A 60,948-nucleotide genomic window follows, 5' to 3' on the forward strand; every position below is an offset into this window, starting at 1 on the left:
AAAAGAAAGAAGAAGAATTTGTAAATTTCACAATCTCTATATATGTAAATAATTTTGATATCTAATTTTATGTATTTTTACTTTTAGCATACGAGACTTACCTTTGGAAAGAAGAGATTTGTTGTATGATTGCCCTTAAGAGCGATGTCCTTTTAAGATCTTAGTATGCCAATGAGCTACATGCCAGGATGCAGTCATGTGACTACAAGCCAGAGTCACTCTGTAACTGCAACACCTGGAGGCAGGTCCTGTAAATAGTTAACTCTATACTGTGTAGACTAGCTTAGCTGTAAATAAACCCATTTGAGATCTTCAACCAACTGAACTCCACACATCTCATTTATGTTGCATCAGACAACATAAGGAACTCATTACAGGATGTGAATCTGGGCATTAGCCTGAGCCTCTGGGTTACTACACCACTGCCTCCCCTAATCCCATGTCCTCTTTTCCCATCATTTTCAAATAGTTCCCCAGTTCCCTGTTATATGGTGTGGTAGTCTCTGCCTCAGGTGACGCTTGTGGTAAAGCATTCCATTTTCTCGTAACCATTTGTGTGAAAAGAATGCTCCTAACGTCCTCCTTTCAATCCCCTGCTGATAATCCTGGCTCTGTCACAACCAGTGGAAGCAATCTCACACAATTCACCCTCTCACAACCTTACATAAACCTGAAAACCTCCAATAGATTCCCTCTCCGACTTCTTAGAAACTCTCACACCAGCCCGTGTCCTAATGAACCTTCACTGACACCATTCCAATATCTATACAGCTCGATAATCCATTCCTACAGTGGGGTCCCCAGAACTGCACACAATACACAGTACCTTACCCAATGTCTTGCACAACCTAAGGTAATTTCAAATAAAAACAGCAAGTGCTGGAAATACTCAGCAGGTCTGTGGAGAGAGAAGCAGAGTTAACGTTTCAGGTCTGTGACCTTTCATCAGAACAGGCAGAAGATTGCGGGTTCAGCAACTTGAGCCCATGACACTTCCAACGCCGTACTGTTGAAGATGCTGTCTTTTGGATGAGACATTAAACCAAAGCCCTGGTTCTCACCGCTGTCCCGGCCAATATTTATCCCTCAACCAATGTCACTGAAACAGATTATCTAGTTATTATCACATTACTGTTCATGGGAGCTTGCTGTGCGCAGATTATCTGCCGCATTGCCTACATTACAACAGTGACTGCACTTCAACGGGTACCTTATTGGTTGTAAAGTGCTTTGGGGGGGGCGTCCTGAGATTGTGAAAGGCGCTATAGAAATGCAAGTTTTTTTTGTTCTCAGAGGCTGAATGAAAGATTCCCGCTGAAATGTCAACAGTGATTTCCCTGCATTCGAAGGGTGGAGAGGTTAAACAAGGCCAGATTCCATTAGCATGTGTGTCGCCAATACTGCTATTGTTGTTGCAGTTCTGAACTTTCCTCCAAACTCTTACACATTCCATCCCACGGGGCTTTATTCCTCCCTGAATCCCTACCAGGGTTACCAACTCTGGTTGGACATATTCCTGGAGATTTCATCACATGACCTCCCACTTTAACCTGTGCCGCCCAGTAAAACCATCCTTTTTCCCTTTCTCCAATATTTTTAATAAGTCTTCAAAGAAATTGAATTTAAAAAAATGAAGTGCCCCCATGATTTTTCTCCTGGGTTTTGTTTGCAGCAGTTCCTGTCAGATAAACGTTCAATTCCCGGAGAGTCTCAGGGCAATCCTGGAGGGTTGGCAACCCTGATCCCTACTGTGAAATAAAGATTCATGGTACTGCCGTGTACTTTATCCCAGTGATTCCCACACGTTTTTGGTTGAAGAATGGATTAGCGATCACGAACCCCATCTAACATTGTAATACTATATAATATTCGTCATATGAAAGTGATGTATGTAAAGAGTGTTTGAATAATGCTTTTAACAAAACAGGTATTTACTTGCAGATATCACTGAGATGGGTGTGCCTGCTTTTCACTGCAGAGTGCTTAAATTTTTTTTTAAAGCTCTTGAACAAGGCGGAACTCACCTGGTCGCAGTTTGAGAACCACAACTTCTCAAAACTGTGAAACCCCTCACCTCCTTCGGTTTCGTCCTCCTACGACACATTGGTTAGTCACCTAATAACTTTCCCCCTCTGCCCTCTCCATCGCCCCCCCCCCCCACCCCATGGGGAAATGTGAACACCTTGCCACTGCTCTGCCCTGTTAAAGGACTTTCCAAGTGGTCCAGCAGGTTTTGTGGACGTGAGGGACAACCCAGGATTTATTTCACTGCTCTGTGCCATTCTGATTTAAGCTGCAGTAGAATTGTGAGCTGGAAGAGATCCAATCAGAGGGGAAAGTCACAGGACGGGATTACCCCCAATCCCTGCCTGGCCATTAGCTAGCGAGAGGTGTCAGCCATGACTCAGTTTGCCCCTGAATCAGAAGGTCGTGGGTTCAAATCCCCGCCCCAGTGACTTGAGTACATAATCTGGCCTATTACTCCAATGTGGTACTGAGGGAGTGCTGCACTGTCAGAAGTGCTGACTTTCAGGTGAGATGTTAATTGTTCCACACTGGTGGCTATGCCCTTCAGCTGCCCAGATCCTGTCTCTGTTGTTAAACTGAGGCCTTAGGTGGATGTAACCGATCCCACAGCACTATTGGAAGATGAGAGGAGTTCTCCCCACTGTCCAGGTTGATACTTATTCCTCAACCAACATCATTATCACAAGTTAATAAGGCCATAAAATAAGCAAACAAAGCACAGGGGTTTATTTCTAAAGGGATAGAATTGTAAAGTAGAGAAGTTATGCTAAACTTGTATCAAACCTTGGTTAGATCACACTTGGAGCACTGTGCACAGTTCTGAGTGTCAAATTATAAAAAGGATATAGAGGCACCGCAGAGGGTGCAAAAACCTTTTTAGAACAATGATGCCAGAAGTGAGAGGTTATAATTATCAGGAAGGGATGAACAAGTTGGGTCTCTTTTCCTCTTGAAAAGAGAAGGCTGAGGGGTGACTGAATAGAGATCTTTAAGATTATAAAAGGTTTTGATAGAATAGACACTGTGGGCTGAATTTTACTAGCCCCCGACGTCGGGGGTCCGGAAAATACTTCTGGGAGAGGCCCGCCACGGGCACCAATGCCAAAAAGGCCCCTCCTCCTTTTACCGCCGCTCGGCAGCAGAGCCCTCATTTAAATAAAGTTAAATCTTTACCTTGTCCCGACAGCCATCCCATGCCGATATTCCAGCTGGTGGCGGGAACTCTCGCGCCTTCGGATCTCCGTTCGGAGAACTGAGGCGTGACACTGGTGGGGAGTGGGGGGAGGGGGGGAGGAGTGAATTTTTCAGGGCGGGGGAGGGGAGTGTCAAAAATGAATGCGATTGGTTGAGGGGACGGTGGGAAGGGGTTAAAGGAAAGAAAGTTCGGGTGGGGGGAAGGATGTGATTACTTTTTTGAGGGGGGGGGATAGGACAAAGAATAAATTACTCATGGGGGGTGGGGGGTCGGGGGTGGGAGAGGGGATTGGAAGTGTGAGTAAAATTTAATTTTAATGTTTTGACAAACCTGTCCGTCTGAACATTGAACTGGCCCTGAAGAGCTCGAACCCCTTCAAAAATGGCGGCGGTGCCTGCGTGGTGACGCCGGGCGCCATCGCCAGGGATGGTGCGCCCGCCTCTCCACGTTATTAGGGGTGGGTGGCCTGCCCCTTCCATGCCAATGAGCCGCCACGCAAAATATCGCGGAGGCTCTGCAGTGCACGTCTCGCGCGTGCGCCGTGCAACTTTTTGAAGATTTTTCAGCCCAGTGTTTCCACTTGTGGGGAAGAGAAAAAACTAAAAGCCATCGATATAAAATATTGACGAAGAAATCAAACAGCGAATTCAGGAGAAGCCTCTTTACCCAGAGAGTTGTGAAAATGTGAAACTCGCTAACACTGGGAATAGTTGAGGCAACCAGTAGGGATGCTTTTAAGTGAAGACTAGATACCATTTGAGGGAGGAGGGAATTAGAGGGTTATGCTGATAGAGTGGGAGGATGAGAGGAGGCTTGAGTGGAGCATAAACGCTGGCATGGACTGGCTGGGCCGAGTGGCCTATCTCTGAGCATTTTATGCGATTCTGTGTAATCTGCTCATCATTTAGTTGCTGTTGCTGGGATCTTCCTGTGTGCGAATTGGCTTCCACGGAGCCGTGGGCCCCTCATTCCTTTTCTCCAGCTGTCAGATGCAGGGTAGCTTGGATGGAAATCACTGTGGGCTGGAATAGAGGACAGAATTAAAATGAGGCCCTGGAAAACTAATACATCAGAAAGTAATTATACATCCTGGACGTTAGACTGTCCATGTTACAAATTCTTGGCCTGACTCACAGATTCCACAGAAATGTCTGCTGATGGAATGTACGAAGTGTCTCTCTGCACTGTGGGCCTGCTCGTAGGTTCCACATACAATACTGCAAACTGTCTGACCTACTTAACTCAATAAGCTCCTGGTTTCTGTTTTGCTGCCTTTCTCGAGACAGCTCCCGCTCTTAGGAAGCAATTGGAAGGGGAGGAGGTCATCCAGCCCCTCGGGCCTGTTCCGCTATTCAATTAGATCACGGCAATTTGTATTTGAGCTCTGCCTACCACCTCGGTTCTGTAAACCCTCAACATCCCTGCCAACAAAAAAAATCCTTCAATCTCTGTTTTGAAATTGACCCCCATCTTCAACAGCATTCGGGGGAAGAGACAGTTCCAGATTTTATTTGGTTCGCGCAGTGGTGTGTTTGCCGCAGCCACTTATTTTCAGCGTGCAAATGTTTCTCTTCACTCTCTGCCCCTCCCCCTTGACTCTCGCTGCACGGAATGGAGTGTCAGTGTCTCTATCGGCACAGGTACAATGCATTGTCCAGTGCGCACGGACCGGGGAGCTGCCGGGTTTGATCCCCGGACTGTGCTGCATTAGTTTGGGGCCAGAACCAACGGTTGTGGCATTAAAATTGGCCTTGGGGCCCCTGAGTGTCGCTGGCGGATCATCTGCGAGTGCGGACGCAGGTGAGGACAGGATTGGGCTTCGTTGTGATGCCCTGCATTGTCAAATAGCCTTTATAACACTCAGCATCTAGGCTCCTGTATGAAGAATGACCACTCCAATGGGAGGAACTGGCTTCGAGGGTTCTGTACCCCAGTGGAAGTGGCCCTTCCTTCAAGGGTGGAGTGCACGGGGGCTGAGAGGAGAAAGCTAAAGGGAGGTTGGACAAAATAGGAAAGGCAAACAGATCATCTGTCTGTACTTTATGTTTCCTCATGTTCTTATCCAAGGTCATTAACTCAGCATCCAATTAAAGCTGACGGGACGCCTCACCATTTTCTCTCCACTGACCCCAACACCTCCCCCAACATTCCGGACTCTAACTCCTCGATTTAAACATTCTCATCCTTGTCTTCACATCCTCCCTATCTCTGTCATCTCCTCTAGCCCCACAACCCTCCAAGATTTCTGTGCTCCTCCTAGCCTTTTGCACATCCCCGATTTTCATCGCTCCACCATTGGCGGCCGTGCCTTCAGCTGCCTGGGTCTTAAGCTCTGGAATTCCCTCCCTAAACCTCTCCGCCCCTTTACTTATCTATTCCCTCCTTTAAGACGCTCTTTAAAACGACCTCTTTTGCCCAAGCTTTGGGTCACCTGTCCTAATATTTCCTTATGTGGCTCTGTGTCAAATTTTGTTTGATAACGCTCCTGTGAAGTGGATGTTTTATCTATGTTAAAGGCGTTATATAAATGTAAGTAGTTGTTGCCTGCTATTTGACTCCCAGGCAGACACCATTGACTCCGTGGCTTCGTCACTTTCTATCTCAGAGCACTTGATGTCCTGCCAGCCGTGGTAATTACAGGAGAGTTGACCCAGTTCTCTCATTGTGTAACCTCCAGTTGGAGGCATCCGGCCAAGGGAGCGTCTTCCAAATACTTCAACAGGCGAGAGGTAGGCTTGGATTAAAGGGGAATGCAGCAATAGTGATAGAAAGGGAGGGCAGGTCTGAAAGAGAAAACAGCAGCTGACGGCTCCATTAGCCTTCACACTAAGCTGCCTTCAGCTCCTCTTAGTCCCAGTGCTTTCCATTCAGTGTAGAATATCCTGTTGACTACACGTTCTATTCGGAAACACTCACTTCATCTCATTACTATACCATTAATAATGAATGACTATTAATACTCTTTGCGGGAACTGCATTGCTGCCATTTTATTCTAGTTAATGGGCGGACATCGACAGGCGTCAAACATTCCAGCACGTAAACAGACCATTCGGCCCATCAGAGCTGGCGTGTTCCTTCACAAGCCTCCTAGTCTAATCCCGCTCTCTTGTTGGCTGCCCGTACTTTTTGAAATTCCTCTTTCTCAAGCCACTATTTCATTCTGTTCTGAAAGAATTTACGCACTCTCTCCTTCAACAGCAGTTTTGAAAAAGAATTCCATATTCTAAGCCGTACAGGGTATTTTGATTTCTCCCCGTTAGTATTTATTTGCAATTTATGTCTCGTCTTAACTGTCTCCCCAGTCAGTGGAAACAATCTGTCACCAGGAGGCCATTCGGCCCAGCATGCCCGTGCCAGCTCTTTGAAAGAGCTATGCAATTAGTCCCAGTCGCCTGCTCTTTCCTCATAGCCCCCCAATTGTTTCCTTTTCACAGAACGTCCTAGCGGGCATGTTTGTGCCATCGTGATTTCCCTGCTCTCAGCGATGGGCATTGTAAAGACTGAAGGAAGTTTATTTTCCTCTCCCTCTGTAACAAGCCTCCTACAGCTCCCCCCTCCCCCCAAAACCCTCCCTTCCCCTCCCCAATTTCCAGCCTATTCAATGGGAAGAGGAAAGGAACATGGAGACACTGGGCAAGATGCAAAAAAAGACTGACAAGGAGAAGACCAGAACTGAGAGGTTATAACGATCAGAAAAGACTGAACAGGCCGGGGTCGTTTCTCTGGAAAAGAGAAGGATTAGCGGTGATCTGAGAGAAGCCTTTAAAATTATGAAAAGGTTTGGTAGGGGAGACATCGACAAGATGTTTCCAGTTGTGGGGGAGACCAAAACTAGGGGCCATCCATAAAAGATAGTCACTAGGGAATTCAGGAGAAAGTTATTGATCCAGAGAGCGGTTAGAAGGCGAACTTGTTACCACAAGGAATTGAGGTGAATAATATAGGTGCATTTAAGGGGAAGTTAGTTAAGCATGTGAGGGAGAAAGGATTAGAAGGATATGGTGATAGGGTGAGATGAAGAGAGTTGGGAGGAGGTTTGTGTGGAACATAAACACTGACTTGGACCAGTTGGGTTGAAAGGCCTGTTCCTGCATGTACATTCTATGGAATTCTATTATAAATATTTACTGCACAGAAGCAGGCCATTTGGCCCAACTGATCCAGCATTTATGCTTCACAAAGGCCGCCTCCCATTCTTATCCATCTCAACCCATCAACCCCTTTCTATTCCCTTCTCCAAGTGTTTATCTAGCTTCCCCTTAAATGCATCTATGCTATTCACCTCAACCACTTCCCCTGTAGGAGCAAGTTGCACTTACTGACCACTCTCTGAATAAAGCTGTTTCTCCTGAATTCTCTGCAGAATTTATTTTCTTGTATTTATGGCCCCTGGTTTAGGTCTCTCCCATAAATAGAAACATCTTCTCTACGGTTGCCCTTTCATAGTCTTGAAACCCTTTATCAGATCAGCCTTCTCTTTGCTTGGTAAAAGAGCCTGTTCAAAACCTTCCTGACAAATATAACCAGTCAGTTCCAGTATCATCCATGTAAATCTTCTTTGCACCGTCTCCCGTGCCTTAATATTTTTACCATACGGAGACCAGAACTGCTGACAGTACTCCGTGTGGTTAAGCCAAGGTTCTATACAAGATTAACATAACATCTCTGCTTTTCATTTCTATTGCTCTAGAAATGAACCCCAGTCTTTGTTTTTTTTTTAACGGCTACTTTTCGTGATTTGTGTATCCCCCAGATCTCACCGCTCCTCAACACATTTAGACATTTGTTTTCCAAGGAATATGTAGCCTCCTATTCTTCCTACCAAAATGTACCAGCTGACATTTCCCTATATATTGAAAGTTCATTTGCCCATTCTGCAAGTTTATGAACGTCTTCGTGTATTTTATTGCAATCCTCCTCTGTGTTAACTACAACACCACCCCTCCACCCCCACACCGATTTGATGGCCTTGGCAAATTTTGAAATTGTAATTCTATGTATGCAAAAGATGTCAGTGAGAAGCTTTTGCGTCTGCCAAGTGACTAGATCGGCCCGGATAAAAAAAAAACATGGAAAAGTCACCTTTGCCAGAAGGACAAACTGTAACAGATGTGGAAGAGTAAAAAACACGTGAGGCAAAGCGAATGGAAGCAGGGGGACGAGCAAATGGAAATGCAGGGAAAAGCCATGGCTTTTCCAGTGCTAATAACTTGTGGGAAGGTGAAATTGGACAGGAAGGATCAGAGAGAAAGATGTGTGCAACACTCTGAAGTTTGCCAGAGTAGGAGAAAGAGTGGGACAGTGGGGGGTGGACTTAATGAAAAGGGAAGTGTAGTGTTAATAAAATTAATAAAATTAAAAGTCATTTCAGTTACAGTTGTAAACACTGCCAGTGAGAGGCCAGTTACAATTCCCACTGCAGCATGCTTATATTTAGCAGTCAGCTCTCATATCTGGGCCATTTACTACTGCTGATGGACTGAAGGCACAAACTGACAGGAAAGGTTAGAGTTCTGGCTTTAGCTGCCTTGATGGAGTCAGTCCTTAATCGGGATATCTCCTGCACAGCCTTTGGTGAAGTGACTCATGTGAAAATATAAAATATTAAAATGCAGTCTGCCTCAGTAATGTTCTTTTATTGCATTCAGTGCACCTCAGCAAGTTGTGAACTAGTGAGTCAACACAGCTTCTTCTGCTCAAAAATAAACAAGCGCTCGTAAGATCCACTAATAGGGAATGTGAACTGTGTTTAGACCGTTGTGAGACAGGTTAGTTTGACTCTACTGATGATTGTAATAATAATCCTGCTCAGTGCAAGACATTTGCTCTATGGGCTTGGCTGGGGAACCAATGGCGCGAAGCTACCATCTGTGGGATTATGACTGAACGCCTCTATGTCAGAATTCCCCCGCATCCCCTCCGCCAAACGTAACGATACCCTAGCGCTGCGGATCAACGGTTGACTTGGGACAGTCAGTGCCTAGTGCCGCTCGATTCAGGACTGGAGTGCGGCCAAATGGGCGCGACCTCTCTCCTGTTAATTCACAGCATGTTCGTGGGGAACCTGGTGCTAGATTATTTGTAAACGACCTGATGACTGGATAGCATGGACTCGGTGGGCCGAATAGCCTCCTTCTGTGCCATAAATCGTTCTATGTTTCTAACTGGCAATTTTGATAGTGACATGGTTAATAGTCATTGCTTTGTTGCTAATATAAACAACTGCCCGTCTTAAAGATGGGCATGTCAAATGGTGGGGACCGTACATATCCAATCCCCTTTGGAAAGTTATGAAAGGAAAGAGGGGAAGAGAATGAGTGATGGTAGGGAGAGGGGGAAAGAAGAAGGAATGGAGAGAGCAGGAGGGTGGGTGGAGAGATGGAAGGAGAGTGGGGAGAGGGAAGGAGGGACAGTAGAGAAACAGTAAAGTGAAGGAGCAAGGGTAGAGAGGGGAGTGGAGGGAGGAGAGAGAAGGGAAGAAGGTAGAAAAGCAGGGTGCATAGAGAGAGAGGTGAGAAGGGAGAGGAGAAAGAGAGAGGGTAGGCATGGGGACAGGGGAGAACAAAGATGAATAGAGAGGAAAAGGACAGGGCAGAGAGAAAGCTAGAGAGAAAGTGGTGGAGGGTGGGTAGAGAGAGGAAGGGATGGTAGAGGGAGGGAGGGAGGCTTTGAGAAAGAGGAGAAAAGAGGGACAAAGCAAAGAGGGGTAAGGAGGAGGGAAGGTAGAGACAGAAGGAAGGATAGAGAGAAAAGAGGAGGGAGGACAGAGAGAGCGAGGTGAGCAGGGAGGGCAGGCATTGTATTACCATGCACAGTACAATGACTAAACCTCCAGCCTATTGCAGACAAGGAAGCTGTGAACAGAGGAGACGATAAATCTGTCAGGAGCATATTTATAGATCCAGTATCCAGTGCCGTCACAAAGCATCTCTCTGTGTCTGAGGAGAGAGTCCTCATCCTTTCTGCTGCAGTCATTAAAATTCTTTCCAATTACAGCAGTTTGCTACAATGTTTGCCAACCACTCCTTTTAACAAATGTGGGTCTAACACTGCAGGGACACGATCTTACCAATTTCCCTTCCTCATCGCCTATTAAAGATGCATATCCTTTTTTGGGGTACAGTCCCACAAGCGTGAGGCACCTTCCTGTTCAAGTGGCCTAGTGCTGTTTGACCAAGTGCGATAAACACAGCCAAAGCCAGGCCCGCCACCACCCCCCCTGTCCAATGTCCATTCAAAACACAGACCAGTGGCCACCAATCAGGAAACTCTTAAGCCAAATGTGGAGCCTGTGCTGCCGTTCTCAGCTGAGGTCAGATGCAGCACAGAAGGAGGCCATTCGGCCCATCGTGCTTGTGCTGACTCTTTGGAAGAGTTGTCCAATTAGTTCCCACTCTCCTGCTCTTTCCCCATCGTGCTGTAACTTTTCTCCCCTTCAGGGTATATGTTAACTCAGCACAGACTAGGGCTCAAATATGAGACCATCTCAGTGTGAGTGACTAGGTATCAGTGCTGTGGCTCAGTGCAGGTATATCCCTCAGCCAGAAGGTTGTGGGTTCAAGTCCTGCTCCACTGATTTGAGCATAAAAGCTGCCCTGAGGAAAATACATTCTTTAGATGCAATGTTAAGCTGAGGCTCCTTCCTGAGGTAGACACAAAAGATCCAGTGGCACTATTTGAAAAGCAATGAGGGCACCCTGGGTAATGTTAATTTCTCCACCAATATTGTCAGAAACTGATTATCTGTACATTTACCTTATTAGTGCTTGTGGGAGCTTGCTGTTTACTAATTGGCTACTGCGCCCAGTGATTACATTTCAGAAATACTTCATGAGCTGTAAAAGTTCTTTGGGTCATCCTGGAGTTGTGCAAGATGCTGTAGTAAAACAATCTCTTCCTTTTAAGGTATACAATTTAGTTTCTCAGCCTTCCTGGGACATGCCTCTAGTCAAGAAGAGCTGATGTGCTCCCAGCTCTTTCAGAAACAAACACTGCTTTGTGAATGGCTGCAGTCATTTACGAGCAGCCCCTCTTTCCCCTCCCTCCCCGTAGTAAACCTCCAAGCTGACATCCCACTAAAATTCAGAAAAGGAGGACCAAGAAACTGATAAAGAAAAAGAAAATAGAATATGAAAGTAAACTCGCGAGAAACATAAAAATGGACTGTAAAAGCTTCTATAGATATGTAAAAAGAAGATTAGCAAGGACAAGTATCGGCCATTACAGGCAGAGACAGGGGAATTTATAATGGGGGATAAGGAAATGGCAGAGAAGCTAAACAAATACTTTGTGTTCTCTTCATGGAGAAAGATACAAAAAAACACCCAGAGATATTAAAGAACCAAGGGACTAGTGAAAATGAGGAACTGTAAGAAATTAGTATTAGCAAAGGAAGTAATACTGGAGAAATTAATGGGGCAGAAAGTTGATAAATCCCCTGGACCTGATGATCAACATCCCAGAGTGTTGAAAGAGGTAGCTGTAGAGATAGTGGATGTGTTGGTGATCATCTTACAAAATTCTATCGATTCTGGAATGGTTCCTGAAGATGGAAGGTGATAAATGTAACCTCACTGTTTAAGAAAGGAGGGAGAGAGAAAACGGGGAACTACAGACCTGTTAGCCTGACATCAGTAGTAGGGAAAATGCTAGAATCTATTATAAAGGATGTTATCACTGGACATTTGGAAAATATTGGTAGGATTGGGCAGAGTCAACATGGATTTATGAAAGGGAAATCATGTTAGAAATTTTTGAGGGTGTAACTAGCAGAATAGATAAGGGGGAACCAGTAGATGTGATGTATTTGGATTTTCAGAAGGCTTTCGATAAGGTCCCACACAAAAGGTTAGTAAGCAAAATTAGAACACATGGAATTGGTAGTAATATACTGGTATTGATTGAAAATTGGTTAACGGAAAGAAAACAGAGAGTAGGATTAAATGGGTCATTCTCAGGTTGGCAGGCTGTGACTAGTGGGGTACTGCAGGTTCAGAGCTTGGGTCCCAGCTATTCACAATCTATATCAATGATTTGGATGTGGAGACCAAATGTAATATTTCCACTTTTGCTGATGACACAAAACTAGGTGGGAATTCTTTTTATTTACTTATGGGATGTGGGCATCGCTGGCTATGACAGCATTTATTGCCCATCCCTTATTGCTCTCGAGAAGGTGATGATGAGCTGCCTTCTTGAATCGCTGCAGTCCATGTGAAGTAGGTACACCCACAAGTACTGTAGGGAAGGGTTTGAGGATTTTGACCCAGCGACAGTGAAGGAACGGCGATATAGTTCCAAGTCAGGATGATGTGTGGCTTGGAGGGGAACTTGCAGGTGTTGGTGTTCCCTTCTATGTGGTAGAGGTCGCAGGTTTGGAAGGTGTAGTCCATGGAGCCTTGGTGCGTTGCTGCAGTGCATCTTGTAAATGGTACACATTGCTGCCATTGTGCGTCGGTGGTGGAGGGAGTGAATGTTGAAGGTGGTACATGGGGTGCCAATCCAGCGGGCTGCTTTGTCCTGGATGGTGTTGAGCTTCTTGAGTGTTGTTGGAGCTGCACCCATCCAGGCAAGTGGAGAGTATTCCATCACACTCCTGACTTGTGCCTTATAGATGGTGGACAGGCTTTGGGGAGTCAGGAGGTGAGTTACTCACCGCAGGATTCCTAGCCTCTGACCTGCTCTTGTAGCCATGGTATTTAAATGGCTACTGCAGTTCAGTTTCTGGTCAATGGTAACCCCCAGGATGTTGATAGTGGGGGATTCAGCGATGGTAATGCCATTGAATGTCAAGGGGAGATGGTTAGATTCTCTCTTGTTTCAGATAGTCATTGCCTGGCACTTGTGTGGGGCGAATGTAACTTGCCAATTATCAGCCCAAGCCTGGATATTGTCCAGGTCTTGCTGCATTTCTACATGGACTGCTTCAGTATCTGAGGAGTTGTGAATGGTGCTGAACATTGTGCAATCATTAGCGAACATCCCCACTTCTGACCTTATGATGGAGGGAAGGTCATTGATGAAGCAGCTGAAGATGGTTGGCCTAGGACACTACCCTGAGGAACACCTGCAATGATGTCCTGGAGCTGAGATGATTGACCTCCAACAACCACACCCATCTTCCTTCGTGCTAGGTATGACTCCAGCCAGCGGAGGGGTTTTCCCCCTGATTCCCATTGACTCCAGTTTTGCTAGGGCTCCTTGATGCCATACTCGGTCAAATGATGCCTTGATGTCAAGGGCAGTCACTCTCACCTCACCTCTTGAGTTCAGCTCTTTTGTCCATGTTTGAACCAAGGCTGTAATGAGGTCGGGAGCTGAGTGGCCCTGGTGGAACCCAAAGTGAGCGTCACTGAGCAGGTTATTGCTAAGCAAGTGCCGCTTGATAGCACTGTTGATGACACCTTCCATCACTTTACTGATGATTGAGAGTAAACTGATGGGGTGGTAATTGGCCGGGTTGGATTTGTCCTGCGTTTTGTGTACAGGACATACCTGGGCAATTTTCCACATTGCCAGGTAAATGCCAGTGTTGAGGCTGTACTGGAACAGCTTGGCTAGCAGCGTGGCAAGTTCCGGAGCACAGGTCTTCAGTACTATTGCCAGAATATTGTCAGGGCCCATAGCCTTTGTAATATCCAATGACTTCAGTCATTTCTTGATATCACGCGGAGTGAATTGGATTGGCTGAAAACTGGCAACAGTGATGATGGGGACTTCTGGAGGAGCTCGAGATGGATCATCAACTCAGCACTTCTGACTGAAGATTGTTGCAAATGCTTCAGCCTTATCTTTCGCACTGATGTGCTGGGCTCCCCCATCATTGAGGATGGGGATATTTGTGGAGCCACCTCCTCCTTTTAGTTGTTTAATTGTCCACCACCATTCATGACTGGATGTGGCAGGACTGCAGAGCTTAGATCTGATCCATTGGTTGTGGGATCGCTGAGCTCTGTCTATCGCATGCTGCTTACGCAGTTTGGTATGCAAGTAGTCCTGGGTTATAGTTTCACCAGGTTGACACCTCGTTTTGAGGTATGCCTGGTGCTGCTCCTGGCATGCCCTCTTGCACCCTTCATTGAACCAGGGTTGATCCTCTGACTTGATGGTAATGGTAGAGAGGGGGATATGCTGGGCCATGAGGTTACAGATTGTGGTTGAGTACAATTCTGCTGCTGCTGATGGCTCACAGCACCTCATGGATGCCCAGTTTTGCGTTGCTAGATCTGTTTGAAGTCTGTCCCATTTAGCACGTTGGTAGTGCCACACAACACGATGGAGGGTATCCTCAATGTGAAGGCGGGACTTCGTCTCAACAAGGACTGTGTGGTAGTCACTCCTACCAATAATGTCATGGGCAGATGCAGCTGCGGCAGACAAATTGGTGAGGATGAGGTCAGATATGTTTTTTCCTCTTGTTGTTTCCCTCACCACCTGCCACAGACCCAGTCTAGCAGCTATGTCCTTTAGAACTCGGCCAGTTCGGTCATTAATGGTGCCACTGAGCCACTCTTGGTGATAGACATTGAAGTTCCTCATCCAGAGTCAATTTTGTGCCCTCGCCACCCTCAGTGCTTCCTCCAAGTGGTGTTCAACATGGAGGAGTACTGATTCATCAGCTGAGGCCTGGGGGGGAGGGTGGTGGGTGGTAATCCTTGCCCATGTTTGACCTGATGCCATGAGACTTCATGGGGTCTGCAGTCGATGTTGAGGATTCCCAGGGCAACTCCCTCCCGACCATATACCACTGTGCCACCACCTCTGCTGGGTCTGTCCTGCTGGTGGGACAGGGCATACCCGGGGATGGTGATGGCAGTGTCTGGGACATTGTCTGTAAGATATGATTCCATGAGTATGATTAAGTCAGGCTGTTGCTTGACTAGTCTGTGGGACAGCTCTCCCAATTTTGGCACAAGCCCCCAGATGTTAGTAATGAGGACTTTGCAGGGTTGACAGGGCTGGGTTTGCCGTTGTCGTTTCTGGTGCCTAGGTTGATGCCAGGTGGTCCATCCCGTTTCATTCCTTATTGACTTTGTAGCGGTTTGATACGATTGAGTAGCTTGCTATGCCATCTCAGAGGGCATTCAGAGGGCATTCAGAGTCAACCACATTGCTGTGGGTCTGGTGTCACATTTAAGCCAGATCAGGTAAGGACAGCAGATTTCCTTCCCTGAAGGACATTAGTGAATGTGAGTTGTGAGGAGGATGCAAAGATGCTTCAGGGGGATTTAAACTGGCTAAGTGATTGGGCTAGAACATGGCAGATGAAATATAATGTGGGATAATGTGAAATTATCCACTTTGGTAGAAAAAACAAAAATGCAGAGTATTTCTTAAATGGTGAGAGATTGGGGAGTGTTGAGGTGCAAAGGGACCTGGATGTCCTTGTTCATGAGTCACTGAAAGCTAACATGCAAGTGCAGCAAGCAGTTAGAAAGGCAAATGGTATGTTGGCCTTTATTGCAAGAGGATTTGAATACAGGAGTAAAGAAGTCTTGCTGCAATTGTATAAAGCCTTGATGAGACCACACCTGGAGTATAGTTTAGGTCTCCTTCCCTAAGGAAGGATATACTTGCCATAGAGGGAGTGCAACGGAGGTTCACCAGACTGATTCACGGGATTGTCCTTTAAGGAGAGATTGAGGAGGCTGGGCCTGTATTCTCTAGAGTTTAGAAGAATGAGAGGTGATCTCATTGAAGCACACAAAATTCCCACAGGGCTAGACAGGATGAATACAGGAAGGAGGTTTCCCCTGGGTCTAGAACTCAGTCTCAGAATAAGAGGTAGGCTATTTAGGACTGAGATGAGGAGGAACCTCTTTACTCAGAGGGTGGTGAATCTTTGGAATGCTCTACCCCAGAGAGCTGTGGAGGCTCAGTCACTGAGTATGTTCAAGACAGAGATGGATAGATTTCTACATATCAAAGAAATCATGGGATATGGGGATAGTGCGGGAAAATGGCGTTGATTTAGAAGATCAGCCATGATCTAGTTGAATGGTGGAGCAGGTTCGAGGGGCCGAATGGCCTACTCCTGCTCCTATTTGCTATATTCCTAAGTGTTGCCAACCCTCCAACATTGTCCTGGAATTGCAGATTGATCTCGAGGGACAATGCTGTGAGCAATTCTGGAGAGCAAGCATCAGGACGTTAAAATAATGATGTGCTTTTTGAAAATTGTCATTGAACACATTTAAGAGACATTAGAGGTTGGTGAAGGGCAGCTTGACAGAAGTTGAGAATCATTCAGTTGGGCGACACAGAGTCTGCCTGCTCCTCAATTGGCTGCGGGAAGGCAGGCACCACGAGGATGGGTGTGGTGGTTGACCAATGGGTGGGGGAAGAGTGTTGGGAGATGGGAGATCATGTGATGAAACCTCTAGGAACATGCCCAACCAGAGTTGGCAACTCTTGTCCCACTATGCTGTCACATAGGTTCAACCTCCTGCTCATCAGCCCCAAATCCCCCATTAAAGGGCATCCACAGAATATCCTCCGCTAGCTAGCAGCTAAGTGCACTGCTCATTGTTGTGCTGAGCCATTCACATTACGAAGAGCTCGGGAATGACTTGCAGTCCATGCTGAGTTGATCCCAACAAAGACAGCAACTTTGAGTTGCGAATTTGGAGGCAGAGGATGAGGGCCAGGGTGGGTAAGAAATGAACCAGGATTTCTGTTTCTGATCATTGGTGCAATAGATAGCACTCTTGCTATCTCCTTCAGAAGGTCATGGGTCCAAATCCCACTCCAGCGAAATGAGTGCAAAATCCAGGCTGAGGCTCCAGTGCCAGTGCTAAGGGAGTGCTGCACTTTTGGAGGTGTCAACTTTCAGATGAGACTTTAAACTATGGGGATCGAGCCAGGGAGTGGGACTCACTGCATAACTCCGTGGAGAGCTGGCATGGACTCGATGGGCTGAATGGCCTCCTTCTGTGCCGTAAATAACTCTATGACTTCAAACCAAGGTCCTGTCCGCTCTCTGGCAGATGTGCTATTTTGAAGATGTTCTGGGGCCAGTGTTTATCCCTCAACCAACATCGCTACAAAATGGAATAGCTAGTCATTATCACATTGCTGTTGGTGGGATCTTGCTGTGCATAAATTGGCTGCTGCTATTTCTGCATTACAACAGTGACTACACTTCAAAAGCACTTCTTTGGCTCTAATGGGCTTTCTGGCGTCCTGACGTTGTGAAAGGCGCTATATGAATGCAATATTTCTTTATTATCCAGTGCTGGTGGGTTGGACATTTTATAAAATTTAAAGTCAAACAATTTTTTTAAATTATTCGTTCATGGGATGTGGGCGTCGCTGGCAAGGCCAGCATTTATTGCCCATCCCTAATTGCCCTTGAGAAAGTGGTGGTGAGCTGCCTTCTCGAACCGCTGCAGCCCTTGGGGTGTAGGTACACCCACAGTGCTGTTGGGAAGGGAGTTCCAGGATTTTGACCCAGTGACGGTGAAGGAACGGTGATATAGTTCCAAGTCAGGATGGTGTGTGGCTTGGAGGACACTTGCAGGTGGTGGTGTTCCCATGCATCTGCTGCCCTTGTCCTTCTAGGCGGTAGAGGTCGCAGGTTTGGAAGGTGCTGTTGAAGGAGCCTTGGTGAGTTACTGCAGTGCATCTTGTAGATGGTATACACTGCTGCCGCTTGGCATCAGTGGTGAAGGGAGTGAATGTTGAAGGTGGTGGATGGGGTGCCAATCAGGCGGACTGCTTTGTCCTGGATGGTGTCGAGCTTCCTGAGTGTTGTTGGAGCTGCACCCATCCAGGCAAGTGGAGAATATTCCAACACATTCCTGACTTGTGCCTTTGTAGATGGTGGACAGGCACTGGGGAGGCAGGAGGTGAGTTACTCGCCAAAGGATTCCCAGTTTCTGATCTGCTCTTGTAGCCACAGCATTTATGTGGCTGGTCCAGTTCAGTTGCTGGTCAATGGTAACCCCCAGGATGTTGAATAGTTGTTGATGGAAACTGATTATATAGGGGATAGAAAATTGAACATTCCAGAACTGTGATAAAGCCTTCAGAATTGTTTGAGTTATAGAGTCATAGAGAGATACAGCACTGAAACAGGCCCTTCGGCCCACCGAGTTTGTGCCGACCAACAACCACCCATTTATACTAATCCTACATTAATCCCATATTTCCATTATTGGATTTTAAGATTGATAAACTGACTTTGGCTTCAATTATTGGGAATTATACTGTTATATAAATGTGAGAGCATGGAGCTATGGGACAAAGGTATCTCCTGTTTTTTTAATGTGCTAACATATGAGGGTTCAATTGACAGCAAGCTGAAATCTTAGATTGATATAGAACAACTCAAAGTGCTTCCCAGCCAATGAATTTCTTTTCAAGTCTACTCACAGTTATGTAGATGAATTGATGGCTGCATTTGTCATGTAGCTTTTGGACAGAATGGAAATGATTGGGTACTTGCCCCCATCAATCACACCTTGAGACTGCACTGCAGTAAGTGACTGGGATTGATTTTGTGCACAGAATTTGTATTGGGTAACTATCCTCCACTAACTGTATGGTGCTGGAGAAATAAGCCTGCTTTTATCAGGAGGCATTGCTGCAGTTTTGGTCACACATTCTATTTGTTGTAGTTTGTAGTTTTTAAATAGACTCTGTAGACTGTTTGCTGTAGTGTGTGGTTTAAATAGACTCTGTTTGCTGTTTAAATATATTTTATTTGCTGTAAAATAGACTGTTTACCGTAAGTCCTGCTGCAAGTCCCACCCTGCCTCCTACTCATTGTGCAACTCATTGGCTGATGGATTGATAGCAATTTGCGCAGAGCAAGGTCCTCTGAATGGTAACGAGATAAATGAACTGATATTGAAGGTATAAATAATGGTTATAATACCAAGTAAATCCACTTGCTTCTCTTCATATAGTGCCATGGGACCTTTTACAGCCACCTGAGCAGGCAGGTTGGAGTCTTGGATTAAATGCAATAAGTTTAGAACAGAGCGCAGGATGAATGTGTTTATACCGAGGGTTGTGAGGTTCCAGATAGAGTTGACAATCTTCCAGGATTGCCCTGGAGTCTCCAGGAATTGAAGATTAATCTCCAGGCTACTGCTGCGAGCAACACCAGGAGAAAATTCATAGGGGGAATTAACAAAAATAATTTTCTTTCAACACTCTTATTATCAAAGGGAAAAAAAAAGGCTGCTTGACTGACAGTCAAGAATCATCGTAAATCAGAGTCTCTTCGCTTTCCAATTGGCCATGGGAAGGCAGGACTCCGCAGGGATGGACATGTCAGGTGACCAATGGGGAGCGTGAGGTGGGCAGGGCAGTTGGCTGGTGGAGGTCATGTGATGAACCCTCCAGGAATACATCCACCAGAGTGGCCATAAAGAAGGGCCTCCATCTCCCGGGAACCTGCTGGAAGTCTGCCAGGGTTTACTTGGCGGTCTCCTGACGCTGGTAAAATGTCGGCAGGGGTGGGACGTGGCCCTTAATTGGGCACTTATTTGGCATAATTGCCCGCCCACCACTGATTGTCCTATTGAGAAAGTGTTGCTCTTCTCTCCAACGGGATTTGCATATGTCTCACCCTTGGCTCTGCGCTTGCTTAAAATCTATCAAATCTCTAACTTCTCCCAGGTCTGATATCGGTTTTCTCTCTCCACAGACGCTACCTGGCCTGCTGAGTGTTTTCCAGTCAGTTTCTGTTTTTATTGCAGAGATGGTCCAATGGGAATCATGCCTCTGGTGCGAATGCCACCTGCAGTTGCTGCCTTGGCTGAGAAGAGCTACCATGACAAATGACAATTCTAAGGCAAATGCAGGAACTAAGGGGCCTGGGAGTATATGTGCACAAATCGTTGAAGGTGGCAGGGCAGGTTGAGAAAGTGGTTAAAAAAGCATTTGAGGTTCTGGGTTTATAAATAGAGATATAGGGTACAAAAGCAAGGAAGTTATCATGAACCTTTAGAAAACACTGGTTTGCCCTTAACTGGAGTATTGTGTCTAATTCTATTCACCGCACTTTAGGAAGGATGTGAAGGCTTTAAAAAGGGTATGAAGATAGAGTGGAGAAGTTCAGCCTGTTTTCCTTGGAGAAAAGGAGGCTGAGAGGAGATTTGATAAAGGTTTTCACAATCATGAGGGGTCTGGACAGAGTAGATAGGGAGAAACTGTTCCTACTCGTGAAAGGATTGAGAACGAGAGGACACAGATGTAAAGTAATTGGTAAAACAAGCAAAAGTGACATGAGGAAAAACGTTTTCACGCAGCGAGTGGTTAAGGTCTGGAATGCACTGCCTGAGCGTGTGGTAGAGGCAGGTTCAACTGAAGCATTGAAAAGGGAATTAGACTGCTATCTGAAAAGGAAGAACGTGCAGGGTTATAGGGAGAAGGTAGGTAGAAGGTAGTAAGTGAATTGCTCTGTCGGAGAGCTGGTGCAGACACGATGGGCTGAATGGCCTCCTTCTGCACTGTAATAATTCTGTGATTCTATGAAAATGATGGTAAGTGCGTTGGATTCTGTGGCCCTAGGCACACCTCCAATAGAGCTGCACCTGACTCCCTGCTGTGCCGAATGGAAGTAAAATTAGGACGTTAGTGGGCGGATGACATTCACTTGAATACTACAGGCACGATAGGCAGAATGGCCTTTGTCTGTGCTCTGGGTTTCATTTCTATGATTTATACACCTCGCAAAGGTGGTCATTATGAAAACTTTGCAAAGACGAAGAGAAGGACGCTGAGGATATGGGAAAGGTGGAGGAGGGGAGGAAAACCCCATTGAAGATGGTTTCATCAGGAGGCTTTTGAAAATAACCAATGCGGCTTCGGAAGAGTTCAATAGCGTTTGGGTACAACAACTTGTATTTATATAGCGCCTTCAACGCAATAAAACATCACAAGGCGCTTCACAGGAGCGTTATCAAACACAATTTGACACCGAGTCACACAAGGAGATATTTGGACAGGCGACCAAAAGCTTGGTCAAAGAGGTAGGTTTCAAGGAGGGTCTTAAAGGAAGAGGTGAAAGGTGGTAACTCTACCTCTGATGGTGGTGCAGTAAACCACAGATGGAGGAACAGAGGATGTGTGGTAGGACATATAACTGGAGAACACTATTCAGTTGAGTTTGGTGGGTAGGTGAGATGTGGAAGGCTGCGAAGATAATTGGAAAAAAAAAGGAGTCAGGCAGGACTAGTTTCCCCAAAGGATAATAGTGGAACGTTGTACTATAGGGACATTTTCTACATTGCAATAGTGTCTACACTTGAAAAATACTTCATTGGCTATGCAGCACTTTAGAATGTTATCCCAAAGAATTGCTTTTGAACTATAGTCAGACATGGCAACCAATTTGTGTTCATCGTGGTGCAACAAACAGCAATGAATTAAGTGACCAGGTTACTGTGTTTTGCTGGCGTTGATTGAGAAATAAAGGTTGGCCAAGATCCCTTGGTCATCTTCAATAGTGGCCTGGAATTCACTGCAATGGAAATAATGGTGCCAAACACAAGTTAAACCATTGTGCTCGATCCATCATTGGAGAATTCTCCTAAGGATTTGCTGGCAAAATAATATTTGTCTGTGAAAACCTTCCACAGCTGTGGCTAGCTGTAGCTTGTAAAAAAAAAAATAGCTACAATCTGATTCTACTGTGGTTTTATGTCAGAGTGGGAAAACAAATTAAGCTACAGTTTGACTATCGCTACTTGTTGATTGACCAGCAACTAGCAAAAGTAGTGCCATCGTAGAATGATACAGCACAGAAGACCATTTGGTCCATCATGCATGTGCTGGTTCTAAGAAATTTCTGTCCTGGCATAATGAGTCACTCACAGCATAAATTCCTGGAAATAATAATGGCGTGCCGCAGATTATTAGGCTCAAGGTTTCACCAAATTCCAGGGATCTTCAGCACGCAACGTGGCCGGGAGATGCGGCCTTGGTTGACTATCTTAACTGAAAGACGGTACCTCTGACAACACAGTATTCCACCAGCACTACACTGAGTGGTCAACCTAAATCATGTGCTCCAGTTCTGCAGCGAGGCTTGAACCGAAAACCTATTGACTGAGTCAAGAGAAATTTCCACCTGTTTTAGGCTTTGCTGAGCCACGTACCACATCCCAGCTAAAAGCACAGAGGCTTCTGCTCCCAGACCTGCACACCCATATCACTTTGTAATGATCTACTGGGGGCGTACACAAGACCAGCGACGCCAATTTGTCAGCATCCCTGTACAGGGTACAGAATTCTTTTGGGTCATTTAAACGTCATGAACTTTTGACTCTGTCTAATAGAAAACCAAGTCTGTAAATTAACCACAAACTTCTGTCTGCTGCTAAAGAAAAACAGAAAACAGGCATAGAACAGAAAAGGTTATGGGCATAGAACAGAAAAGGTTATGAATGCTTTTTTTTTTAAGTTGCCATATCCAATGAAAGAAGAGGATGCCCATTTTATTGTAGTCAGGAACCATAGAATTAAACCTCAAAACAGTACATAAAGGAGGATGAACTGTGCTGTTGGCAGGAGGGGCAAAAGCCAGTGTCAACTAACAACGAATCTGGCCATCACTCCCCAGTTAATCCCACGTTCTGAACCTTATTCAGAGTATCGCATAGAGCTGTTGTTCAACAATTTAATGAAGTGTTTAGCAATCTTTATTCTGTCACCAATGTCACTAAAACAGATTATCTGGTCATTATGAGTTTGGTTGTGGGAGCTTGCTGTGTGCAAATTGGCTGCCCACGTTTCCTACATTGGCTGTTGTCATGCAGGGCCGCACCTGCCAAGAATGAGCCATATTAATTTTGCCTGATGAATATTGATTTTAAACTGTTACTGGAGTAAAGAAAGAACTTGCTTTTTTAAAAAAAAAAGACCCTTGACTGGAAAGACATTTGTATATTTACAGACAGTGCTTAAAAGGGACAAAAGACCATTCCCTGACACATTCAATCCACAATGGACTTTTGATTACCAGACGTTGAAGGTAGAGGAGCTAGCATTCCACGTTGACTGCTAAGATGGCCAAATACACAAACTGACGTGGTCACACCAGCTAGTCACATGACTAACCTGCTGGGCCACCTGAGTTTTTTTTGAATTTCAACTTGCCACAGAGTTTTGAATTGGGAGAAAGCGGTTTGCTCCTGGACTGAAAAGACCTGTCGCGGCTGGCTCACCACAGCCTCTTCTGCCTGCTCCCATCTCTTTCTCACAGAACTGAAACTCACTGAACCCCAAGAGAGAAAAATCTCCTACAGTGAACAAGGTTTAAGAAGAATACTGGGCCCCAATGAAAAGCAAGATCAACCTACAAAAGGACGCCACAGTGAGCTTGAAGCACAGTAACAAAAAAAAAACTTTCCTCAGAGATGGTCTCAAACTGTTCCACTTTATCTTTTCTTCTGCTCTTTTCTGTCTGTGTACATGCGTGCATCCATGCTAGCTTGGGGCGCGGCATATATCCATAGGCATTAACCAAATTAGAGTTTAAGTTTTAATAAATTTCACTTTTCTTCTTTAAACCTAAGAGCCTGTTTGTGCTCATTTCTTTGCCTTATAATTGGAAAGCGGTGAAGGAGGATTCACCAAGGGGGAACTCAAAACACTGTTTAAAATTAAAATCCTGTTACAGTAAGACCAGGTGAAGGCAGAAAGGGACCCCTAGACACCTTTCTCACCTGGTTGCAACAGCTGTAAAACATTTGGGATGTCCTGAAGTCATGAAAGGCGCTATATAAACGCAAGCCCTTACTTTTTAATCTTGATACCAGTTTGCATGGTTTCTGTCTCCACTCAGGGTTAGAACCAGTTATCAAAATTAATAATCCTATACCTGCATCCATCTTTCAATACCTCCAGCTATTCTAGACTTCTCACTCCTACCACCTGCATCCACTCCTGCATTGCCACCACTTTTGTATCCTCCACTGGCTTCTTCTGTCATAATTGATTGCAAGATTCTAGATTTATTGTCAAAGCCCTCCATGCCTCACCCAGCTTGGGTGATCTGTTCCAGCCTGCACCTCCAAATGACTCGTTCCCTGTTCTTGCAGCTCCATCATCATTCAACTCTGCCTCCCTAATTCCCTCCCAAACCATTCCGCCTCATAACCTTCAAGCCAACATTCAAACTCCTCCTTAAACCCTTCTCTTTGCTATCTCTTCAACCTCTACCACCTGAGATTTTCCTCGTGCCAGGGAGTGCTATACTATTGGAAGTGGTTGGAATTGCCACTATTCCCACAGGGAAATGTTAGATTTGGTGGTCATCTCCTGCCATGAGCCAGTTTCCAACTGACCCACAGCACAGCCATTGCATGGCAATAATTTGTAGATAGTGCAGTCTTAGCAATTTACCAGTATTGCCATGACTGGACAATAATCTTCAGAACAGAATCAATACCTTCATTTATATGGAGAACATTGTAACTTTAGAGGTCTATAATCTCTAATTTGTCAGTAATGTTCTTAAAGAGCAAATTCGGCATATTTATTATACCACTGTCTATAATGACAGCCAGTCATTATAATCAGTAAAATTTTAATATATTGCCTTTTGGATGAGATGTTAAACCAAGGCCCCATCAGGTGGATGTAAAAGATCCCATGGTATTATTTTGAAGAGCAGGGGAGTTCTCCCTGGTGTGCTGGCCAATATTTATCCCTCAACCAACATCACAAACAGATTAATTGATTATCATGTTGCTGTTGGGGGGTGGGGAAGAACTTGGCTTGACTGGAAATTGGCTGCCATGTTTCCTACATTACAATAGTCACTGCTTCAATGTCTGTAAAGCACTTCCAAGAAATCATGAGGTCATGAAAGGCACCATATAAATGTAAGATAATAAAAGCAAAATACTGCAGGTGCTGGAAGTCAAATAAAAACAAGAAAGTGCTGGAAATACTCAGCAGGTCTGGCAGCATCTGTGGAGAAAGAGAAGCAGAGTTAATGTTTCAGGTCAGTCACCCTTCATAATAAATGTAAGTCTTGCTTTCACATTCATATGCCCAATTACACCACTGAGTCCTGCATCATAGCTCTATCATTGGCGGGTTTTGGACCTTGAAGTTGAGTTTTTAACAGCATTACCAAGTTACGTGTGATAGCACCCAGCACAAGCTGAGTGTCTACGCTGTGAATAAATGAGACTTTTCCCATTAACCTTTCTCCTTTGATGAATTTTGCACTTGCATTTAATATGGCAGTACAAGCTAGACTGTTGAAAGAGATGGTGCTGAACTCCCCTCAGAGTGAAGAGATAGACATTGAGCTATTAGGACACGACTGAAAGAGAGTCTGTAAACTCAACCCATGTGGAGCAGAAATCCTCAGCATAAACTGCCCAAGATTTGGCACACATTATGCTCACTCCAAGATAAATTCTTGAATGTTTTGCTGTGGATTTGTGCCCATTAAAAATCAGATCAAGATTACATCCAAACTCAGTCTACTGTCTACGGTAATCTTGGTATTAGCAGGAATATACTTTAATGCTACATTATTAATTTACCATCTCAATAGTGTCCAGTCACTATAAGCAACAGAACTGTAACTCCCAGTACTTCACCCTTTCATTTATGCTCAAAATACTCTCTCCAGATAGCTCAGGTATGAAGGACAATCTCTGATTGTCCATTTAAATTGTTGACAAACATCCAAAGTACAAAATCTGATACCCTGCACATGGATTTTATTGGAAATTTAGTAATCACATTTCCCTCTTCTAAGGGATACCTGGCCCTGCTAGAGATCTTCATCCTATTTGAATCCAAGTTCTGGGAGGTAAAAGGACAGCATAAGAAACTGAACAAAGAAAACTCAAGCCCACAGCCAGATCACAGACATCAGATTTTGCAATTACTAGAGCAACTGGTTACCAAGTTTTAAGTCTAATTCTGCCTTCTACTATAAACAAGGCAGGTTGGTTTACCCCCAGTCCTTTCTCCAATAAAAAAACCTAGCCCAAGACACTTCTGAACTTGCTCTCCCATTTTCTCCCCACCCACGAAGGGACCAAATCCCTCACCCCATGATGAGTTACTGTTTTGTGCTATTAAAATTAAACAGAAAGGTCTGCATAAATGCATTACAAGATTCGCCACAGTGTGAATTTTTAAGTACAGTACAAGTCACTTCATTAGAGCTGCACTTATTCTGTAGGCTCTTAAAGACTTGCATTTAGATATCACCTCTCAACTTCAGGCCATCCCAAATCAATTTACAGTCAATGAAGCACTTAAGTGTAATCACTCCTGTAATGTAGGAAACAGTAGCTAATTTGCACAGCAATATGATAATGATCAGTTAAACTGTTTTAGTAATGTTGCCTAAAGAATGAATATTAGCCAATGCAATGGGGCCTCACTAACATTTTAACTGAAAAATGGCACCTCAGAGTGCAGCACTCTCAGTACTGCACTGGAGTGTCAGTCGAGATTTTATTCGAGTCTCTGGCGTAGGATTTGAAGCCACAACCTTCTGACTCAAAGGAGAGTGCACTACCAACTGAACCAGCACTGCAAACTGCAAAGCAAAAATGTTAAACATGTCTGATGTTGTGACTTAGTGTTCAAATCTCAACCTTGAACAGCTTATGTTTTGAATTAATTTTTCAGATTTAAAACATCTTCATTACTGATAATTTTTTTTTTTTTGTTGCTGTTTTTAGCTCCTATTTACATAGCAAGTCACTTCAGGACGAATTGGCAGGAAGTATATGCCTGTCAATGAGAGGGAGGAACTGTCAATCCTCTACAGCAAAATTCTGCATGGAACGAAATGAGAATTCATCAGGCAAACATCCTCATTGATGGATTTCTCAATACTTTGGTGATGGGTTGTTGCTTGTCTAAGACACCAGGCTGACTGAAGAAAAAAATAAGTTATTCCATTCCTTAGGCACACATCATTCCCGTCGTTAGGGCAGTCAACGATATACAAATCAAAACCAGAAATAACTTTGCTCCTGTGAAAGTGTTTTGAGTTGAAATTTGGGGATCGGTAGGGGCAAAGGGCCATAGTGCAGGATACCTGGGTTTAAGAGCTAAAAATAGCAAGGGGCAATTCAACACTAAACTTGGAGAGTTGGATTAACTTCACCAATCCATGCTGGCATGTTGTACCAATGTTGCCTTTGGGTATATATCTGCACTCCTCCAGATCGAAAATCAGTGATGTGCAAGATGTCAATCATCATCATTGGCAGCTATGCTTTCAGCTGCCTTGGCCACAAGCTCCAGACCTTTCTCCCTCCACCATGCACCACCCCCCCCCCACTTTAAATTTGCTTCTCAAAACCTACCTCTTTGACCAAGCCTTTGGCCCATCTGTCCTATTACCTCCTTTGGTGGCTTGGTGTCAAATTTTGACTGATAATGCTTGTGAAGAACCTTGAGATTTTTGCTACATTAAATAAGCCATATAAATGCAAGTATATTCTCTCCATTCCCCTAACTACAGTCAATGGCAAACAACCAGTGTGTGCAAGACCAGATAAACGAAAATGCTCCTTTCATTCTTCCTCTCTTCTCGTAGAGATGCCTGCAGCTGTCAGACACCTTTCAACAGCAATGCAGTTATAATTGGGGGAAAACCAGAGGTGCATATTACTGCTCCATGGAGCCACACTTCAGTCCACCAGAGATGGAGCAGTATTTCAATAAGTTTTTAAACTCTGGTTTTGTTGAATGTTGCACTGGAGCAAAGCAGGAACACCTAGTGCCCAGCAGAGAGATTGATTGCTATAATGATCTGTCCAATTTAATCTAAAAATAAAAAAAAAAGAGGTACTACACACAAGCAGCTCCAATTTTCATGCTTTTAATACAAACTTAAAAAAGATCCGGAACATTATAAACTATACAGCTCTGACCTCACCTACAACAAATCTGCAAAAAACATTTTAGCATCAAGCAAGTATTGCACAATGTTCCAAAGTAGAAAATTGGGATTTTTTCATCTACAATAAAGGAATTATTTGCATCCGCTTTCCTTAACAGAAAATAACCACTCCTTTTGAAAAAGTAAAATGTACATAATTTGAAAAAATCCTGCCATCGTTTTTTTCTTTTTCTGAAGCATACAATGTCAATATCTCTTGGTTTTCAATTTTTTTTGAAAAAATAATTTGTTGCATATGAAATCTGAAATGAAATTACAATGTACATTAGAAATATATACTCTTAACCTTTACAAACATCTTAAATCATTCAAGCAAAGGAAACCAAAAGAAAAAAGAAACAAGATTCCGATTGGTTAGTGCCAAATTCTTTAAAAATAAAAATAAAACCAAGCAGTGTTTTTTTATGTTCAAGTAAAGAAAGGCTAACATCTGCATAATACATCACATCACCTCAATGAAGAACACTTGGGGAGGAGGGGTAAGGAAAAAGAGGGGGTGAACAAAGAAAAAAAATCAAAACAGCAAAATGACTAAATCAGGTTTCTCTCACCATCCCCCACCTCAAAAACCTCATGAAACAGGGATGCCATGTAGTCATTCAGAAATTGAAACTACTTACGTACCTCCCAACTAATTTTTCTTTAAAAGTTTGTTCCCATCTTTCAGCCAATGAATAGAGGCAGAAACCTAGCTGTAGCCACTAAGACTGGTGCCAGTGTCATGAATGGTGCACAGAACGTCGTTGGATCTAGATGGTTACAAACTAACCATTGTAACCAGGCGAATCGGAGACTTGACATTCTAAGAGTGCTTTTGGTAGGCAAATTCCCTCTTGCCCTCAGTCAAGTCTGAATGCCTGGGCTCCTGGAAAAAGTGGCAATTATCACTCATTTCAAGACTGCAAAAGTCTGGGGTGTGGGGGAGGTGTCAAAAACTTAAGGGGGCTGCTTGTTGTTCTTAAGTTGCTACTTCTGTTATGAGCCTTCAAGTCTAAAGTTCAAATTTGCCTCCTCTTGGATAGTTAAGTGGCTGTCCTGCACTGCTATCATAATCCAATTGTAGACCCTTTGAAGCAGACACATGCCCCATCAAACTAAGGCTGCATATTTCTACATGGCACAGTCATTCATGAGGCACAGAGCCAGAGAGTCCACCACTTCCTGTCTTTATTCCCCCTTCCCCCACACCTCCTGGTATTTATCTGGTTACACTCAACTTTCCCCAACAGCAGCAAGCATGGGACACTAACTTTCAAACTTTGGAAGAACACCAGTAAAGTCTGAATGGTCAGTGGGCATAAGCAAGTCACAAAGGGATTGTTTTTATTTAAGTCAAGAGTTGAAAAGGTGTTCCTAGAATGTGAAGAGAGCAAAATTTACAATGGTCTGTTACCCACCATTTTCACTATATCCCTTCTCCATAAAGTGCACCATTCTCCTGCTGTCTAACAACTTCTAAAGTAACTCCGGAGAACTATACCCCACGACGCCGGAGCAATACAAATTGCTTTAAAAAAAAAATGGATAAGCTTAGACCAGATTAGTGTTTAAATGCAACCCTTGTTTGTAAACTTTTACAATTTGGTGCCCAGCTCCAATTTCAGAACCACTGCCACTACATATTACAGGCAGTGGTGGCACTGCTGCTTACAATACACTATCTGCATTTCACGCTGCACTCCAACAGTTTGGTGACAAGGGCAACCAGTCATTTTGGTCTGGGGAGGGTATGGGGGAAAAAGAGAAAGGAGACAGCGGGAGGGGAAAAGAGATGGTGCATAAATACCAAGCCCAATTCTTCCTTCTACAATTCACAGTTTCACCAGTCCATTTTTTATTAACTATTAGTGTGCTTTATGTTGGGATAAGAGGGGTGGGGTGGAAAAACAGCAACTACAGCAAGAGGCACAGTACGAACACATCAGCTCAAAGATCTGCTGATCCAGCACCACATGCTGGATCTTGGGGCCATGATGATTAGGTAAGGTTGCAATAGCAGTAGAGCTCAGGCTCAGCATGGGTGCATTTAACTGTTATGGCTCAGCCAAAAAGAGTGATCTGCTAATCTGGAATTGTTGGGACAGTAGCCAAGCAGATTATAAAGCATTCAGCTATGGGTTCCTTGTATGATCAGTCCTTCATCCCTTTTCTCTGGCATGGGACCTATTCTTGCTCATTTCAATGCATATAAAAGGCTCAATAAGTTTAGGACTCTGACTACAAGACTATAAACATGAAACTGAAAAAAAAAGATATAGCCTGTTCTTTCAGCTTTCTTTACAGTAACTTTGACCACAATGAGAATGTGTTTTTTTTTTTAAGTGGCTGTTTTCAGATCAGTGTTTAGGGAAAAGATTCTAAGCCACAGTACATAGGCCAGGTTAAACAGCAGCACTGATGATCCAACAATCTAATATTCCAGAAATACTTTTTTTAATGCTAGGACCCTATTATATAAACATTGGACTTATTTGTTCATAAGTTGCAAATAACTGCTCAGTGGAGATGACAGTTGGCAGCCTAGCGTAACTCAGGTCATTTTTCCATGGATACTGAAATGGGTTGTGGATGCAGATCATCAGTACTGCAGCAAACTGCACAAAAAGAGATAGGTCACAAGAGATCAGTACCTGGCCAGATCACCATGAGGGAAGCAGTAAGCTGGGCACCAGCTCACTTCCACAAAGAAGTAAACCCAATTCACCCAGCGACACTTCCAGGCACCTTCTAGTAGTTAGTGTGAGTGAGCCATTAGCAACGATCTAGAAGTCCAGAGTTACCTGTGGCATTTTGGGGAGCGACACAGGCAATTTACGATTTTGTGTCTCCCCCACCCCCCAACCTTCATCCCCACCCCAGAGGATAGTGCTCCTGCCTGAAACCCATGCCACTTGTGCAGGTTACAAGCCTCTGGCAAGTTTTACTAAAGCACTTGGTTGGACCCAGCTATTTCTCCCATTTCAGCTGTATGGATGGGATGCAAAAGAAACCTTTCCCACAGGGGAAAGAGGGGAAATAAATCAGAGATGACACTTACATTATCTCTAATAGCCTGCGGCAGAGCAATGCTGGAAAAGGTCTTGGAGCAGATTGCCTCCTTTGCTGGAGGTTTGTAATAAGTGATTAAAAGAACAGCAAGCTGATAGAGCCTGGCTCCGGCCCAGGAGTCTCACTCCCAACTTTTCTGCATCGGCAACGTATCAGAATGCACAGTACAAACAAATCACATCTGGTTTATAAATACCAAAGTTCAATATAGAGCTTCACCCACCTATTATTTCCCCTGAAGCACTCAATTTACTGTAGTTATTCTAGGCAGGCTCTCAATAATTTAAAATGAATTCTTTTGAAGGCTGGTTTGGAATAAGTTGCTTTGATTTGGTCATGGGTAAGATAGGGTTAGTGGGGGGTGAGGGGTGGGGGGGGGGGAAAGCAGGAAAGCGCTATGAGGTCAAGAATATTCTGGGGTGAATGGAGAATGCCCACTATCTCCTGGGATATAAACAGCACAGGTCCTCCTACATATATTCATATATTACATATACAAGTGTTTCCTTTGATATGCCAAACCCAGATAAATCTTTTCCCTATGAGAGATTCAAAACCTAATTAACTGTACTAACAAATCTTTTAATTTGGTCAAATATTACAACTGCAGCAAAAATTAATTAGCAACGCTCTAAAGTACTGGGATAAATATTGAGCAAATTGGTAATCTCATCACTGGCATCCCCTACTCATCTCTGGGACTGAAAGAACAGGGCTAGTCAGCTAGGACAGATTAAATAAAAACAATTTAAATATTGCTCACTGTTAAGATCAATGCTTGAAGTTCCTAAGTCTTTGTTCCTGTAAATTGTAAGAAAGTGGTAAACACTGCTGCACACGTTCTCATGTTTAGATGTAGTGACTGATCAAGCATCATGGTTTGCAATACAGTAATCACTTCAGAGGGCCTCCATAGAAAGCTCTTTACAGCATGTTCAGATACAGATGTCTCTGGAGTTCCTTCTAAACAATGTTCAATACAAAACTGAGATGCAACCAGTCCCCCACAACCCCATCCCATGACAACACTGCACGACACTCCTGTTACAGGATTAGATGCGAGCTGATTGAAATGTTGCTGAGAGCTTTGTGAAATCTAGGCTGCAGCAAGCAATCATATACAGTTGAAATGGCTGCGTTTGGCAGATTCAATACAATCTTCCTAAAAGGGCTGCATTCTCAGGAGTTGCACACTTCCATGAACGGCATTCGATTGCATGGCCTGCGGCAAGGACTGCGAACCTGTTTCCTGAACTCACGTTTTCAAAAACAGCGTTGAGGTTCAGTCCACACACACAGCTAAAGCACTTGGCAATGCACGCACTGACCTCACACATTCCACTACTCCTTATGGGCAAAGGAAAGGAAGATAGGTCCTCATATCACCATGAAAGTAATATAGCTAAGAGCATTGTTCCATTTAGTCACACAGGTGAATTGGGACATTACAACTCTTCACTTTCAAGAGTTCAATACTGAATTTGAAAACTGAAGGTAGGAAAACAGGAATGTTCGAGTAGTGCAGCACCTCAACACCTAACATATAGGATTTAACATTTACTAAAGGTGCTGACAACTGGCGGGACAGCAATACAGCATCATTCAACAATAATTTGGTCACTTTCATCCTTTCTACAGGATTAGATCCCACCCACACACTGGACATGGACATATGGTGTGAACCTAGTACATTACTATACAGCTAAACACAAAGCTTGAGCAGCAAGGACCCGATGTGCAGCAAGGTTTAACAGAACACAGTTCATGCACCCAATTCCCGAGCAGCTTCAGATAATAAATTGCAAAGCGCACTCTCTGGCTTCACAGTTACTCAAATGCATGGACTTTTTGATCTTTTCATTTGCCATTTCAGCTGCACCTCGCATTAGAGGTGGGTGTCTCGTCGTGCTCACAACTGCAGACGTGCTTTCCCAAGCTTGGTACTCTCCCTCCCACCAGCTAAATATCTGACATTTATTTTGGTGGATTCTTAGACCAAGTGGCACATCACCCTCTTTCAACAGTAGGAAGAGGAGCAAACAGCGCAGCTCAAAACACCCAATTGGAAAATATTAGAGAGATGACCCAGGGTTTTAAGAATTACTCCAAAAACACCCCAATACCTAGGATGCAAAGATACACTCCATCACATCTCTGAAACAGCTACTTCCGCCACAGTTGTTATCAAGTGCTCATTTCACCAAACCCGCAGCATATAGGAGGCTCTCGGTAAGATGCAAGGTACTGCAGATCTTCAATATAGAACTTAAGTCGCTTAGCCCTACCAAATGTATTAAGTTGTCCATATAGCAGGATCCACAGTACGTGCCACAGCTTCACAAGATTGTGTTTTTTTTTTTTGCTAGTTGCCATAGTACAGTAGTAATCCGACTTTAGGAGATTAGCATGGACGAAGAACTTCAAAGCCCTTTAACCAAGATGGCAGGTTCTGTTGCAGTTCACAGCGAGGTGATCTTGTTGACGAAACTTGGAGTTTTACAGGAAGGAGGGGAGTGAGAGCAAACAGGACGAATGCCAAGACTCTGGACAACCAGTCTGAACCAGTTAAGACACACACACTCACCGCATTAAAATGCTATTTTGGCAGAATTCTGCTTCACTGTGAACCTGCCAAACTTAATCGTCAGTCATGGCTTCCCATTCTGTAGCACTATCGCAACAATAAAAAAATATGGGAAATAATGTGTTCTCCTAGCAACCCTGATCCAGCTGCTACTTAACTACAGTGCAAAATTAAATAGAAATACTGGCACAGGTGTGAGTTATGCCCCAAATCTAACTGCTGTGAAAAACTGATAACACTACCAGTTACATATTGTGACCTTTATTTTACTCAAATTTGGAGTATGCTAATATATCAGTATTCCACTTTTCTTTTAAGATGGACTTTTGGTGCCCTGTTTCCCCAAGGGAAGAGTATAGAATTCTGAACAAAAGAAAACAAAGCTACATGAACTCTGAAAAACCCACAACTTCCCAATGGATTGCATGAACGTGACGAACAAATTCAAAAAAAATTTGAAAACTTAGGAGATGATGAACACTGTTTAGAGACTGTAAGTGGGGTTTGGAGGTTTAATGTTAAACTGTTCCCAAAGTGCTCTTCAACACGATATATTAGTGTTGGCCTTCTTTGAGTTCTACGTATAGAAAGGATTCTTCACTAAATATTTTAGTTAGCCAAGACAACTGGCTGAAATGGCTGATTAGGATACTGCATGGTGTTCAAGTTGAAGTCAAGTCCTTCCACAAATGGGGCTTTCTCACCCAGGTTGTTGTTATTGTAGATTGGTGGCACCTCGAAGGCATTAGGGAATGGAGCAGGGCCGGAGGATGACTGGTTTTCATTCCCGAAGTACAAGCTCAATGAACCAGGGTAGACAAACTCCTTGGCATTTGGAGAAAGGGAGGATGGTGGCATCTGGCTGCTTCCAAGGACCAGCGAGTGCATTGATGTGGACAACCCCTTCTGCTTCATCAAACCATTGGTGGGAGAGCGAGCCATTCTCCGGCCTCCAGTTTTCATCTTGGTGGACCCAAATTTGGTGGCAGCAAAGGCTGCAGTAGTGAATGTGATCGGCTGAGTTGACCTTGGGATGAAAGTGGGGCTTACTGAATTCCCAAAAGATGGAGAAGGGGAATTGGACAAAGAGTTGCCCTGGTCAGTGATGGGTGTGAAAACTTGGGCCTCTGGGTTAAAGCTGCTCTTTATCTCCTTGTCCAGTTCTGCATTGTTTTCATTGTCGTCCATGTAGAGGACCTTCACAGCCCCTTTCTCGCCAATCTGATAGGACACCTCAAATGGATCAATCCAGAGGCTCAATTCTTGAGGAACATTAGCCTGAATATCTTCAATATCCAACCCACTCCTCCTCGCAGCCTGTTCAACGATGGGATCCACAGTTTCTCCAATATGGACACACCTGTAACCAGAACCTTTCAGGGGCTTTTCAGGGTACCAGTGGCCCTCATATTTCTGTTTTAGCAACCGCTCTAGCTCTTCCCCAAAGAGGTCTGCACGTCGCCTGGGTAATTTGTTGTACAGATAGGAGATAATGAAATTTAAAGCCACTTTGATCTCCAAATGCATCCTTGATATATGGTGACTGGGGCAAGGCAGTGTAGAAAGAGCTTCAAATCTTCACACAATCCCTTAAAAAAAGGAAAAAGGCAGCAGTTAGTTCACATGTACTGGTACCGTATATTTTCTTTGTGCAACCGTTAAGTTTTAACAAACAATGGCCTGATGACTTCTCATGGCTCCGCATGAACTCGATGAGTTTATGATTAGATCACAGGTTTGTACCTCGTTTCGAGGCTCAGTCAGGACACCAGGAGTTAGTTAGCAAAGATGAAGGATAAATCTATGTTGAGGGGTAGCTGGAAAAATGATTAGCTTGCTCCATTCACTGAATTAGTTACAGGGTGATAAAGTCTAGGGAGCAGGTTACGGTCACCTCTGCCAAATCAATTCATCATGCATGACTAAGATTGTCTGGAGGGCTGAAGAAAACAAAACCAGGAAAACTGGGGAGTAAAGAAAACAAAAAATATTTTACTAGCAGCTTAGACCTACTGGTATTAATAAGATAGAGTAAGAATCATTTACAGCATAGAAGACAGCCATTTGGCCCATCGGGTCCATGCCGGTTCTCTAAAGCAATCCAGTCAGTCCCACTCCCCTTTCAATCCCCACAGCCCTACAAGTTTATTACCTTCAAGTGCCCATCCAACTGCCTTTTGAAATCACTGATCGTCTTCGCTGCCACCACCCTCGTAGGCAGTGTTCCAGGTCATTACCACTCCCTGCGTAACAAAGTTCTCATATTCCCCAGCATCTCTTGCCCAAAACCTTCAAACTGCATCCCCTAATCCTTGTACCATCAGTTAATGGGAACAGTTTTTTCTTGTTCATCTAAGCCCAACATAATCTTGTACACTACTATCAAATCACCCTCATTCTTCTTTGCTCCAGGGACACAGGCAAAAGTTTACTTCTTGTAGCAGAACTGGTTAAGGAGAGTTTTAATAAAGGTTTTCAAAATCATGAAGGGTTTGGTACAGTAAATAAGGCGAAATAGTTTCCAATGGCAGAAAGATTGGTAACCAGAGGATACAGATTTAAGGTAAATGAACAAGAGGCGAGATGAGATGTTGTTTTATGCAACAAGTTTTTATGAACTGGAATGCACTGTCTAATTGGATAAATACTTGAAAGAGGAAATATTTGCAAGGCTATGGGAAAAGGGCAGGGGGAGTGGGACTAACAACTCTTTCAAAGACCCTGCACAGACATAGTAGAATGAATGGCCTCCTTCTGTGCTGTATTATTCTATCATTTTATCAGTGAAGTTATACAGTACACTTAATCACATCAAGTTGGCTTAACCAGACTGACAGACCTGTAATCGCCAGTATTTCACCCTACTGCAGCATAGGACAGGGTAAAAAAGGTACAGTGATAATTATGGGGGATTTTAACCTACATATAGACCGGAAAAATCAGATGGGCAGAGGTAGCCTAGATAGAATGTTTTCGGGATAATTTCTTGTAACAATACATTCTGGAGCCAGAGAGCAGGCTATACTAGACCTGGTTTTGTGCAATGAGATAGGATTAATTAATGACCTCATAGTTAAAGCAACCCTGGGTAGCAGCAATCATAATATGATTGAATTTTACATTCAGTTTGAGGGAGAGAAGAGTGGGCCCAAGACTAGTATTTTAAACATAAATAAGGGCAATTATGAGGACATGAAAGCAGAGCTAGCTAAAGTGAACTGGCAAATTAGGTAAGGGATAGATCAATAAGGATGCAGTGGCAGACATTTAAGGGGATATTTCAGAATACGCAGAATCCGTGGAATTCACTACCCCAGATTGCAGTGGATGCCGGGACAGTGGGTAAATTAAAAGAGGAGATAGACAGATTTTTAATTAGAAATGGATTGAAGGGTTATGGAGAACAGGCAAGAAAGTGGAGTTGAGGCCAAGATGAGATCAATCAAGATCGTATTGAATGGCGGAGCAGGCTCGAGGGGCTGAATTGCCTACTCCTAGTTCTTATTTATTTTTATTTATTTAGAGATACAGCACTGAAACAGGCCCTTCGGCCCACCAAGTCTGTGCCAACCAACAACCACCCATTTATACTAATCCTACATTAATCCCATATTCCCTACTACATCCCCACCATTCTCCTTCCACCTACCTACACACACAAGGGGCAATTTTACAATGGCCAATTTACCTACCAACCTGCAAGTCTTTGGCTGTGGGAGGAAACCGGAGCACCCGGCGGAAACCCACGCGGTCACAGGGAGAACTTGCAAACTCCGCACAGGCAGTACCCAGAACTGAACCCGGGTCGCTGGAAATGGAAGGGAGGGAGGAACTCAAGAAAATCACCGGGGAAGTGGTACTGAACAAATCGTTGGAGCTGCAGGCCGACAAGTCACAGGATCCTGATGGACTTCATCCTAGGGTGTTAAAAGTGGCTAGTGAGATAGTTGATGCGTTAGTTTTAACTTTCCAAAATTCCCTAGATTCGGGGAAAGTTCCGTTAGTTTGGAAAATAGCGAATGTAACTCCTTTATTCAGAAAGGGAGGGAGACAAAGCAGGAAACTACAGGCCAGTTAGCTTAGCATCTGTCTTAGGGAAAATGTTAGAAACAGTTAAAGACTTTATAGCAGGGCATTTAGAAAAATTCAAGGTAATCAGGCAGAGTCAACATGGGTCTGTGAAAGGGAAATCATGTTTAAGCAATTTATTGGAGTTCTTTGAGGTAATTACATGTGCTGTGGATAAAGGGGAACCATGGATGTATTGTACTTGGATTTCTAGAAGGCATTTGATAAGGAGCCACAAAGGTTTTGCCATAAATAAAAGCTCATGGTGTACGGGTAACATATTGACATGGATAGAAGATAGGCTAGCTAAAAGGTAACAGTAGGCATAAATGGGTCATTTTCTAGTTGGCAAGATGTAACTAGTGGCGTGCCACAGGGATCTGTGCTGGGGCCTCAACATTTTACAATTTATATAAATGACTTCGATGAAGGGACTGAAGGTATGGTTGCTAAATATGCTGAGGACACAAAGATAGGTAGGAAAGTAACTTGCGAAGAGGACATAAGGGGGCTACAAAGGGATATAGATAGGTTAAGTGAGTGGGCAAAGACCTGGCAAATGGAGTATAAATTGGGAAAATGTGAAAATGTCCACCTTGAAGGAAGAATAAAAAAGCATATTATCTAAAGGGTGAGAGATTGCAGAGCTGAGATGCAGAGGGATCTGGGTGCCCTAGTGCATGAATCACAAAAGGTTAGTATGCAGGTACAGCACGTAATTAGGAAAGCTAATAGAAAGTTATCGTTTATTGCGAGGGGAATTGAATACAAAGTAGGGAGTTTATGCTTCAGCTATGCAGGGCATTGGTGTAACCACATCTAGAGTACTGTGTACAGTACTGGTCTCCTTATTTAAGGAAGGATGTAAATGCGTTGGATGCAGTACAGAGGTGGTTTACTGGACTAATATCTGGAAGGGACGAGCTGTCTTATGAGGAAACGGACAGGCTAGGCTTGTATCGGCTGGAATTTAGAAGAGTAACAGGCGACTTGATTGAAACATAGATCTGAGGGGTCTTGACAGGGTGGATGTGGAAAGGATGTTTCCCCTTGTAGGAGAATCTAGAACTAGGGGTCACTGTTTAAAAATAAGGGGTTGCCCATTTAAGACAGAGATGAGGAGAAATGTTTGCTCTGAGGGTTGAGAGTCTTTGGAATTCTCTTCCTCAGAAGGCAGTGGAAGCAGAGTCTTTGAATATTTTTTTTTAAGACAGAGGGTGATAGATTCTTGATAAGCAAGGGGGTGAAAGGTTATTGGGGGTAGGTGCAAATGTGGAGTAATCAATCAGTTCAGCCATGAACTTATTGAATGGCGGAGCAGGCTCAAGGGGCCGAGTGGCCTACTCCTGCTCCAAATATGGATGTTCATATAGTTCAAAGTGCTCTTTCTGGACCTAGTCCTAGTTTGCATGGACAAATTGTACTGCTGGTCACTTTCAAATGAAGATTGTACAAACAGCAACTCATACTTGCATCATTACGGTTCATGGAAAACTTAGCGACAACATTGTCTAGTTGCGAGGCAGTGGCATCAACAGTATATTCCTGGCCTACGTTAGGTTTTCGGAAGAGGAACTAAGCAGAGGCTGGAAGCTTTGATTAGAGATACAGCACTGAAACAGGCCCTTCGGCCCACCGAGTCTGTGCCGAACATCAACCACCCACTTATACTAATCCTACACTAATCCCATATTCCTACCAAACATCCCCACCTGTCCCTATATTTCCCTACCACCTACCTATACTAGTGACAATTTATAATGGCCAATTTACCTATCAACCTGCAAGTCTTTTGGCTTGTGGGAGGAAACCGGAGCACCCGGAGAAAACCCACGCAGACACAGGGAGAACTTGCAAACTCCACACAGACAGTACCCGGAATCGAACCCGGGTCCCTGGAGCTGTGAGGCTGCGGTGCTAACCACTGCGCCACTGTGCAGGGAAGGAAAGAAAATCCTCTGGGGTAAATAGTCAATGAGCTGTTTGCACATCTTGCGTACTTTGAAAGATTTGTAAAATTTTAGGAACAGTTTAAGGGCCTCCTTCCCAGCTGGAGCAAAGGGAGGCTGTGAGATGACAGCCTGGCATCTCCCTCTAAATTCCAGATTGAGCTGAATTCCCACAATCATTCAGATTTCAAATTCCATTCACAGAAACTATTCTTAGCTCAAAATGGTCAACTCCAACCTCAAAAATTTTTTTTTAAATACAAGCAAGCAAATTGAAAATTAGAATTTTATACTTGCAATAGACAGCAATAAGCAGTTACAAAATCTGGAAATCAACTTGTAAAATCTCAGTTATAAACGTTATTTTGCTGCCTGATCCATTGCTAGAAACCTCATTTCAATTATACAATTACAGAAAATCTTTTTAAAAAATCTTAGTGCTTTCGGCGCTCAACCCAACAAAAAATGCTCGCTTTTCTAATGCAAATTCCTCTACCTGACAAGAATGCGATGGTGCAAGAAACAGATTCTGTGGACTGTGATTCTCGGGCAGTTCAAGTCTACCAATAAGCAGCGCTTATATTAAATATTAAGGTCCAATCACTGGAGTGTGAATAGGTGCCAAGAAGCATAGTGCATCACTGTACCAATGAGATGGCAATATGACCCAATAGTGATGGTGGGTGTGTTCCAATGTTCCAAAATGTTACTGCTGTGCGAGAAGCTCGTGCCAAGTCTGCTCGCATCTTGCAAGTCCATCTGTCTGATGGATCGTCCTTTAGCCAGCAGTATCCAGTTCCAAGTAACTAGATTAAATAATGTTCACAGCCATGCAAGGCAACGTGTTGGAGAGAGTTGAGTTCTTTCCTGTCCTTCCCCACACCAGTTGCTAAATCACAGCCAGCCAGGGAGAAGCTAGCAGACCTGCCAAAGATCAGACTAAAAACCCAGGTGTTGGCACCAGGTTTATAATGCTGCATCCTGGTGCAGCACAAGCAGAGGCTGGGACCAGGTCACTCTCAAGTAGCAGCATACAGCAGCATAAGGAAAGGACCGAGGAAGATGAAGAAAATTAGAAATGAGTTGTGAGGACTGTCCAATGATGTAATGTGGATTGCATTCCCAACTTCCCACATGGTGAATTTTTCTTACAAGTACCAAATTGGAGGAATCTATGAAGCAAGGGGTAGCAGGTGAAAAGGAACATTAAACTGAAATAGGATTAATGTGGGAGTAGTGTGCTGTAAAGTCAGGTGTCAGATTGCCATTCGTCAAGGTAAACGCCACCTTGGCAGCATGTTAAGAGAGTACAGGAAAAGAGAAAGGAGAAAGAATTAAACAATTGGCCTTCAGCCCAACAAATGTTAAATTTAAGCATCAAATGTGATCCTTTCTATCTGACATATCGCAGTAGTAAGCTGTACAATAACTCATGATAGGAGGCACCATCTTATTACCAAAGGCTTTTATATATGATCAAAATGTCACAGTCATATTGATGGATGATCAGCCACCGCTACTGAAGAATCGGAGCAGAAGCAGGCACTTCTGTAAAGCCAGGCCTTCTCCAGGCAACCAGCAGCTGATTAAAGAGCATCACTGCTCGAGGCTGGATCAGGGAAAAGGTCTTCCGGTGGAGTTTGAAATGTTGGAAATGCAATGGATTGCAGGGAAACACTACAACGAGCTTCTCATCAGTACTACACTGAACAAAATCTGCAGATCAGCTTTGCATTGAACTCAGTTACAAAACAACCTGCACTTCTGGTTTCACAGCATGCAAGCTGAAAAGATCTTTGTAGATACCACCTGGAATGCAATGCTCTGCAACAGAACATACGTAATAGGGCCAGTGTTTATACAAAAAAAATGACAGTGGAAGATCTGATAGACCAGCGTAATCTCCCCATGTAATGACTTGGTACTAATACACTAGATGCAAGCCCAGTGATGCTATGGCACATCAGGGACTACAAGACTACCTGCAGCCAGTCACACTCCTACTTTTCACTTGCTTAATCTAACTAGGCATTGAGGAACAATGAGATATATGGATATTGGGCTATTTATCAAGCCAAGAACAACTTTGGCACAAGAATATATTTAAACCACAGGCACTGTAATACTGAGCATGTAACTGCCAAGTTGAATATAATTTGTTAAGTGCTTACCCTGAAAGCCAAATCCATACACAATCTAAAGAGTGTATATGTGGCATTCATTTAGCAGCAAATTGAATCTAAATGCAGGGCGGCTTAGCATCCTGGAATATTCCAGCATACTACCCTGTGGAGTGGTAAGTGTAGGCCCACACCTTGGGCTAACTGTTACCATCATTCACACAACCTAAATTACAAAATTTATTAGTGTTTTTAATTTCCTTAAATTAAGAGCATCTCAACCTAACTCTGCAGCTTTGTTTTCAAACATTTAAATTGAGAATAGACATGCTGCCGGCTGCATAAATATTTATACACTGCTTAAAATTCCAACAGCAACATCCTCGATATTTCCAGCATTACGTTGATTAAACAGCAATCTAATTCTACGCTGAGCTAGCTCATCTCAGCCATGGCAGCTGAAGGGCTCTATGAATGGCCTCAGCATCTGTGTTAAAAAGATTTTGGGGGTGGAGAAAACAGACAAGGGTCTGCCTTGATCACTATCCAGTGACTATGCTGGAAATTGCTGAATTAAATGTACTGCTGACACCACATTTAATTCCTGTTCACCATCTGGGACTTAGAATAGCCACAGGCTCTTTGAATGTAAACAGCATTACAGCAGATCTTCATCCCCTCCTAAGCCCATGTACTTCCAGACGGCCGTGGAAGCTGGGGTCAACCGAAACCTTCAAGACCGAGATAGGTAGTTGGATTTCTGTTAGGTAAGGGTATCAAGGAACAAAGGCAGGTTAATGGAGTTGAGGTACAGATCAGCTATGATCTAACTGAACAGCCAGACAGGCTCAAGAATGGCCTTCACCTGTTTCTATGATGAACAAACAGATTCAATGCCACACCTTCACCAAATCAAAATACTTGGCTTTTGAGGGAAAACAAAGGGGAGAAAACAGGTGTAGCCCTCTTTCTTCTCTCCAAGAACACAGAGTCCTGATTGTGACATTGTTCAAAATATACTGAGGTTTTAGATTTTAACATTAATAACCAAGGATTCAAACCTAGTGCAAATCTACCGCTTTCTGGCACCAACTCATCTGATCTGTGAGCTTACATATAAAGAACAGCTACTGAACAATCCAACTTAAACATCGTCCACACACACTGCTCGCATTCAATTATGTTCATACAATTGGAAATATCAGAGCAAAGGCATATTGCTTCTTTGCCACTGATATTTCTGGATGGAGTACATGCTGAGTAGCACAACTTGAATTTGGAAGCAAGCTTACTAACAAGTTCCTCAGGTTAGCAGAGAGTGGCAGAAAAGCTCATTGGGGACATTTACTAGTAGAGGTTCTGATTTGAGCAGATTTCAAAATGAGTTACTGAAATCACTGAATTGAAGAGCACCCAAGGCCCAAGTGCTCTCTTAGCTCGAAACCAGAGTGCTGGGGGAAGAGAATGGCAGCATATATTTTTCTGCAATGTTACCAAGGCACAGGATGAGATCAACATTTTTCACTGACAGTCCCTCACCTTCTACACACAATACTTACTGCGGCTACCATCCCAGTCCATTGAATTAGCTGATCCCAGCAGTAAGATAAATCAATAAGCCTCATGATCCCAGGGTTGGGTTTGGGAGGAAGGGGCAGGTGGAAGATGTTTTTAAAAAAAAACGGCAGGGTTTACAATCCCAGTCCTGTGAATCCTGCTGGAAAATACAATTGCGGATCAGGTGAGAATAGGGAATGCCTGAGTTACAATTACCTACCGCCCCCAGTCAGCTGTTACAGACCCTTCTGTTACTCACATCCTAAGCTGACATGACAACGGCCTCCTGGGCAAGGTTCTGAAGATAGGATGGTGCCTGTTGGAGCTGTAACCCAGCACAAACTCACCCCAAGGTGTCACCAGTAGTGCCTTTTTAGTAGTTAAATGAATTACGATCAACATCCTATCTTACAGAATATTTATAACTGGGGTTGCTGACATACAGAGTAAGTTACTAGCCCAATTTGAAGGAAGATGACAAAACTGTTACCTGATCCTTGACTGTTAATCACAAATGACATTAAATGCATTTTTAAAAAAAATATAAAAGTACTGGAGTGATTTACCTCCCCTTTCGAGCTCAGCATTACTACAGGCTGCCCTGAAAAAGCGCCAGCGCTAATATACCCTTCAAAACAAAATTAATTTCATAAGCATCACTTGCCTGCTGCAAACAGAAATACCACTTTAGAATCTGTATTTTAATACAGGACTAGGCTATACCCACTGCCACGATCAGCCCCATTCTGAAGCTGGTTTACTTAGCGCATTAACGAAATATTGCTCTTTCCTCTCCTGGGCCTGCGCTGAGGAACCATGGCAGAAAATGGGACTACTTCCAGCTCAGCTCTCACCCTCTTTACATGATCGAGATACTCTTCAGTGTGACTGCAGCTTATTAAAATGAAAAAACCTTTTGAAGCTGCATAATTTTCACCTCCTGAAAGGTGCTGACTCATGTTGGGGCATTTTTCCAACAGCACGAGGAGCCCTCAATTGAGCATGTCACTCAGAAGTAACAGCTGCTATTCAGACAGCATAGGGTCAAAGGATAAGGGTGGGAAGGGAAGGAACAGCTAGTTCACCTTAACTCGTTGGTGAAGTTTCCACGAGCCACCAGCATCTGTATCAGAGTTGCAAACAGATCAGAATGGCCCACACAATTCCTAATCCATGCTGATTTAGCACCCATCCAGGGTAGCAGTTGGAATGTTACAATGAGCCTAGATTGGTTTTGATGGTGGTGGTGGTGGTGGTGGTGGGGGGTGGCGGAGAAAGATTTCAATAAGTTTTTAAAGCAATAATCACACCTTGGTTAAGTGTCATCAACTACAACAGTTTTTTTGATTTTTTTTTTCCAAAATATACTTTATTCATAAAAATCTGTAAAAATTACATTGCCAAACAGTTTCCAAACAGCACCAAAAAATACAAACATTGCAAGGGAGATCAGTTTCCTTCAATACTGTCATGAGTTTCTTCCCAACCCTTCCGTTTCACAATTGTCATGTCAATTACAGTTTTACATTTGCAGCAATTGAGAATATTAACGATACAGTTCGAGGGGTTTCCATTGGATCCAGCCCCTCAGTCCAGCTTGGTGGGGGAACCTTACACTGTGGTCTTTCCCCATTGAGCCTTTGCTGCGGCTGCCCCAAGCTTTAGTGCGTCCCTCAGCACGTAGTCCTGGACCTTGGAATGTGCCAGTCTGCAACATTCGGCGGTGGACAACTCTTTGCGCTGGAAGACCAGCAAGTTTCGGGCAGACCAAAGGGAGTCTTTCACCGAATTGATAGTCCTCCAGCAGCAGTTGATGTTTGTCTCGGTGTGCGTCCCTGGGAACAGCCCGTAGAGCACAGACTCCTGTGTTACAGAGCTGCTTGGGATGAACCTTGACAAAAACCACTGCATCTCTTTCCACACCTGCTTTGCAAAGGCACATTCCAGGAGGAGGTGGGCGACCGTCTCTTCCCCACCACAGCCAACGCGGGGGCACTGTGCGGAGGGGGCGAGACTTCGGGTGTGCATGAAGGATCTGACGGGGAGGGCCCTTCTCACCACCAGCCAAGCTACGTCTCGGTGCTTGTTTGAAAGTTCTGGTGATGAGGCATTCCGCCAAATGACTGACGGTTTTTTTGATGACTAGTCACTGTTGCTTTATAGATAGCGGATAGGGGCACAATTGAGCTCAGTGTGATGCTCTCAATGGTCAAACAGCACATTCTGGTCCCACTGGCCATCTTTTGTAAAGTACCAGGACATTGCAGTCTTTAAGCAAGCGCATTCCAGCAAGAATGAACATCTTCAGGGTAGCAATTAGTCAAAGGGCTTGAAGCTGTAAATAGGAAGGAGCCTGTCTTCAATTTCACTTGCCATTAAAACAAGGCATCAAATCACAGGAACCTTTCATAAAAAGAGGACACTATTGCAATCCTCTCCTCTGGGACGATAAAGGATACTCTTGTTGCTTGCGTACAGAAGGTTTTAAATTACCTGTCTGTGAAGTATATGCTGTTTCTTTTCCTCCCTCTCTTGCATGTGTCACATGCCATGCACCAATCTGTCTGAAGGGTGTTCAAGTAAGCTGTTCCCATAACTTTGCCAATTCTGGTCTGCAAGCATCTGTCAGAGCTACATGGGAGCGACCCAGATTACATCACCTGCTATTTTCCTTTCGTGTAACAGCTTTGCCTCCCTCACAAACAAGAAAGGAAGCTCGTCAGCTAAGAAACTTTGTAGGTGCAAACTCACAACCCATCAAGACACAATGAGGCACAGGATCAGATTAATGTCATTTCTAGGTAGCACCAGATTACATTCTCAGTTGATATACATCAAGCCATTATATTGGTACAATAAACAAGGGAGAGAGAGGAAAGACTTCACTTCAAATTCAAACAATTACTACCAGTTTAGCATACCAAATCAATCTGCTCTGGAAATTAAGAACTCAGAATTAAACCTAAATAGAAACTCAGATTGTACATTTAACTACAGTGGTAGCGGCAGGTGGACGAGGGGTGTAGGTGGTGGCATGGAGGGAATTAGTTGAAACTGTTAAAGGGCCACCTGTGTCATGCAGTACACAGCAGTGCTCTCCACCTTTAAAATCCAGCCCAACAGTTGCAGTGAAATCTCAACAGCTGCAAAGATGTTGAAAACAGAAGTTCAGACTTGCAGCCCAATCACCAGACCAGAGGTCACAGTTAAAAAAAACTGTCCCCCTCATTCAATAATAATGGCTGGTACAGAAATATCACATGCACCATTACCCTATTCCACCTTACAATTTTTCAATGTTGCTTTCCAGAGGAGCAGCTTGGGAAATTGTACAAAATTCCAAATTGCAGGTTCCCTGGGCTGTTCTCTAACTGTGGGGATGCTGCAAATCGAGGTTTGGCTGGGAAAAGAGTGGGGAGAGAAAAAGTCAAAGTCAGCAGCGGTTCAAATTCCAGATCACTCAGTTTTCACATGGATATTGACTATTTGTACACAAGGGAAGTGTGTGGGGGGAGTGGTGAAGCAAGGAAAATGGCCAGTTTAAAAAAAAAGCAAAACAAACTGTTTTCATATTGCTTTCAACAGACCTTCCCAATGCATTCAAAGAATCTTAGCCATGAGAATCAAGTTAGAATACATCTCTCGTACTCAGTAAGTCTCATTCACCCATCACCCCTGTGCTCGCTGGCCTATACTGGCTCGCAGTCTGACAACACCTCAATTTCAAAGTTCTGCAGGATCTCAGTAACCTCCTCCAGCCCTGCAACATCCAGATCTCTGCACTTCTCCAATTCTAGTCTGTGTATCCTCGATTTTCATCGCTCCACCATTGGCAACCGTGCCTTCAACTGCCCAAGCTCTAAAATTCCCTCCCTAAATCTACCCACCTCTCTCTCCTCCCTTAAAAATGCTCCTTAAAACCTCTTTCTTCAACCAAGCTTTAGTCATCTACCCTAATATTGCCTTGTGGTTTGGTATCAAATTTTGTTTGACAGTGTTCCTGTGAAGCAACTTGGGACATTTTACTTCTTATAAGGTGACATATAAATGCAAGTTGTTGTAACAAAGCAGTTATTTGATTTGGACTGAGGGTGATCAGTTCCTTTCATTCAGTTACAATGTTATACAGGTACCTATATGGAGAATTGACATTTTCAAAATCAAGGTTAAAGATCAGCTTTAACAAGCAACCCCAAGAAGTAACAGATTTTCTAAAACATTGGTTTCCCGATTGCTTTGTTCTGCAAAACAGGCACAGCTTCTGCAGCTTATCAGAAAAACAAACCATCTTGTATGCCTTCCACTATGCACTTCACACATTAGCCTCCTCTACCCTACTCCATGCCAGCTGCTCACTCACTCAGGCCACATCCAAAGTTGTGGAAGCTTTCATGTTCAACCATATGCTGAGCTGGTCCACACCTCATACATCACCAACATAACCTACTTCCATTTACAAAAAGTTCCCCATCTCTATTCTTACCACATCATCACTGAAATTCACTGATGTCAATGTTAATTATAGCTCAACTTCAACACTTTCCTTGATTATCTCCCAAAAACTTCATTGCACACGACTTGTATTTGTACTTGTAACATAGGAAACCATTCCAAGGCACTTCACAGAAGCACAATCACAACGTAGCTTGCATCAAGTTCCCCACACATCTAATTTTCACCAATTTTCAGGTTACCATCCCTCAGTACATAAACTGTAAAATCCTTGTCCTGATTTATAAACCCCCACCATGGTCACATTCCCTGACCTCTAACAGCCTCCAGAGCTACATCCCTACTGTAACATCTGGTCTTTGGACTATTACCCATCCCTCAGATTCTACATCTATACTTTTCAAACCAAAATCTCTTTTCCCCCACCACTACCCCCTCCCAAAGACCCCAAGTGGTCCAGCCAGTTAGCAGAGCAATATAAAGCATAAAGCTTCACAGCTGAATGCAATCCCATCCTTAAACATTCATGCATACACACATTTCCACCAAATCTCTGGGTAACAATCGGAAGAAGGAATCATTCCAGTTTTCCCCTCCCCACCCTTCCTAGGCGACTAACTCAGCAGATAAAGCTAAGTTCAATCCATCGTCTGCACTGTGTTGGCTGATCTCAGCTGGGCCAGAATTCAGGCAGGGGTGGGGGCAGAATTGGCCAAGACTTCCAGTCATGACCGGCAGCCAGTAACCCCTGGTTGAGGTGCATGAAGGTCAAATGATTTGGCTGGGCTGTAATGCCATCTACATAGTTGAACAGCCTGCCAACCCTCAATGTCAGCGCCCAAAACGGAATGTCACTTGGGTGAGGTGCCAGAAGGAAGCAAGAATAAAACTGCAACTTCAGAAATGAGAGAAACTTAATAAAACCAAAAATCATACTGCTTGTCTAAATATCACGAGCTGCTCGGCCCTCCTGTTTTATAATAAAACTGTAATCCCACAGCAAGTTAGGAACAGACGAGACCCTATGTCCCCTACTCATAACAGTACCTCTCAGGAACAGTATCAGTCACCTCAATAGATTAATATTGTAATCTTCAATTCAAATTTAATCTCTGCTGGTCTCACAAATGAAATATGAACCTCAGTAAGCAACTCCAGTAGGTAGATTGAGATTTTACTACACAGACAGGAAAGCTGGAAATCAAATGAAAATAAAGAAGTGCACAGGTTAATGCTTACCATACAGTTCCAACATTTCCCCAATATATTCTAGCTGTTCAAAAAATAGATTGATTTCTATTAGTATATCTGTCCTGCTGAGGGCACAAAGCTGCAACCAGCACCTTAACATAGCATTTAACTATCAGGCAAATTTGAAGTGATAGGCTTTTCCAATACTTTTGTATGTCATTATAGCACATTTGCAAGATAAGCTGCTTTGCATTGCAAACTGAACAATTAATTCCAGAACATTTTCCTTACTATATGTGCCAACTACTTCGTCCTATCCCTTACAGATTTCTGTAACTAAACAGAACACACCCAAAAATGGATACTTCCACTGTGAAATACTTACCCTCTGTCTGGAGGCAATGACTCACATCAACATTTGACTCCACAAGCAACAGCTCTCTGGTACCCTGACAACGAATAGGGTGATCCATCGTAAATGGCCCTGCCCTATGCATATCCAGCATCAAAATTTCAGGTCAAGGCAGGTGGATAATGAAGGGGAGGAATCCTGGTTGAGATTTTCTTCTCTGGCCTGTCGATACTGAACCAAACTGGAGCACCCCTATTGCTACACCAGCAGAGATTGGCTAACAAAGCATGGAGCAAATCCTGGTCTGTTAGATAATAGTGTATACACTGAACAGCAGTAGGCCATTCAGCCCCTTGATCCTGTTCCACTATTCAATAAGGTCATGAGTAATATATACCTCAACCCTAATTATGAACCTTTGCTCTATACCCCTTGATATCCTTACCTAGCTACTCCAGTCTTGAAACATTAATTGTCCCAGCATCTACAGCCTATTTCTGGGGGATTGTGGCAGGGGCGGGATGAAATAACCAGAATTCCTGATTTCTCATAATTTTTTTGTGTTTTGTGTAATGAATTGCTGTCAAAATGTGGTCAATATTGTGTTACAGAGAGGGGAAGGTGCACAGTTTAAGGCATCTGCCTTCTTCCCAAGCCACCACACCACATGTGCTAACTTGCTCCCAGATCTCTCAAATTGTCTGAATCAGACACTGGGAGGAGTACAAGAGTGGCGAGGACAAAGTGCCTGCCCCCAATGACTACAACTACATGTAGGGAAGATAACAGCTGGCATGTAACTGCCTATTGCTGCTCTGATTCTTCAATGGGTGCAGGATATTACATTTGTCAATCAGCTGAATTTATTTTGTGACAGGAGAAAGGGAAAACAAATTAATACTCATTTTTCTCCTCCTCCATTCCTAAAAGCGCTGACTCCTCGCTGCAGTGTGGTTTCACAGGCAGGCATTTTCCACTCTCTTGCCCAAGAGGCTGTAACTCATGCCTGTGCTTCACGCAGGGCAGCACAACCAAACTATCATTTCCTCACCCAATGCTGTGCACATGGTCAATCAGGAATACTCCCTCCCTAGTCCTGATGTGCCAATTGTGACAGTGCTAACATCTTGGCAGACATCAGTTAACTTAAAATAGAGAAGGGACCAAACCTGGGAAAATCCTGGTCTGCAGGACTGTGGGGCTTACTAGATAAACTTACTGTACCATCAGGGAGCCTACGAAAACCTTCCGTCTATTGTAAATTTTGCAATGAGGAAAATGCTTCTGTCCATCAACTACACCATGTACCAGAAGATCAATTAACCTTATTGCTACAGAAAAGCCACTGAGCTGACTACTTTGTAGTAACTGAAAGGATTATCAGGAACATAAAATGATTATTCACCAGGCACGCAATACTGAGACTCGAGAAGCAAATTTATTTTCTGAAATAAAAATACAACCAATTACCCAGAGAATATGCCAGGGAGAGATTACAACCTTATCTAGGGATTCAAATGCTCTATATATAGAATAGTTACCTGTGAGAATTACAGGCTGTAAACTGATCAAAGGGCTTAGACGCCTGTACCACAAAAGGACACCAGAATTACTCAGCCATCAGCTTTCAATTTCAGTTTTTATGGGTCTGTTTTATTCTGCATCAGGCCTTTTTCTGTGCCAGCCAGCACCTGTATACACATACACACATCAACCACCAGTGAGCTCAGTGTTCTGGCTGTGACGTGGCAGCCACACGAGTGCATTAACAATGTCATTAATGAAGGTTCTACCAAGAATATATGCTCGTCAGTAAGTTTAACAGGCCAGGTTTGAGCCCTGGTCTGTTTTGAGCTGAGCTAGCTGATCTCAGTGTGAGCACTATAATTTTCCTCAACGCCTTGAGTTAGAAATGGAGGGTTTTTGATGAGAACAAATAAGGAGAATGTTTCCACTTGCAGATGGCAAGCAGTAATCAGTGGACACAGACTTAAAGAACAGAGGTGAGATGAGAATTTTTTTTTTAAATGCAGCAAGTTATGATGGAATGCACTACCTGGAAGGCTGGTGGAAGCTGATTCAACAGCAACTTTGGAAGAATGAATAAATATTTAGAGGAGAAATTACATAGCTATGGGGAAAGAGTAGCAGAGTGGAACTAACTGGATAGCTCCTTCAAACATTGGCACAGGTGTGATTGGCCAGATGGCTTCCTTCTGTGCTGTAAGATTCTATAGTGACCAGAGGTAGAAAAATAATTTATTTCTTCTCATTGCACTCCAATGACCTCTAAATGAAAAAAGTGTTTGTGTGGGGATGTTGGACGAAAACAAGGATCAAGCTTGTCTGTAATGTTTATCAGTTGAATTGCCTGCTGACACTCTCCATCGCAACTCACATCGGGAATGACCAAGAATGGCCTCTGTCACCCTGTGAAACCACAGTCGAATGGATTGTTCCAGTTTAATTTTGAATTCCCTTTGTAAATCTCAGCCTTACCATGTCCTAAAAATATTTTTCTTTAATCAGACCTGTGACCTTCCTTTTAATTTAGATTTCTGTTCCTCCCCCACTGCTCGCAGTACAATTTCTATCATCTTCGCTCCTTTTAACCTGAGATGCTTTCTTTATGAGAGCAATGCTGTCGATATAAAATCTGTTGTACGCAGGGAACACGAGCAAAGTTCATACAAATTTTCACAACAGTACAAAGGCAGCTTCACAGAAACAGACCGACTCTGCTTTGAATGGGCTCCTGCTAGGTTATTTTACTGGTTTGACACAATATTGTTTTAATTACACAATTAAACTGCTGTGAAAAGTATACACTGCAGGATTCCTAATGCGAACACCATCCCCACCTAGATTTTGCTTTCAATTGTGTTCTGTTTACATGCATAAGCCCACTCTAAGGTTACTTCCTCCATTTTGAACAGAGCACCTATAAAATAGGCATTATAAAAAGTGCTGTGGCTGCTGATCATTCTTTTTTTGCTGGGTACTATTTTTTAAAATTCCACCCAATTAGCTCACTAACTAGCCAATAAATAGCTAGATCATAGACCAGAAAAGGTCAACGGCTTTGTTCCAATACTATGCCAAGTTAGTTCATCACAGCTACAGCAGCAGTATGAGCACTACCAATTGTCCAAGTACCCTTGGGCTAGGAAGGATTCAACTTGCCAGGTATCCCATACCCTTCATGGGAGTTAAGTGTGGATGTCAGTCATGTAGCATGGGGCTCTGTTGTAATGGTTGAACAACCCATCAAGACAGTCACAGCTCACATGCAAATAATAGCCATTCTGGAGATCCACAACAGGTCCATGAAACTGTAGCCCAGGAAGGAAGAAAAATCAACAAAAGAAAATTGGAGGAACATCCAGCCAGTTTCTCTACAGGCCTCGTGAGGTTTAAGTAATTATACGACAAAAACTGGCTGCAATCACAGGTGATTTGACATGTTGTATTGTGAGGCGAGAGAGCAAGAAAGAACATAGACAGAGATGTTTCTGCTTGTGTACAAGTCCAAAACTAGGAGCCAAGACAAAATATTGTCACTAATAAATCCAATAAGGAATTCAGGAAAAGCTTCAGTAACTAGAGAGCAGTGAGAATATAGAAAACACTAACACGGAGTAGTTAGCGGGAAACAGCACAGATGCTTTTAAAGTGAAGCTAAATCAGAGCATGAGGAGAGAAATAGGATATGTTGATAGGGAGCAATGAAGTGGGGTGGAAGGAGCCTCATGTACAGCATAAACACCAGCTGGGCTGAATGGTCTATGTGTTTTAGATTATGTAAAAGGTGGGGGGGGGGGGGGGGGGGGGAGGAGAAAGAAGTTTATGAACCTGCATGCCAGTATGCTGTCACTGCAGCGTATTACACCAAAGCATTGGGAACCTCTTTTTTTTTTTAAATCAAGCACGTTTGCCGAGACTCATGACAATTTGGGTTAATGGCTGCAGGTTTCCATATTCCCAGATAAGGAAAAGCTCTGAAGCCAATGTTGTAGAACGGAGGCACCAGCTCTGAGAAATGGCAGCCTGCACATGAATAACATCTGACTAATATAACCTTTACCCTATGATCTAGTGAGTGAAGGCACTGCCTTGTGTAGCATTCAACCATGCAGACCAGAAGCTGGTCAGGGTTGATCCCTGGTCTATGTTCAGTTAGCTGATCTCAAGCTGTGGTGGCAGTAAGGGTGCTATGTTGGCGTCCACCAACAGGAGGCACCAGAAATGGGGCTGGGGGAAGCTCTGATCAGCATCTGGAAAGTGGGCACATGGACAACAGGGCAGGGTCAGTTTCAACTGAAATGCCCTCTGCTGTTATCAGCCTGCCACCACACACTGCCTCACCACTTCACTAAGATACCACCAACCTACACAGGATTGCATCCAGCCCAGAGTCAACACCCACAGGACAGGAAGGGAGAAAAAGAAAATTGGGAGTGAGGATAACTTCCTTCTTTTCTAATACATTGACATCAGTTGCAAAATTTAGACAGAAGATGAGCTCAGAGCTAAAATGAACACAAAAGTTGGTGGTGCAATAGCTTAGCATACTGCCAGGGTTTCCTGCCTAGACTGATTGGGATGTCAGGAGGAATGCTAATCTACTGAAGGCCAAAATTAGAACACATTTGGAATAGTCTCAGTCCAGCTCTCTCTAGTGCCACAAATCAGCAAACTCAGACAGCAAGTATGGCCGTCATGGCAACTGGTGGAGTGGGATGGGAAAGGCTGCTCTTGTATTGTTGAGATTGAAACATGCTATTGAATGCTTCACTCTGCATCTTGCCATAGTATATACCTGACATTTGACACGAGGCAAGAAAGCGGAAAACAAGTCCATTTACCACAGGATTGATTTTTTTTCTTTTTTTGGCAAGTTTTGTGCATAAGACAGATCATATTAGCACTGGGGCATCGAACAACATACCAAGTTTCAACCCTTCAGCATGAGGAGGCTGCACATCCTCACAATCATAAAGGACAATGTGCCAGTCCATTGTGTCACTCAATCCCACTCAGGAAATTCTTCTCTACCTACACTGATCAACATATAGATAAGACTGCCGGATAGAATAGTGAAAACTAAAAACTTTGGAATCATTTAAGAAACAATTGGTTACAGAAATCAGAATCATACAACACAGGAGGCCATTCAGCCCATCGTGTCTGTCCTGACTTTTAAAAAGAGCTATCCAATTAGTCCCAATTCCCTGCTTTTTTACTATAGCCCTGCAATTTTCTCCTTTCCAAGTATTTATCCAATTCCCTTTTTAAAGTTACTATTGGATCTGCACAAACCACCTTTGGCAGGCAATGCATTCCAGATTATAATTCATTGCATTAAAAAACTCATCTCCCCATGGATTATTTTGTGAATTATCTTAAATCTGCATCCTCTGGTTAGCAACCCTGCCAGGGGAAACAGTTTCTCCCTAGTATATTCTATCAAAACTCCTCAATTTTGAGCACCTATTAAATCTCCTTTTAAACTTCTATGCTATAACGAGAACAACTCCAGCTTCTCTAGTCTCTCTACATAACTGATGTTCCGCATCCCTGGTAGAATTCTAGTAAATATCTTCCTCACCAAGGTCCTGACATCCTTCCTCAAACGCTGTACCCAAATTTGGGCAATACTCCAGCTTTTGGTTTATCTCTTCCTTGCTTTTGTAGTCTATGCCCCTATTTATAAAGCCATTAATGCTGATATGCTATATTTTTGTATTAAACAGCCTTAACTTGCCCTGCCACAGAGAATTTTGTATGTGAGCCCCCACATCTCTGTTGCTGCACTCCTTCTAAAATTGTACCATTTAATTTACACTACCTCTCATTTTTCCTTCCAAAATTAATCACCGCACACTTCTCTGTCTTAAATTTCATCTGCTTTGTGTCTGCTCATTTCACCAGTCTATGCATATGCAATGGAGCACTTTAAGATGCATGAATCAAGATGGGCCAGATAGCCTCATCCATAATTACCTTGTAATCCAGTGAAATGGTCAGTTGCCCCTGGTGGCAAAGGCAATAGGCAGAGGTGATGAAGAAGCTTAGTGATGAGTACAATTAATTCTACTCAGATCTCTAAAACACAAGGTTTCAATTCCCACAGTCAATGCTACTACCATCTGCAGTTGGATGATGAATCTTCCTGCAGGTAAACTTGGAACAGATTAATCTGGAGTGGCAACTGCCAAACACCTTGTCAGATCAGCAGGAAAAGGAAACAAAGCAATGTAGCACCCCTTAAGACATCCTCTGCAGATTAAGATAATGACTAATTTTATTTTTTAAAATGTAGTGTTGGGAGGGGAGGGGTGGTGGTGGGGGGGGAACAAAATAAACTGCACTCAACCCAGCTGTGCTAGGCGTCACTGTTTTCTTAGCACATAAACTGGCCAAACAAGCCAAATAAGGAGCCCCATAGGCTTAGAACAACACTGCAAGGCTGGTGCCTCGCTCGCGCTGCAACATGGGAGTTGTAGTCCGCTTGGACTCCCTGGCGCTGCCCCCGGCGCCACAGGGGAACTACAGATCCCAGGATGCACCGGGGTGCGGCAGACATACGCATTGACCCTGCTTTAAATGACCGCAGCGCAGGCGCACTCGCGCTCCTCCCTCCCTATTGCTCAATATTAAATGTCCCTGAGCCCTTCTCTCCACACCCCCCCCCCCCTCCTCCAACACACAAATTCCATTAAAACCAAACCTGACTGGGGGGGGTACCTTTCAGAAATGAACATTCACACTTTCACGAATCAATCTGAGATATTACACGGGGGGGGGGGGGGGGAAACATTTGTACAGTTTCTAAAGACAAAAATCCCTCAACTTAAAAAAAAGGTCCAGCCCAAGGACTTTAACCTTCCAAATCCCCTAAACCTCATCTTAATCCAGAACTGGTTGCTAAATATTCTATTTAATATTAGCTCGCATATATTTTTTTTTATATAAAACCCCACATCACCAGTCCCTCATTTATTATTTTTTTTTGTTAGAACACACGGTTCCCCCGTGACAAGAGAATTTAATCCATTTTTAAAAGATCGACATCTCGACTTGGCAGTGAAATTACTGACTGAACACGTCAACAACTGTCTCTTTCTTCTGGATTTTAAAATTAAAAAGTCCAATTTAATACAATACCTGGTTTATACACAGCCTGACCAGAACAACAGCTGGCTTTACAGAAGCCCTCTCACTAGATATAAATATATTAAACACAACAGAACCCTATTTTTGGTTGCAGTCGTTAAATATACCTCATCAATACAGCTTACTCAACATAATTTTAAGGCTTTTTTTGTGCCATCTATAGATGGGGTTGGAGGAAAAAAAACTACTTTGCATTTTAAACTCAGTATTTTCCTCCCCTCTCACGTAGGAATATTAAATATAGTTTAAAAAAAACACAAGGCCTGCTTTCTGTTTTTAAAAAAATTGAATGATCCAGCGACAAGAAAAAAATGAATAACCAAGTCTGTCATAAACTGACAATAGGGTTAAGTAAAACCCCTCAGAATTTAAAGAGGGATAAATCCCCCCCAATTATTGAGGGGGGACAAATTAATTTTATGGGTTATTTGATTGAATCAAGCATTGGGAGGAGTTTTTAATTTTATTGTAATTTATATATATATTTTTTAAAGATGGAGAAGGCTTACTTGCCGCGTTGGGATTCGATCCCGGATCCGGCTCCTGCTACCACCGCCGCCGCCTGTCAGCCCGAGCAGCCTCTGCCCAAACTTTCGCCCCTTGCGCCCTGGCGCACTTATATCAGTTCACCTCCCTACGGTCAACAGGCTCCTGCGGAACTACTTTCACTCCCTCTCAGCGAAACCCAATTAGTCCGGCTCTACTTTCCCAACTCCCCCCATTTGGCGGAAGGACGGCACGCACGACGTCAGTGGTGTGACGCGGCTGTTCCTCCTCCCTCCCCCCTTCCCGATACTAAAAATAAAGCGGCGTGCTAGCAACTCGGCTCTGATTGGTCAGGGTCCGGGAAACGTCCGCTTCTGGTTGGTCGGTCTCGCCGGCCAATCGGCGATCGCGTCGCTGACGTCACTGCCACGTCAGAAAAGGGCAGGATTGCATTTGTATATCACCTTTCGCATCCTCAGGACGTCCCTAGAAGCGGTTCCATTGATGTAGTGATTTTCACATCCTCAGGGAATCCCACTGATAGCCTCACTTTCGCATCATTAAGGCCGTCCCAAAGTGAATTGCATCGATTTATCAACTTGCATGTCCTCAGGATGTCCTTAAGCAACTTACATTTATGCAGCACCTGTCACATCCTCAGGACGTTGCAAAGTGCTTTAAATTTAATGACCTGTCTTTACTGTTATGTTGGAAATATAACAACCAATTTGTGCACAGCAAGCTCCCACAAACAGGAATGAGGTGTGCTTAAGGTCTTTCCTTGTCCAGTGGGCACTCTTGGGACTGGAGTGCCTGGTGGATAATAGTAATATCACTTATTATTTAAATTTATAAGTTTCCTTTGGTTTTGTGATTAAGTTCTTCATTAGTTGCGCCCCTTTAAAAGGAGGGCATTTTTGCTTGATTTTCAGTTTCCTTATGGGTTTTTTGGGAAAGGATACAATTATTTTTGGTACTTAAACACTCGACAAACCACAGAAATGACTACAAAATACAAACAGCAATGAGATAAATGACTAGATAATCTGTTATAGTGATATTGCTTGAGGGATAAATATTGGCCAGGACACAGGCGAGAAGTCCCTTGATCTTTAAATAGTGTCATGGGATCTTTTACACATACCCGAGAGAGCAGACAGGGCCTCGGTTTAACATCTCAACTGAAGTGCAGCCTCTTCGACAGTGCTGCACTCCTTCAGTACTGCCAACCCACTGACTCAGTGACAAGAGTGCTATTATGGAGCCAAGCTTGACCCTAAATTACAAATATAAGCAAAAGGGGTTGAAATGCTGTGTGCCTCAATGCATGTTTGGTAATGTAATTTTCTGTCTTGGAATGTTTTTCTGCTTAAAGATACTATGTAAACACAAGTTGCCTATTTGAATGAGAGGATGTTGAGGAAATGGATGATCTGAAATCAGATCTGTCCCAGAATTATGGATTACTCACAAATTTATACTACATTGAGCAGAAGCAACATAAAATGGGAAAATTCTATATTGGTAGGGACTAATAGATAACAGGGAGTGAGTTACAGGCTAGAATTCATTCAAGGGATTAAGATGGATTATATATGTATATATAGAATGTAATGAGTTACAAAGAATAGTCTAACAAAGGTATTCAGATATTTTATATACTGAAAGAAGGATGCATATCCACAAACAAATAAAAAGCAGTCATCCAATTGTGGAGTTTGAGAATCTGCAGAATAATTAGGGCCTGGGAGTGACAGAAGTGCATTAATCTAATAGACGGTTTCAGGTACCATCACAAATCACAAAACCGGAGATTGAGCAAACCCTTGTGATCACTCCCTGATATAGTGTCATTATGGCACAGAAGGAGGCCATTTGGCCCATTGAGTCCATGCCGGCTCTCTGTAAAGCAATCGTCAAATCTTGTTAACATTTACGCTACAGTATTAACTTTTTAATATGTGGGCTCTGCTGAATGTGGCTGCGTGAATTATTGTGCATCATGGTTTCTTGTTTCTCACGCAAAGTGAGTTCTTCTATTTCAGTTCTCTCCACTTATCTCCTCTCCTGTAAGCATTTTCTCTTATTAAGTATAGTTCCATGAGTGCTGGCTCTCCTCCACTACCTCACCATTCTTGCCATGAGCAGTAAATGTTTACAAGCTATTCAACTGCAGATGCATCTCAGCTGAGCTTAATCTGGACCACACCTTACAGCTACGCTCTTCCACCAATTGTGATGCTGCGGAGCTTCCATTGAAGGAAAGGGAGAAAGATGCAATTTCAGCATGACAAGTTAACATGGGCAGTTTCCATTATAAATGTGGACAGAGGAATTTATCATTGAAAAAGTTGTCAGACATAAGATTTTTTATATAACTGTCTTTATAATTTGTTTTCAACATGAATATTTAAATTAAACGTGGTTTAATGACTGTCACAGTGGCATAATGTGACAACATGTGAATTGGACAGCCTGTAAAATGTTTAATTATGAAAAATAGTAATTTACTACAAAATAACACTGTCTTCTTCTGTGAACCAATGCATTTGGGTTTGGAAGAACAGTATGCACCTCTGCAGATAAAGCCCAAAACTGGCAATCATTATCTTTTTCCAAATCGTTTAACAAATTCTTTGAGTATGAGCTACAGGATCACAAGAAGATTTATGGATGAGGAAGGCCATTCAGCCCATCTTAATTGGTCCATTCTAGTGTTTATGCTCCATATGAGCCTCCCACTTTATTATATCAAATAACCTTCTATTCCTTTCTCCCACATATGCTTATCTAGCTTCCCCTTAATTGCATCCATACTATTTGCCTCAGCGACACCATGTGATAGCGAAGTCCACTTTCTTACCATTCCTTGAGTAAACAAGTTTCTCCTGGATTCCTGACTGAATTTATTGATGACTATAGCTTTGGTCTCCCCCACAAGTGGAAACATCTTCTCCATGCATACCCTATCCCATATAATTTTAAAGACCAACTAAAAAATATTGGGAAGACTGAATCCATCAGATTTGATCCCCACCACAAGCTCTGCTGCCTACCAGCGACTTCATCCCTCTATTGATCTCTTTATTTATTTTATTTTTTAACCATGCGCCTGTCTTAAATCTGCTTTTCACGTTTTTGCTTTTGGACAGAGCAGTTCATTATTCTGCCGTTAACACTTTCTCCAGACTAATGCTTTGTCTTTTACGACAACTATTAGCATTCCCTTTGCTGTTTGTTCTGTGACATCTCTGTCGTTAATCTCTCCTGCTCTCTGCCTGAAAACGTCTCCTTCTTCCCCCCGCGCACCCCCCCCCCCCTCTTTTCACCTGCTCAAAGCCCATTACATTTTCTAACCTTTGCCAGTTCTGATGAAAGGTCACAGACCTGAAACGTTAACTCTGTTTTTCTCTCCACAGATGCTGCCAGACCTGCTGAGTATTTCCAGCACTTTCTGTTTTTATTTCAGATTTCCCGCATCTGCAGTATTTAGCTTTTATAGACTTCATCCCTCTCCCTGACAACAGTCTGAGGCTGACTCAGACTGTTTGCAACCTTGCTGTTATATTTGATCCTGAGATGAGCTTCCCAATACATATTCATGCCATCACTAAGGCCACCTATTTCCACTTCTGCAACATCATCCGACTTCACTTCCGCCTCAGCTCATCTGCCGTTGAAGCCCTCAGCGATGCCTTTGTTAACTGTAGACCTGACTATTCCAATGGACTTCTGGCCGTCCTCCCATCTTCCACCCTCCATAACCCTGAACTCATCCAAAACCCTACCACCTGTATGCTAACTTGCACCAAGTCATGTTCACCCTTCAGCCCTGTG

The 60,948-nt window shown here is 43.5% G+C and overlaps 1 protein-coding gene across 4 annotated transcripts; it reads right to left on the reverse strand.

Moving 5' to 3' along the window:
* Window positions 1-28,031: 28,031 nt before the first annotated feature.
* Window positions 28,032-57,241, reverse strand: LOC137353305 (protein Tob2-like). 4 transcript variants are annotated; one of them, XR_010969838.1, is made up of 3 exons: window positions 57,135-57,241; window positions 33,300-35,349; window positions 28,032-28,370 (listed from the first exon to the last, which is right to left on the reverse strand). XR_010969838.1 is itself a non-coding variant. In XM_068019436.1 (3 exons), exon 3 carries the CDS (start codon window positions 35,285-35,287, stop codon window positions 34,370-34,372), a length of 918 nt encoding a protein of 305 aa, XP_067875537.1. In that variant the 5' UTR covers window positions 35,288-35,349; window positions 43,457-43,614; window positions 57,135-57,231; the 3' UTR covers window positions 28,032-34,369. The 4 variants fall into 4 exon arrangements, 2 of the variants coding, with proteins under 2 accessions (XP_067875537.1, XP_067875536.1); XR_010969837.1 differs by having other exon boundaries at window positions 31,940-35,349; XM_068019436.1 differs by adding an exon at window positions 43,457-43,614 and having other exon boundaries at window positions 28,032-35,349; window positions 57,135-57,231.
* Window positions 57,242-60,948: the final 3,707 nt, after the last annotated feature.

Source organism: Heterodontus francisci, chromosome 41, assembly GCF_036365525.1.
Source record: "Heterodontus francisci isolate sHetFra1 chromosome 41, sHetFra1.hap1, whole genome shotgun sequence".
NCBI lineage: Eukaryota > Metazoa > Chordata > Chondrichthyes > Heterodontiformes > Heterodontidae > Heterodontus > Heterodontus francisci.

What these genes read in the sequence shown, in the direction of transcription:
- LOC137353305 (XM_068019435.1), bottom strand. Translation starts at nt 35,287, where the DNA reads ATGCATTTGGAGATCAAAGTGGCTTTAAATTTCATTATCTCCTATCTG.